The sequence below is a fragment of the Hibiscus syriacus genome, unplaced genomic scaffold (assembly GCF_006381635.1).
Source record: "Hibiscus syriacus cultivar Baekdansim isolate YM2019G1 unplaced genomic scaffold, ASM638163v2 tig00110429_pilon, whole genome shotgun sequence".
Taxonomy (NCBI): Eukaryota; Viridiplantae; Streptophyta; class Magnoliopsida; order Malvales; family Malvaceae; genus Hibiscus; species Hibiscus syriacus.
This window is the reverse complement of record NW_024062733.1, coordinates 11,215,249-11,287,337: the sequence shown is the minus strand read 5'-3', so window position 1 is coordinate 11,287,337 and position 72,089 is coordinate 11,215,249. Positions and strand designations below refer to the sequence as shown.

General features: G+C 35.9%; 5 protein-coding genes and 1 pseudogene across 6 annotated transcripts; 3 read left to right on the top strand and 3 right to left on the bottom strand.

The window, feature by feature from the left end:
• Nucleotides 1–4,707: 4,707 nt before the first annotated feature.
• LOC120125050 lies at nt 4,708–11,343 on the bottom strand (the record flags this gene model as incomplete). Its single annotated transcript, XM_039143556.1, has 3 exons — nt 4,708–8,064; nt 8,989–9,660; nt 10,762–11,343. Coding segments are annotated over 3 exons (4,611 nt in total), but the record flags the coding sequence as incomplete, so codon positions are not given.
• Nucleotides 11,344–18,657: 7,314 nt separating this feature from the next.
• On the top strand, nt 18,658–24,889 carry LOC120125173. Its single transcript, XM_039143668.1, has 3 exons — nt 18,658–18,860; nt 20,374–20,439; nt 23,631–24,889. Exons 1-3 carry the CDS (start codon nt 18,819–18,821, stop codon nt 23,898–23,900), a joined length of 378 nt encoding a protein of 125 aa, XP_038999599.1. The 5' UTR covers nt 18,658–18,818; the 3' UTR covers nt 23,901–24,889.
• Nucleotides 24,890–27,042: 2,153 nt separating this feature from the next.
• LOC120125049 (uncharacterized mitochondrial protein AtMg00810-like) lies at nt 27,043–27,513 on the top strand. The gene is made up of 2 exons (XM_039143555.1): nt 27,043–27,204; nt 27,316–27,513. Exons 1-2 carry the CDS (start codon nt 27,043–27,045, stop codon nt 27,511–27,513), a joined length of 360 nt encoding a protein of 119 aa, XP_038999486.1.
• An 8,691-nt stretch (nt 27,514–36,204) lies between these two features.
• LOC120125171 (pectinesterase-like) lies at nt 36,205–38,295 on the top strand. The gene is made up of 2 exons (XM_039143665.1): nt 36,205–37,118; nt 37,579–38,295. The coding sequence occupies exons 1-2, from the start codon at nt 36,239–36,241 to the stop codon at nt 38,265–38,267; spliced, it is 1,569 nt and encodes a 522-aa protein (XP_038999596.1). The 5' UTR covers nt 36,205–36,238; the 3' UTR covers nt 38,268–38,295.
• A 4,696-nt stretch (nt 38,296–42,991) lies between these two features.
• LOC120125048 lies at nt 42,992–61,980 on the bottom strand (annotated as a pseudogene).
• A 5,036-nt stretch (nt 61,981–67,016) lies between these two features.
• On the bottom strand, nt 67,017–70,934 carry LOC120124720 (myosin-binding protein 2-like). 2 transcript variants are annotated; one of them, XR_005516300.1, is made up of 6 exons: nt 69,455–70,934; nt 69,198–69,356; nt 67,703–69,108; nt 67,564–67,601; nt 67,250–67,258; nt 67,017–67,179 (listed from the first exon to the last, which is right to left on the bottom strand). XR_005516300.1 is itself a non-coding variant. In XM_039143316.1 (4 exons), the coding sequence occupies exons 1-3, from the start codon at nt 70,746–70,748 to the stop codon at nt 67,742–67,744; spliced, it is 2,820 nt and encodes a 939-aa protein (XP_038999247.1). In that variant the 5' UTR covers nt 70,749–70,934; the 3' UTR covers nt 67,322–67,601; nt 67,703–67,741. The 2 variants fall into 2 exon arrangements, 1 of the variants encoding a protein (XP_038999247.1); XM_039143316.1 differs by lacking the exons at nt 67,017–67,179; nt 67,250–67,258 and having other exon boundaries at nt 67,322–67,601.
• Nucleotides 70,935–72,089: the final 1,155 nt, after the last annotated feature.

Genomic DNA, 72,089 nt, shown 5'->3' with positions numbered 1-72,089 from the left:
AAAGGGAAATAAAAATTGGCAATCTGGATATGGACTAATTGAGTATTTTTATAAAATATGAAATGATAAGATGTATAAGTGTCGAAACGATTTTTTTAAACGGGGGCGAGGGTGATTTGGAAAACCGCATCATCTTTAGTTATTATCTTTTCAATTGGATTTTTAATTAAAAACAGTGCGATTTTAGAAAACCTCTCGTTTCGAGAAAATTGGAAATTCCTTTACGATAAAAATATAAGGTTCGAGGAGTCGCCACCAATCTTTGATTAGGGTGTGATTGGGCACCCAAAAACATTGTCATTTTAAATAAGAATTAATTTTAATTAAAACGACAAATTAAGGTCTGCGTTATCAAAATCTGAGTTCGGGAGTCGGTTACGCGTGGGGAAGGATTAGCACCCCCACAACGCCCTAAATCGGTACCTCGTCGATTAATTATTGTCTTTGCAACGAATTTCACAAGTTCGAATTTAATTTGATTTATGATCCCTTAAGACAACAAAATGCAAATTTGAAACATTGAAAAGGAACAAAACAGATTTAATTAAAATTACCAAGTCATTAGAAAGATAAAGGATATTCGATTATTTAAAAATATCGAGACCAGATCTTTAGTTCAGTTCTAACGACCTTTTCTCGAAAAATTTAAATAGTCGAATATTTTCTTTTCTTTCGCTCCCAAATTTTACAATGATATATCCAAATTTAATTAGGTGTTACTGACGGGATACCATTTTAATTTAAAATCGTCAAAACAACTTTCCTGTAAGTTAAGAAAAGCCATTCTGATAATTTTAGATTAAAAGGGCATTACCCTTAATTCCGATTATGTGATTAGATCGAGTTATTCACGTGAGGCTATCATGCAAATTATGTTGATTGAATGTCATGCAAAGAGTAATAAATATTATGATTAAAATATCATGTACAAAAGAAAAAATATATACATATATTTTAATTTAAAAAAAAAAAAAAAAAAAAAAACCACACATGTTAACGTATAATGTACAAACATGACTTAAATGTAATAATAAAAACATGACATGAAAAACTACAAAATTAAAATATATATAGATATATACATATTTTAAAAAGTGACTAAATATGAATAAAATCAAAACTAAACATACTAATCAAAAGTTAAACAAGGGTTAAAATATAAAGAAACTAAACAGTAGGCTCATTTCATAAAAAATTCATTTCCATGCACTGCAAGCATAATATTACAAAAGTGCCATACAGGATCACAATGCACATTTCCGAAATTACATAGCCAATGTCAAATTTGCACAAAAATGGCCAACATAGGTAACTGGACTAAAATAAGATGCGCTATAAATTAAGAGCCGAAATTAAAATTGCAACAAATCTCGGTTAGGGACTGTAACAGAACGGGTTGAAATTGGGAGGACCCAAACAGATACTACACCATCTAACCCTAAAACGCACCGTTTCCCCCTAAACATCAAAATGCCGCCGTTTTGAACCTACATGATGCGACGCCGTTTTGGCGTGGTAGCATATGAGACATTAGGGTATCTTCTAACCTAGCCTTCATTTTATTCTCAACCCTAAACAACTCTCAGCCGTTTTCTCTCAACCTTTGCCAGATACCCTGCCGTTTTCCTCAAATCCCTCTCCTCTCTTCGCCTAACCCTACGCGAAACAGAAGGCCACCGCGGCCTCCGTCGCTCAACGGCTCCGATGGGGAGCCACACAAGCCCCGACGATAACTCGAAGCAGACCTCTTCCTAAAATAAACGCGACCCTAACCCATGACTCAAACCAAACCCTCGAATCCCACTCTGTTTCACTCTCCAGTAGACCTACAAAAACCACGGCCATCGCGACCTTTTTCCTTCCCCAAAAGACTCCGATGAGAGCCACCATCCAACTACCCGGCCAACATATGACCAAATCTACACCGAACCCTCCAAATCCCTAAAGCTCGAGACCTAAAACCGACATGCACGACTCCAAATGAACGGGAAGCAAAAGGTTTTACCTTATCGCAGACGGGGTGTGGATTTCTAGTGACGAAAGTTACTGGATCGAAAGGGTAAGTGTCTTGCCTTGGGTTTGTGTTCTATGGTTGCTGGTTGCTGGGTATTTCGTTTTTTTGTGTTCTTTTTGGGTTGTATTCTCTGTTGTTTTCTTATGACTGAGGGATTGGTGTTTCCCTTTTTTTTTGTTCCTCTCCGTTGCCGATGACCGAGGGCTCTCCCTTACCCCCTTCCTTTCCTTTATATTTCTAGTTGATAGATTTCTTTCCAGTTTTCTTCTTTTCTGTTTCTGTTCTCGTTTGGTGTGTTTGCAGGGATCTGGAGCGAGCAAGTCACGGGCGCGAGCAGCCTGGGCACAGGCGATGGGGAACAGTCCCGAGAGACTTCACGTGGGTAGCACCCGGTTGGTTCGTGCTGTCTTGGAGTTCCGAGTGCGTTAGGAGCCGTTGGATCACCTCCGATCTAACGGTGGAGGCTTCTGGGAGGATTGAGAGTCGTTGGATCATGAAGCCAGATCCAACGGTGGAGGCTCAGCTGCGCATGGAGATGGTGACAGGAAACCCTAACGGGTCTAGGGTATCCTCAAATGGGCTGCTACTTTGGGCTTGAGCCTGTTGTATTTTAATTGTTTGGTTCGGCCTGTAACAAAAATGGCAATATTTAGGGCATATTTTATATATTTAATTATTCAATTATTTAACTATTTAATTACTTATCCGTATATATATATATATAACTACATAATACCAAATTTATGCTAATAACCGAAATTGCAATAAAAATAATAATAAAACCCGATTAAACACGAATAACACCCCGGACAAATTGAGCGTCTACAGCTGCCCCTCTTTGCTCATTGTCGTGTAACGAGAATAGAGCAAAGATCAATAGATGGACAAATTTGTCTGGTCATGAAATATTCAAAAGATTAATCCGTTTCCGCAACTTCGGGATAGTGGGACTTAAAAATATTCGGAAAACGAGCTCGCTCCCTCATTTTTAGGGAGTATAGAACTCGAACAATTTTCTGCGAACGAGTTCACTCCCTCTTTCTTCGGGGAGTATAGAACTCGAACAATCTTCTGTCAACGGGTTCGTTCCCTCTTTCTTAGGGAGTAGGAACTTGAAGAATCTTCATCAATCGTGTATGCTCCCTATTTCCTCAGAGAGTATAAGACCCAAACAATCTTCAACAAATCTTGTCTGCTCCCTATTTCTTCAGAGAGTATAAGACCCAAACAATCTTCATCAATCGTGTCTGCTCCCCATTCTTTCAGAGAGTATAAGACTTGAACAATCTTCATCAATCGTGTCTGCTCCCTATTTCCGCAGAGAGTATAAGACTCGAACAATCTTCATCAATCGTGTCTGCTCCCTATTTCTGCAGAGAGTATAAGACTCGAACAATCTTCAACAATCGCGTCTGCTCCCTATTTCTTCAGAGAGTACAAGACTCGAACAATCTTCATCCATCGTGTCTGCTCCATATTTCTGCAGAGAGTATAAGACTCGAACAATTTTCAACAATCGTGTCTGCTCCCTATTTTTTCAGAGAGTATAAGACTCGAACAATCTTCAACAATCGCGTCTGCTCCCTATTTCTTCAGAGAGTATAAGACTCGATCAATCTTCGATTATCGTTGGGAAATCTGCAAACATTTAAAATAATCATGCAATGTCATGATCCTATTCATGCCTACGATGTATGCAATTTAATCCACTTTCTTCTTCGAAAGAATACTATCCCCTTTGATTTCAGTGGAACTCGGTTTCGCTTTGGGCATAGAGCATTTCACCAGTTCACCCCAGTTGATACTCTCAATACTATAACTTTTGGCTTGACAAGACTTTGACTTCTTTCTTTCTTGAGGCCTGCCAGTACCCTGACCAATCTTCTTGATAAATGACAACATCCTTGGGTCATCTATTAATGGCTGTGATTTTCTATGAATTCCAAAGTTTTAGCTTTTCCCAACCATACAAGCTTATGGGTAAAACCATTGCTAGCTTCAGAATACATGCATTTCCAGAACCTTTTGCATAATAATACAAAATGATCTCATGTACAACCAGTTAAGCTATGCGTTTTAACTTTCTCAAGATTAGATGCTTGTAAAAGGGAAATTAAGAAGGGAAAATATCTCTTTATTTATATAAATGGCGAAGAATTTTTAGGCAACTACATGACAAACTTTTAATCGGAAAAGAACAAAAGGATAGGTGTCTTCAAATATCAATAACACAAATGCTTTTGAACTGGCACGCCGTCAGAATGACTCGAGTGTAGCTTCTGTCAAAAGGACCTCCAAAATGGTGATGACACCTAAGAGTGCGAAACTCTTTCTGAGCCCCAAAATCTCCCATTATTGGATGCCATAAACCAATATTGAATCTCACGTGCATTCAATTCCTCCTCTGGTTGTCCTCATCGAGACTCATTGATCTTTGGTCTCAACCCCAATGGCCATTGTCGTTACCCATGTCAGGAGCTCTTCCTACTTCCAAAAACAATTCAGATTATCCACCATGCACGAACTCTGAATTTAAAACTCAAGTCGCCCTTTGCAGGTTTTCGACTCGAGACCTCCTTTGGTTTCAAGACGCCCTTTTCGAGTTTTCATCTTGAACCCTTCTTTTTTTCCATTTTTTCATTTTTTTATTTTTTCTTTTTTCATTTTCACTCATTTTTCTTCTTCTTTTTTCTTCAAGCAAAATACTTCTTAACTGCGTCAGAATTCACTGGATGAGGTAATTCAGACCCATCCATCTCAGTTAAGACCAGAGCTCCCCCAGAAAAAACTTTCTTGACAACATAGGGTCCTTCCCACTTGGGCATCCATTTCCCTCGGAAATCTTTTTGAATGGGCAATATCCTCCTGAGAGCCAAATCTCCTTCGTGGATTTCTCGAGGGCGAACCTTCTTATCATGTGCTCGTATCATCCGCTTCTGGTATATCTGACCGTGACAAATAGCCTTCAATCTCTTTTCTTCAATCAGATTCAATTGGTCATATCTGGCCTGTACCCATTCTGCCTCATTTAGCTTCACCTCTGATAAAACCCGGAGCGAGGGAATTTCCACTTCAATAGGGAGGACAGCTTCCATCCCGTAAACTAGAGAAAACGGAGTTGCCCCAGTAGACGTTCGTACAGAAGTCCGATAGGCAAACAGAGCAAATGGCAACTTCTCATGCCAATCTTTATAAGTTTCAGTCATCTTCTCTATAAGCCTCTTAATGTTCTTATTAGCCGCCTCCACTGCCCCATTCATCTTTGGGCGATAAACCGTGGAATTATGATGCTTTATTTTGAATTGCTCACATACAGATTTCATCATCTTGTTGTTTAAGTTCAACGCATTGTCAGAGATAATTCTCTCTGGTAAGCCATATCGGCAGATGATTTCTTTCTTCAAGAACCTACATATCGTTGACTGGGTGACACTTGCATAGGAAGCTGCTTCTACCCACTTGGTGAAGTAATCTATTGCTACCAGAATGAAGCGATGACCATTTGACGCTTTTGGAAAAATTTGCCCAATAACATCCATGCCCCACATAGAAAACGGCCACGGAGCTGTCATCACATGCAACGGATGAGGAGGGGTGTGCATTCTATCCCCATAAATCTGACACTTGTGACACTTTCGGGCATAATTGATGCAATCAGTCTCCATAGTTGACCAATAATACCCAAATCTCATAATCTGTCTGGCCATTACATGCCCATTAGCATGGGTGCCACATATTCCTTCATGTACTTCTTCAAGAATCATTTTCGCTTCTTTATTGTCCACACACCTTAATAAGACCTGATCCATGCTTTTCTTATATAAGATCTCACCATTAAGCACATACCCTGCTGCCATTCTTCTAATGGTCCTTTTGTCATTCTCAGTTGCCTGTTCGGGGTAACTTTGATATCTTATATACTGGAGGATATCATAGTACCAAGGTCCTTCATCATCTTCTTCTTCAATGTCAAAGCAGTGGGCTGGATATTCATAAGCCTTCATCTCAATAGGCATCATATTTGAATGCTCGTTCATCTTAAAGGCCGCTGCCAAAGTAGCCAAGGCATCCGCCATTTGATTTTCTTCTCTGGGGAGGTAATTAAAAGTCACTTCTTCAAATTCTTCAATAAGTCCCAGAACTAATTTACGATATTCCACAAGTTTGGGATCTTTGGTTTCCCATTCACCTCTGAGTTGGTAAATTACCAAAGCTGAATCCCCATATACCTTCAGCATTTTTGCTTTGAGTTCAATAGCTGCTCTAAGACCCATAACACAAGCCTCATATTCAGCCATATTGTTTGTACAATCAAAATTGAGCCGACTGGTAAAAGGATAATGCTCTTCACTTGGTGAGACCAAGATTGCCCCAATCCCATGCCCCAAGGCGTTTGAAGCACCATCAAAGTTCATCTTCCAGTATTTACCGGCAAGAGCAATTGTTTCTTCCTCCGAGATAGCCATTAAATCCTCATCCGGGAAATCGAAATTCAACTGTTCATATTCTTCTGAAGCCCTACTCGCAATGAATTCTGCTATGGCGCTCCCTTTAACTGCCTTCTGGCTTACATACTGGATATCAAATTCGGACAACAGGATTTGCCAACGGGCTAACCTTCCAGACAATGCAGGTACCCCCATTAGATACTTTAAAGGGTCCAGCTTAGATATGAGCCAGGTAGTATGATACAACATATACTGTCTAAGTCTTCTGGTAGCCCACACTAAAGCGCAACACAATTTTTCAATTGGTGAGTATCTGGCCTCACACTCAGTGAACTTCTTACTGAGATAGTAGATAGCCCTCTCCCTCTTCTCAGTTTGATCATGTTGCCCCAACACACATCCCATTGAATTGTCATAAACGGACAAGTAAAGAATTAAAGGCTTTCCTGGGATAGGTGGCGCTAGGATCGGAGTATTCGAAAGATATCTCTTTACTGCCTCAAAAGCCTCTCGGCAATCTTCACTCCATTCTCCTGAATCATTCTTACGAAGAAGGCGGAATATGGGATCACATCTTTCGGTCAGCTGCGAGATAAACCGAGCGATGTAATTTAATCTCCCCAAAAATCCTCGAACCTCTTTCTGTGTTCTTGGGGCTGGCAAATCTTGAATGGCTTTTACTTTATCGGGATCTATTTCGATTCCCTTTCGGCTCACTACGAATCCCAACAGTTTTCCCGATGTCACCCCAAAAGTACACTTATTTGGGTTAAGTTTTAGTTGGCACTTCTTTAATCTTTGAAAGAGCTTCCTCAAATTCTCGACATGTTCCTCCTCCGTCTTGGCTTTGACAATCATATCATCGACATAGACTTCAATTTCTTTATGCATCATGTCATGAAACAACGTCACCATGGCCCTCTGATAGGTTGCCCCTGCATTCTTTAATCCAAACGGCATGACTTTATAGCAAAACGTCCCCCACATAGTGATAAACGTTGTTTTCTCCATATCTTCAGGGTACATTTTAATTTGATTATAGCCGGAGAAACCATCCATAAATGAGAATAAGGAATTTCCAGCAGTATTGTCCACTAACGTATCTATATGTGGCAAAGGAAAATTATCCTTTGGACTAGCTCTATTCAGATCTCTATAGTCGACACACATTCGTACTTTCCCATCCTTCTTTGGTACTGGGACAATATTTGCTACCCACTCAGGATATTTGGCCACTGTGAGAAACCCAGCATCAAATTGTTTCTTCACTTCTTCTTTAATCTTGAGCAGCATCTCGGGTCTCATTCTTCTCAGTTTCTGTTGTACGGGCTTGCAATCAGGCTTTATTGGTAATTTATGGACAACCAATTCTGTATCCAGCCCTGGCATGTCCTCGTATGACCAAGCAAATACATCCTTGAACTCTTGAAGTAATTCTATCAAGCTTTGCCTCCCTTCAGTAGACAGGGTGGTACCAATCTTTATTTCCTTTCTATCCTCATCTGTACCCAGGTTCAAGATCTCTGTAAGCTCTTCGTGAGGCAGGATCTGCTCATCTTCCTGTTCCACCATCTTTAGTAATTCTGAGGGTGGTTCACATCCCTCATCCTCATCACAACCTTCGATTTCCCCTTGACATATGGGCATCTCGAAATCAATCTCCGGGTCAGAGTCATTAGCATTCGTATTATTGATATCCGAGTTCCTGAAAGGATAACGAAAAAGAAGATATATACATATATACATATATACATATGGGAGAATCTTTTCCCATATAAACAAATAGAAAGAAATAATATATGTGTATATTCAAACAAAAATGCATGAGGAAGTGTTTGCCATTCGGGAATTAACAAAACACATCTTTTATTGAAAGCAAGTAAAAACACACAACTTAACCCTTTACATCAAATCACCTACTGTCCCAGGGTATGAACAATAGGGAAGAGTTCCAGTGTATTACTCTGCAAAAGATTTGTAAACTACGGGCAATTCCTCCGCAGTCCAGTTGTTCAACACAAAGCCCAGTGGCGCAGGGTAAATGCCCATAGCTCTCATTTCTTTGAACTCCTCATCAGTTATGACATTAATGCCCAAGTCCTCCAAGGCATTCTCAACTATCCCTTTACTGCTTTCCAAAGTCCCTTGAAACATATATCCTCCTGATACGAAAATGATGCTCAATGGCGGGAATGTCATGGGCTCCCAGCTTGGGTCCTCACCAGTCAATCTTGCCTTTCTCAATTCCTGAATCTTCTTGATGCTTCTCATTCTTTCTTTTAAAGTTGGCTGATACCCTAAACCGAACCTGTCTCTTTTAGTTACAGGGTAGATTGGGCCTACCAGTCCTTGCAACCGACGTCCAAACCCTTTGCCAATTTTTGCTCCTCTTCCAAGAGTCAGCTTAAGCCCCATTTTGGTGCAGCTTGACAATCTAGGCTTCGGGATCTTCTTTCCTTCTGCCGCAAACATGGCATTGACGTATTCCAACGATCTGAAAGAACATTCAACAGCTTGCTCTTCCACTTCAACGTATGGAGCAGTAGTAGAAACCGAAGCAATAATGTCTTCCTCAGCATGAATGCATATAAGCCTCCCATCCATTGCAAATTTTATCTTTTGGTGCAACGTTGACGGAACCGCACCGGCCTGATGAATCCAGGGCCTTCCCAATAAACAGTTGTATGTAGGCATGATGTCCATCACAAGAAACTCTACTTCGTATATCGCCGGGCCAATAGTCAAAGGGATATCAATCTTGCCTAGAACTTCTCTCTTCGTTCCATCAAAAGCTCGAACCACACTTTGACAGCTTCTCATCAGGGTGCTGTCTACTGGCAATTTTTTCAAGGTCACCAAGGGCATCACATTTAACGCCGAACCGTTATCTATCAGTACTCTGGATAGAACATGCCCTTTGCACCTAACTGTGATGTGTAGGGCCTTATGATTGCCAATCATCCCAGAGGGGATCTCGTCCTCAGAAAAAGATAAAAAATTATCGGCCTGGATGTTGGCAACTAGTCGGTCCAGCTTTTCTGTGGGTATCTCCTTCGGGACAAATGTTTGGTTTAAAACTTTTAACAGGGCGTTGCGATGAGCCTCTGAACTCAGAAGAAGTGATAGGACAGAAATACGGGCAGGCAGCTTGTGCAATTGCTCAACAATACTGTATTCACTATGTTTCAGAAATTTTAAAAATTCCATCGCTTCATTCTCCGTTACTGGCTCATTGACTATGGGTTCATCTTCTCTTATCTGCACATCGATACTTTTTCCTTTCTCGACAGCAATCTTTTTCTCAGGTTCTTTGTGATAACATCTACCACTCCTGGTCATGTGTCCCACTTCATCTACCTCTTCCTGTTGCTTTGTCACCTCTCCTATTTGACAAGTATATCTCCAGGGTACCTGTTTATTGTCTTTGTACAGGAACGGAGAGGGAGGCGTAATAATCACCTTTGGAGCTACCTTCTCAGCCACTCGATTCTTGGGAGTAATGACGAGGGGACAACTAGCACTATAGACCTCTTTGGATGATCCCTCAGAGGCGTAAACTTCCGCTTCTTCTTTCTCAGCCCCTTCTTTGAAGAACTCGATTTCCTTACTATCCATCATCTCTTGTACCAGCCCTAAGAAATCAGAACACTGTTGTATACTGTGTTTTGTGCAGTTATGGTAGTGGCACATCTCTTCGTTATTGAAATGTTCACGTGGCAGATTAGTCTTTAATAGTCCTACCTTGACCATTTGGCGCCACACCCAAGACATGGGTGACATCACCTCCCTAGCATTTTTTACAGTCGTTTTTCCTTTCTCTTCAGCGACTGCATTAATCCCGGCTCCTGCATGGTTTGGCAATGGATTCTGGGCTATGTTTGGCTGTTCACTGTCACCAAAGTTGATGACGTTTCTTCGTCTCAGAGCTTGGACGACCTTTTTGAAAGCGGGACAATTTTCAATAGAATGTCCGGAAACCCCTGCATGGTATTCGCACTTAGCACTAGCATCATACCACTTGGGATACGGGGGTTGTATAGGGTCCACATGATAAGGTGAGACTACATGTCGATCATATAATTCGTGGAATAACTCCTTATAAGTCATGGGAATCGGATCAAATTGAGGCCTCTCTCTCCTTGGATCTCTTGCCCCCTGCCTATTGTCAATTTGGGGTGATGCTACCGTTCCCTGTGGTCGGGACACTGTGATATTATGGGAATCATACTGCCTTATTTTGTTGACTTCGTTTTCCTTCTTCCTCATCGGTTGTTTCTTGCTGGAATCTCCTCCCTCAAGCTTCCCGCTTTTGATCGCCATTTCAATCATTTCTCCCGCCGTAACTATATCAGCAAAACTTCGAGAAGGATTACCAACAAAATGTGAGAAAAATGGAGCCTTCAAGGTATTAACAAAAAGTAGGTTCGTTTCTTCCTCTACCAACGGTGGGTGGACTTGTACTGCTATCTCTCTCCACCTCTGAGCATATTGTCTGAAACTTTCACTATGCTTCTTCTCCATCGCTTGCAGCACCATTCTGTTAGGCCTGACGTCCTTCACATGTTTATACTGGTCGAGAAAAGATTTGGCCAGGTCTTTCCATGTCCTGACATCAACTCTCCTTAGTTGATTATACCATCGCAATGCTGAGCCTACTAAGCTTTCCTGGAAACAGTGGATCAACAGCTGGTCGTCCCCTACGTAACCAGTCATTTTCCTGCAGAACATTGTGATATGGGCAGAAGGGCATTGGGTACCGTCGTATTTCTCGAAGTCAGGAGTTTTGAACTTGGGAGGTAGGACCAGATCAGGAACTAAACTCAGTTCCTTAGCGTCGAGACCATACAAGCTGGTATCTTCTTTCATAGCTTGTACTTCATTTGCTAGCTGCTTATATTGCTCCTGTAACAACTTGTTTTCGCTCTTCTTTGCTTCTTCATCAAGGTCCGGGACCTGGTGATATGGGCTTTCTTCGGGATGCGAACAAGATCCAGGTTGCGGATTCACTGCAATGCCGTCAGGATTTATGTGTACTTTGGTATGGACAGATGTTCCTTGGATATTCGGAGACTGTACCGGGGTAAACCCTGGGGGGTAAAGTGGTTCTTCACTTGTTTGCTCATGGGCCTTTCCGTGCTCTGGATTTCTCCCTCCCAGCATATTTGCCAACTTAGACAACATATCCTCTTGAGCCTTAAGCATCTCTTCTTGCATTTTCCTCAGATCATCTTGCAACTGCAATTGAGTTCTTTCTATTTGAGCAATCTTATCATCCATGGCCTTCCTTGTGTTATAGTGATGCTTGAAATTTCCCAGTATTCTGTAATGTATCCCTTATTGTTAATTTTAATGCTTTGAGGATGAATGCAAATTATGTAAAGTGCGATAAAAATGCAATACAAAACTTAAATTGCAAATAAAATGCAAATGCATGCAGAAAGACATTGATTCATAAGACGCGATCAGTCTTAGAATAACTTTCATTTAGGACAAAAGCATCATCTTTACAAGAAAAAGTCCACTACAGAAATGGCCTAGCCCTCATGTTCAGCTCTACTATCTGATTGACAAGCCAATCGACCCTCTTTCCTACGCCTGATGCTGGATTGGCATAGCTCTGGATGACTTTTGCTTGGAGGTCCATCTCTCCCAACTGCCTCGCAACGCCACTTAACTGATTCATGGTCTCTCGGATCACGTGATTCACGTTTGTCTTCCAGTCTCTAAAGTGATCGTTTGAGTTTTGCCATTGCAGTCTGGTGCCTTGGACGGTGCGCTCGAGACCAGCGATTTGTGTCTGGCAGCTTCGTAAGGCAGCCTCTAAATCATGAATCTTCTTTTGCAAAGCAGCGTTCTCCTCGAGGCTAACCCTTTGATCCACTTGGCAACGCTGACTGTTTTCTGCAGATAAGGAACTTTCAAGCTGCATAACGTAGGCACTGTACTCTTCATTCTTTGCCTTAGCTCGAGCTAACTCTTCCTCATGCCTTGATTCCATTTCGTGCATCTCTTGATTGAGTACCTCTATCCGTTCGTTCTTTGCTCCACACCTCTGTATCCAGAGGAATACTTCATCCTGTTTGCCTTGGAGCACATTCTCCCGATGTTGCCTTTCTAATTTTAGCTCTTCTTTGCTTTGCCTCTTCTCAGTTTCGAGCTCGTCGATTCTTTGCTTTCGAACCTCAAGTTCAAGTTGCATGTTATTTGCCTTCATTCTGAGTTCTTCAATATTAGCATGCAATTCTTCTTCTCGCTTCTTGCTCAAGGTGTACCTTTGTCTTAACTCTTTAGCCTCTGTCCTTTCGCTCTTCAATGCCCTAACCCAGGACCTTCTCTCGGACTCAAGTTCTTGATTTCTTTTCTTCTTCTCTGTCTCTACTTCTCTGACTCGGTGCTCTCTCTCGGCTCTGACGTCTCTAACTCGACGATCCCTCTCAGCCCGGAACTCTAACCGCCACTGCTCTGAAGTTCTCCCGAGGCCAGCAATTGCCCGTGCTCGACTCATTTTTTGGTAATCGCTCTGTAGACTAGTGAGATTGGCCTCCACTTCATCCCTTCTCTTGCGCATAAGCTCAAACTGTGTATTATAAAACCCCCTATCGATGTCCAACATGAAATTCTTTTGTCTAAGGGCCTCACACTCTGCTTCCTTCCTGGCGATTTCCGCTTCGAATTCACTCTTTAGTATCTCCAACTTAGACGGCACGTATTTAAACTGTGCTTCCAAAGGAATTGTTTGGTCACGATCCGCCAACGGAAGGATATCATTCTTTCGCGCCGCCCTCCATGCCACGTAGTCTGGGGTCAGCATGACCTCAGCTGCTATGAAATCAGTTCTAAAGGTTGACTTCCACGCCTCTGACATTGCACGAGCAGTCTTCTTGTAGTGATCTCCACAGTACACAAATTCAGATGCCTTCAGACCGGATGTAGCTGGGATGAATTGGCGTGCCCCAAATTGTCTCAGTACCATCAGTGGCGCATAACCTACTCCACCCCATAACCCTAATAGGGTTACCCAATCGGAATCCCCGCATTTGTACAACACATCCACAAAAGCTAACCAGGGGACACGCCACACTATATCATGCTCCTGTAAATTTCTGAAGAGTGAGACCCAATCCTTCCTAGTGAGATGCTCTGGCCACTCTTTAGTGAGGAAATCTTTTAAGGGTGAATAGGCCGTAGAAAACCGTCGGCTATACTCTCGGTCAATTTTCCAGAAGTGACTGCGTATCCAAACAGTAAGCAACTGGACACACCCGGTGAAGCGGCTACTCTCAGCTCTTCTGCAACTGCTAAGTGCTCTGAATGTTTCAGCCAAAACTGCAGGAACAGGGTTTACCTTCCTTTCCAAACGCTCGAATAAATCGACCACTGCGGCTTCCACGTGATAAAGAACTTTCGGGAAAATCATCAAACCATAAATTCCCAAGGCGAACATCTCCATGCTCTTCTCGATATCGCTATACTTGACAATGAGCTCCTTGAGGCATGACCAAGGGAAGCAATCGGACTCTCCCTTCTTTTGGATTCGATCAGCAACCCAATTCTCTCCCATCCCAGTAATCCTTGCGAGCTTGCTCTTAAAGGATTGTGTCCTTGAGGCTTTTGAGTAGATACGGTCCAAGTGTATCGTCTCGAAATGAAACAAGGAGGTGTATTCTTCTAACGTGGGAGTCATATCTTCCTTGTTGAAAGTGAAGCAGCTATATGCGGGATTCCAAAACTGGACGAGAGCTTTGATTAGGGGTTCGTTTACTTTCACGTACAACAGAAGGGCGATGTCACCATACTTTTGCCAGAAAGAGTATTTCACATCAGAATTCCAACTTTCCCAAATTTCGCGTAACTCTTGCAAATCGTTTTGCTTTAGACTGACCGGAGCAACCTCTGGTAGTACTGATATGTAATCTTCAGTCAAACTGTCACCTTTCTTCCTTTGACTTTCTTCGGACCACGACCTCACTTCTGCGTTATCCACTTCCTTGTTATGAAAGCTCTTGTCCATTTTATGACCGCCTTCTACTTTTATGACCACCTTGTGAATCAACACCTTTCTTCATGAATGATGATGCAATGCAGCAGTAATAAATAAAACACAAAACACAAACAAAAATAAAACTGTGTTAGTATATACAATGAATAGTCGAAGAATACATAAACAACATGGAGATAGAAAATATATACATCTTAAACCTTATTCACATGATATCTACCCAATATGATATCTACCCAATCATGCTTTAGTAGATCCTACCCGACATGATATTTACCCACATGTTTTGTTACTCATAAAAAATCCTAACCGCATGGTATCTAATTCACATGCATGTTTGAAAAATAAACCTAACCACATGATCTCTAGTTCGAATACTTTTTGCAAAAAAAAAAAAAAAAAAATTCGAGGGAAAAGTTAGAATGAGTTTCCCCTTTGTGTCTGTGGACAGAGATTCAACATAAGATGGGCAGAGTTTCAGTATTTCTAAAAGGGTCCTCGAATTGTCTTTTGCTGGTGCCCCCCTTGGGCTTGCCAGACCCTCGATCCTCGCCCATTATAGGCTTAAAACGGATCAAGTTCAATTTTGAGAGGATACATTTCCCTATGTCCATGCGAGGAAACTCAATGTTTCACTCGTAAACATAAGGCATGTACCCCAGAGGTTACTAGCTAAAGCCCATGCGGAGAAAAATAATTTTTCTCACGTAAGCGTAGCTTTCACCCCTACCTAACGGGACAGAGCACAGTAAGAAGGCTCTAAATATCGAAATGGTTGTAACGACAGTGAGGGGAAACCCATAATCCTTTGCCTCGATCCAAGAAAAACAATAGACTAAAGTGAAAGTCAGAAAACTGAAAACATGTAGATCACACATTAGTACAACTATTTATTTGTTAATTAAAACGCAAATTAAAATGCAAACAACAATTTAAAACAAATCAGGGATCAAAAATCAAATTAAAGTGAACTTACAACTTTCGTTTGCAAAGACAATTAATTAATCGACTATAGGCCTGACTCTCTAAAAAGTCCCCAGTGGAGTCGCCAAGCTGTCGAAACGATTTTTTTAAACGGGGGCGAGGGTGATTTGGAAAACCGCATCATCTTTAGTTATTATCTTTTCAATTGGATTTTTAATTAAAAACAGTGCGATTTTAGAAAACCTCTCGTTTCGAGAAAATTGGAAATTCCTTTACGATAAAAATATAAGGTTCGAGGAGTCGCCACCAATCTTTGATTAGGGTGTGATTGGGCACCCAAAAACATTGTCATTTTAAATAAGAATTAATTTTAATTAAAACGACAAATTAAGGTCTGCGTTATCAAAATCTGAGTTCGGGAGTCGGTTACGCGTGGGGAAGGATTAGCACCCCCACAACGCCCTAAATCGGTACCTCGTCGATTAATTATTGTCTTTGCAACGAATTTCACAAGTTCGAATTTAATTTGATTTATGATCCCTTAAGACAACAAAATGCAAATTTGAAACATTGAAAAGGAACAAAACAGATTTAATTAAAATTACCAAGTCATTAGAAAGATAAAGGATATTCGATTATTTAAAAATATCGAGACCAGATCTTTAGTTCAGTTCTAACGACCTTTTCTCGAAAAATTTAAATAGTCGAATATTTTCTTTTCTTTCGCTCCCAAATTTTACAATGATATATCCAAATTTAATTAGGTGTTACTGACGGGATACCATTTTAATTTAAAATCGTCAAAACAACTTTCCTGTAAGTTAAGAAAAGCCATTCTGATAATTTTAGATTAAAAGGGCATTACCCTTAATTCCGATTATGTGATTAGATCGAGTTATTCACGTGAGGCTATCATGCAAATTATGTTGATTGAATGTCATGCAAAGAGTAATAAATATTATGATTAAAATATCATGTACAAAAGAAAAAAATATATACATATATTTTAATTTAAAAAAAAAAAAAAAAAAAAACCACACATGTTAACGTATAATGTACAAACATGACTTAAATGTAATAAAAACATGACATGAAAAACTACAAAATTAAAATATATAGATATATACATATTTTAAAAAGTGACTAAATATGAATAAAATCAAAACTAAACATACTAATCAAAAGTTAAACAAGGGTTAAAATATAAAGAAACTAAACAGTAGGCTCATTTCATAAAAAATTCATTTCCATGCACTGCAAGCATAATATTACAAAAGTGCCATACAGGATCACAATGCACATTTCCGAAATTACATAGCCAATGTCAAATTTGCACAAAAATGGCCAACATAGGTAACTGGACTAAAATAAGATGCGCTATAAATTAAGAGCCGAAATTAAAATTGCAACAAATCTCGGTTAGGGACTGTAACAGAACGGGTTGAAATTGGGAGGACCCAAACAGATACTACACCATCTAACCCTAAAACGCACCGTTTCCCCCTAAACATCAAAATGCCGCCGTTTTGAACCTACATGATGCGACGCCGTTTTGGCGTGGTAGCATATGAGACATTAGGGTATCTTCTAACCTAGCCTTCATTTTATTCTCAACCCTAAACAACTCTCAGCCGTTTTCTCTCAACCTTTGCCAGATACCCTGCCGTTTTCCTCAAATCCCTCTCCTCTCTTCGCCTAACCCTACGCGAAACAGAAGGCCACCGCGGCCTCCGTCGCTCAACGGCTCCGATGGGGAGCCACACAAGCCCCGACGATAACTCGAAGCAGACCTCTTCCTAAAATAAACGCGACCCTAACCCATGACTCAAACCAAACCCTCGAATCCCACTCTGTTTCACTCTCCAGTAGACCTACAAAAACCACGGCCATCGCGACCTTTTTCCTTCCCCAAAAGACTCCGATGAGAGCCACCATCCAACTACCCGGCCAACATATGACCAAATCTACACCGAACCCTCCAAATCCCTAAAGCTCGAGACCTAAAACCGACATGCACGACTCCAAATGAACGGGAAGCAAAAGGTTTTACCTTATCGCAGACGGGGTGTGGATTTCTAGTGACGAAAGTTACTGGATCGAAAGGGTAAGTGTCTTGCCTTGGGTTTGTGTTCTATGGTTGCTGGTTGCTGGGTATTTCGTTTTTTTTGTGTTCTTTTTGGGTTGTATTCTCTGTTGTTTTCTTATGACTGAGGGATTGGTGTTTCCCTTTTTTTTTGTTCCTCTCCGTTGCCGATGACCGAGGGCTCTCCCTTACCCCCTTCCTTTCCTTTATATTTCTAGTTGATAGATTTCTTTCCAGTTTTCTTCTTTTCTGTTTCTGTTCTCGTTTGGTGTGTTTGCAGGGATCTGGAGCGAGCAAGTCACGGGCGCGAGCAGCCTGGGCACAGGCGATGGGGAACAGTCCCGAGAGACTTCACGTGGGTAGCACCCGGTTGGTTCGTGCTGTCTTGGAGTTCCGAGTGCGTTAGGAGCCGTTGGATCACCTCCGATCTAACGGTGGAGGCTTCTGGGAGGATTGAGAGTCGTTGGATCATGAAGCCAGATCCAACGGTGGAGGCTCAGCTGCGCATGGAGATGGTGACAGGAAACCCTAACGGGTCTAGGGTATCCTCAAATGGGCTGCTACTTTGGGCTTGAGCCTGTTGTATTTTAATTGTTTGGTTCGGCCTGTAACAAAAATGGCAATATTTAGGGCATATTTTATATATTTAATTATTCAATTATTTAACTATTTAATTACTTATCCGTATATATATATATATAACTACATAATACCAAATTTATGCTAATAACCGAAATTGCAATAAAAACAATAATAAAACCCGATTAAACACGAATAACACCCCGGACAAATTGAGCGTCTACAATAAGAATATGATAAAAGTTAAAGGGGGAAAATCAAATTACCTTTATATTTAGGCCATAAGAAAGCTACTTTGAAAACGACATTATTTAAGGTAATTATATATGAATTTTGATTAAATATAATAAGAAAATTATGATATTTTTATAAAGAATAACGTGAGTCATTGGATCAAATAGTGCAAGTTTAATGTTGGCCATTGAAAATCATTAAGGGTAAAACAAAAAGAAAAATATGGAGATTTTTGTACGGGATTTAACGTTAGTCATTGGATCAATTCTTCCATGACCAATCTTGATCATTGGATTAAATTAAAGGGAAAATTTCTTGATAAATGAAGAGTTTTCTTCATCTTTCCTTTCAAGTGCCAAAAATCAAAGGACAGAAGTCATCTTTTTCATTTCATTTTCTTAATGGAAAAGAGAATGAACCCAACATTCTCCAACATTTTATTTTTTCAATTCTCAACCGTTTTGATTAATTTGCCAATCAAAACTTCATCTGAACCTCTTTCGGCGACAAATTGAAGAAATAAGACAAGAGAAAAGAATGAAACGTGAAATGAATACGAGTATTAGAAACAAATCCAAGGTAAGTGAAATTTACTCATGAATATCTTCCTCTTATATGTAGAAAATCATCATTTATGTGTTGTTCATTCTTGAAGATAAAGAACATGAAATATGAATAGAAATCAAAGGGAAAGATAAGATATATGTTGAAGAAAATATTTGGAAACATATTTCAAAGCTACTATGAATAGAAATTGGTATGTACTTTGTGATGTTCATTTACCTTGAATTTTTCTTATAAATATGGTATATTTTAAAAGTAAATATTTATGGAAATAACATGTGGATAGTTATAATTTAGTAATTTATGTGGATGAAGTGATTTTTGAATAATATAATATGTTATGTATTTTTTTGAAGTGCAAGTGTTTTGAGAAATGTAATTGATTTGAAAAGTTTGATTAAATATTATACATAACTTAATTATGAAATGAATTTTGTTTGAATTAAGTGATAAATAAACCTTTATGGCTTTGAAAACATTGAGCAAATGAATGATTGATATAAAAAGTACTTTGGTTGTGTTTATGTGTTAATAAGTAGGGAAATCTTAAACCATAATACCGTAAACCCTAATTTTCAAAGTAAATTGAAAATATTGAGAATATCTCAATTGATTAAAAAATTATTTTGAACCGAAACGTGATAATTGTATATAGGAGTGGATGGGAAACTGATTGGTTTATTTTTTTATTTTTATTTTTTATAAATTTGAGGTGTTTGTCTAAATAATACTCTTAAACATTTGATAGTGAATGCTCATATTTCTAACATAAGCGATGCTCTAATCCAAAACCTCAAATAATAACTATAAATCTCTTAACTATTTAGTTTGCTTGGTTTGTAGGAACAGAAAATTTTATCTAAAATGAATCGATAGGCAACTTTTTGTTAGCTGGTGATTTTATGTTAAGCATTTAATACATCTTTTGAAAACTAGGATTAAATAAGTCGAATAAAAAAGTTTCTAATATTGAACAATAATGACCAGTTCATATTTTTTTTTTAAATATTTATGATATTTTAATTTAACATTTAATATTTCTTTATTAAAATTTCAAGTACAAACAACTTAATATGTTGCTTATTATTTACGTTATAATATTATTTATCATTATAAATTAAATGTATATGTCGAGTAAAAAATATGTGATATAAATGAATGTTACAAATTCAAAAAGATAAATTGAATCGATCTAGGTGACTAAAATGGAATAAAAACTTAAGTTTAGTGATTATTTTGAAAGAAAAAATAATTGCATAACGGAAGTAGAATCCTGAAAATAGTTGAGTGACTAAATATGTAATTTGCCATGCTATTTTTAACCGAGTAACGGTTTGGGAAAACGGGGTAAAGATTTATAGTTAAGAGGGCAAAACGTCTCAAAAAATACTTTATGGGGTAACATGATACAAATGGTATAGTTCAGGGGTAATGGGGCATTTAAGCCTAATTTTAAATCAGAACTTTGTTTTCTTAAATGTTTATATTAAAAATGTTTGGTGTGCTGGATTTCTTTTACCTCGCCTAGGTAGCAGATTGGATTCACGAAGTGGATTGCCGGATTGGAGTCACGCATACCTCCACATTGATTCAGGTGATATTTCCATATAGAATTTATTAATTTCTTCCGATAAATCTAAAGTGAATAAAATATAATATATATTCAAACACTCTCAATGATTTGATAATAAATGTTCATACATCTGCATACATAGATCTTGTGCCCTAACTCTAGACCTTAAGGGATAACATGTAACACCTTACACCAGTACAACGCACAGTCGACCGATAAGAATGCCACAATGAACCACTGAAGTGGCTAACTAAAATTTTCACATTATTATTAATTTAAAACAACCATTCAAAATAAAAAAAAAATCAATGATAAAAATAAAATAAAAACTTTAACATCATTTATACAAAACAAATTATATTATGGAGCTCCCATAAATAGTAAACAAAAATATACAGACCACCATTCAAAACAAATCATAACTCGAGTATATAAAATAGGGATTTCGAATATACATGACCACTAAAGGACTCGAGACGTACTCTACCCTAGAATCTGGTCTAGATCTACCTTGCACAAAAGTTTTTCAAGTGCTCCACCTAAGAATATGCGTAAGGAAACAAATTTCAAACGTTGAGCTAACTAGTCGAGTGCCACACTAACAACTAAAACACACTAACTGGGTTCATTAATATCATGCTTTAATAACTTATTTACGCTATGGTAGACATCATGATGCGGCTGAGGAATTTCTATATCTCGGAGCTCACGCACCCCTCTAGTCTACCGAGGATATGGCCTCTGGAATCTCTGCATCAAATATCACACCCCCGACTATCCCACCCCTTGCGAATATCAGACTTTACGCCCAAGCTAGTCAGTTTTAAGGGCCTTACATACTACCTAAGGATATCCGGACTGATTCTATACTTCGACACCCTGAATTAAAAGAACTCAGGTGTCTGAATTATTTACCAAACATCAACCAATGCTAGTTTTATGTCACCCTATTCTTATTTGTTTCTATGTTCGAGTTAAGCATTATTATTGTTCCACTTGTAGTCTTATTTGAGAGAAAATAAAGCTTATTGGGAACCTCACTAGATTTTATAATTCCTCTTAACTTATAGCCCAAAATAACTCCTTGGTATTGATACTGGTCACACAGTATCGATACCCTTCTCAAGATATCGATACTCTAGTACAAAACTCTCTTGTTTTAAAAGTAAAAGTATTGATACTCATATGGGCTGTAGACCTTGGGTATCAATACTCCTTTGAGTACCGAAACAAAAATAGCATTATGAAATTTGGGTTTCGATACCAAGCACACCAGTCTCAATACCGAACCCTGTATCGATACTCCTTCAAGGGGTATCGATACTGCCTTCATAAATTTCATAATTTTAAGCCTGAACATGAACAGTATCGGTACTGATTCCTCCACTACTGACACTATCACTTGAAAATGCCATATTTGGGCACTCAAACTCTTTTACATTGCTACCTAGAGGTTCCCAAATGTGTTTAGAGTCTTATGTCATCATGAAAGGGGCATAAATAAGGCTTCAAATCATGTTTATAACATAAAACCTAAATTCTACCATTAATATGCTCAACAAGCTTATTTCTCAACCTTCATGCTATTTAATATGTTTAATGACCCAATAACTAGTATGTAGGAGTTGTAAGTGTGGTTACCTCAAATTTTTTGCTAAATGCAAAATCCAACTCACTCAATGGGAGTTTTCTCTTTCCCCTTGGCCTTTGAGCTTTCACCCACTTCTTTAACAATTCAAGAGTAAGAAAAAATAATTCTAATTAAACTAAGTGATGAATTAAGGATGAGAACACTACTAGAACTTGAATCTATCAACAACAACTTAAAATCCAAAATTTCCCTTAAACCTCCCAAAAACCTATTTTTTATTTCCAAATTTAAAACTTACAATGTAGATCTTAAATTAAAGCTAGTAGGATGAGGACTAACAATCTTACCTTGTTGAATCAAACTAGACTTGGATTATTTGATAACTTACTTTTTGAAAGAGAGAGGAAGATAAAAAATGGAATGAATGAGAATAAGTTTGTTGAGATATTATAGGGGGAGTGGTTCACGCATACCAAATAAAAATAAGGGGGTTTTTAGCTTTCAAAATAAAATTAGATAAACTACACTTTAAGTCCCTACACTTTCAAGCTCATTAAAATATCATCACCTCTTATAATCCTTTTGGGCCCAACTCAGCCCAATTCCTAATAAACTTGATCCAAGCTATTTTAAATAAATCATTTGGGCTCTAAAACGGATCTCAGATTAACCCAAACTACTGACCCGAGTTTCGGGACGTTACATAACAACAATCCATTAACCATTGAAGTCGCTTGGTTCATGCAAAAATTATTAAATTTATATAGTGTAAATGTATCTTATCAAATATATATATATATCACACCACAATATTGGGGTTAAATTTAAATGCTTAAAAAATTTTAGAGCTTGATTGTAAAATTTTTAAAGTTTAAGGACTAGTAGCAGAGTTAACCCATGTTTTAGTGTAATTTATACCCATTCTCTTATTTTCTATTCTTTTCCCACTTACCTCCTAAAAACTACAACATTCATTCTCCCTATTTTCTTCTTTCTACTTGTGCTCGGTTTTTGTTCTCTTTGTCGTCAATTGTGTCGTCATGGTTGCCACTGCTAGTATTGTTCAACTTAGCTCAATTTTCTTATTCGTCTGATATCCTTGTTTCCTTTATTGACATCGTCAGTATCTATCAGGGAGGAGGTTTTGTTTTGGAGTTTTCAAGAAAATACAGTTCCCCTGTCCACCGCCATAAACTAACATCGGTAAAAGTCTCCTCGTACATTAAAACATAAATTTGGAATTTTTGATGTTGTTGGAAGGTTACGTGCATGGTGAGCTAAGGAACACGTAATTAATGGGCGCTCAGCTATATGCAAGCAAAGCCTTAGGCTGTTAGGTTGTTAGTCCATTATTTATGTTGTTAAGCATACGATTTTCATTTCTTGTAAGCTATAAAGTTGTTGTATTCAGTTGTATCTTTCAATAAGAAATATATTATTGATTTTGTGATTCTTCTTGAGTTTATAATATGGTATCTTTCGCCAAACGTTTTAGGCCTCTTCTTTGTTGTGCTCTCTGACGTGATTTTTCGAGCGTTGTTCTGGTTGGTTCGCCATGTTTACGAATAAGAAAGTAAACATTGTTTTGGATGAGACTAACTTTCTTTTCTGGAAGTAGCAGGTTCTTCTCACGGTTCATAGTCACCAGCTCGAACGGATTCTCAATGGCACAATGTTAGTACCGCCTGAGTTGGTTGTTGATGATAATGAAGTGTATATTGTCAATGAAGAATTTAAAGATTTCATGGCACAAGACAGTGCTCTTGCCTCATGGCTTTTGTCCACGATCAGTGCTCTGCTTCTACCTCAGTTATTAGGAGCTGAGTCCGCAATGGCTGTTTGGCACACTGTTGTGCAGTTCTTTGCCAACCGATCTACAACACGGTCATGAACTTGCACTACAAGATTCAGTCATTGAGGAAAAGAGATGACTCGATGCGTGTATATCTCACTCATATAAAGAGATTTGTGATGCTCTTGAGTCATGTGGCAGCCATGTGTCGTAGGTTGAGCACGTTGTGAGCGTTTTGAAAGGCTTGCCAACAGAATATCAGTCGTTTATGGTAGTGATCACTACAAGTCCAGATACGCTTTCTCTGGATCGGATTTATTCAATGCTCATTGATGAGGAAACACAATTGGCTGGATTTAATTCTCATACTGAGAATTTTTCGATGAGTGCCAATGTTGTGCAGGGTAAAGTTCATGTTAGCTCTACTGCATCTAATAATTCTCATGATTACAAACAACAACACATTGCCTCGATACGTGGTGAACGGTCTGGTGGTAAAGGTCGAGCCCGTCTATAGTGTCAACTATATGGTAAGAATGGACATACGGTTGATAGATGCTGGTATCAGTTTGATCATGATTTTTCAGGTGATTTAGAAAATAATACTCAGCCACGATCTAAGGGTGAATTGAGTAGTGTTAACTATGTGAGTCTTGACAATGTTAGTTGTGCATGTTGTGCCAGTAAGCATGGTGTTGTCTCGATGCAAGCTGGTGGTGTATCTCAGGCTAATATGGTTGTATCTCCTCGTGCTCAGTGGGTTATTGATTCGTGTGCCACACATTATGTGACTCCTGATACGTCCAATATTGCTCACACTACTGATCTTGATGGTCCAGGTAATCTATTGGTTGGGAATGGAGTTTCTCTTAATGTAAATATGGTTGGTAAATCTTTATTACGCTCATCATCATCCTCACAAGCTTTGTTACTTACAGAATTGTTACATGTACCTAAAATTACTAAACATCTTCTTTTGGCATCAAAGCTTGCTAGGGATAATCACATATTTTTCGAGTTTCATGCTAATGGATGTTGCATTTGTGATGAGGTGTCAGGCAAGATTATACTATAAGGAAATCAGCAAGGTGGTCTTTATACTTTTGCGTTGGATAATAATAATTTGAGCAATTGTAATAAACCAAAGGTTCTTTCAATTGATGCCTCTTGTAATGCACTTGATTTGTGACATATGAGATTAGGATATCTAGCATTTCCTATTTTAAAGTCAGTTTGTAAGACATTTGTTGTTACTATTTCAGATAATGCAAATCACACTTGTGTTGCTTGTTGTTTAGGTAAAAGTCACAAATTACCCTTTACTAAATCGACTATAATCTATGATGTACCGTTTCAACTTGTGCTTTCTGATATTTGGGGGCCTTCACCTGAACCTTCTGTTGGGTATCAATACTATATTTCTTTTGTGGATGCGTGTGCTAGATATATATAGGTGTATTTCTTGAAGGATAAATGACATGCAATTGTAACATTTCGTCTATTTCAAAGTATGGTTAAGACTCAATTTTCTTTACCTATTAAAGTTGTGCAAAGTGAATGAGGGGAGAGTACAGAAACTGGTCGAATGAGTTAACTCAGGAAGGAGTTTTGCATAGGGTCACTTGCTCTCATACTTTTGAGCAAAATGGGGTTGTAAAGCGTAAGCACCGAGACTTAATAGAGTTGGCACTTGTGCTGTTAACTCAAGACTCTCTTCCAATTCGATTTTGGTCATATGTAGTAGCTAATGCTACTCATCTAGTGAACAAAATGCTAACCAAGGTGTTAGGCAATATTTCCCTGTTTGAAAAGATGTTTGCTAAGAAGCCATACTATAAGGTTCTGCGTGTGTTTGGTTTCAGGTGCTTTCCACATCTTCGAGCATTTCAACCATACAAGTTGATGCCCCGGTCCAGAGTGTGCACGTTTTTGGGTTACAACACTCAACATCGAGGGTTTCAGTGTCTTGACTCTATTGGTTGAGTTTTTATTAGCATGCATGTTAAGTTTGATGAATTTGTTTTCCCTATTGCAGAGACAAAGCTTGCTGCATGTTATCGTGCTTAGTTCTCTTGTAGGTCAGTAGCACTTGAGATTACTGTTAAGCGCCACAAGACATGTCCTCAAGTAGTAACACCGCAACATGCATCTACTAGTGCCACTTCACATGCAGATGTTGTGTTAAGTGGATGTGGTGATGATTCTTTGCTGGCAAGCGCTGATTTGAGCAATAATGGAGATACTCCCTCTCTGTCTACTGATGGTTCCTTTTCTAATATTGATCCAAGTAATAGTGGTGTGACCAATGCAGATGCACAACATGTTGATGAAGCTTCAATTGAGTTTGTTGGTGAAGCTTCAGTTGACATTATACATGTCACTAATAATCATCTCATGCTTACACGAAGTAAGTGTGGTATATTCAAACTAAAAGTGTTTGTCAGTGAATTAGACATGGCAATTCCTACTGATATCCATCAGGCCATGAAGCCAGTAACTGGGCAGCTATTATTCAAAATGAATTAGCATCTCTACAATGAAATGGTATGTGGTCATTGGTGTCACTGCCAGCTGGACGAACAACAGTTGGTTGCAAATGGTTATTCAAGTTAAAGTAGAATCATGATAGCACAATTAATCGTTACAAGGCTCACCTTGTTGCAAAGGGGTTTTCACAAGTACCAGGGCAAGATTTTAAAGAAACCTTCAGTCCAATGGTCAAATTTCCAACGTTGAATATTTTTTGTCTCTTGTTGTCACAAACAAGTGGTCTCTGAAGCATGTGGATGTTAACAATACCTTCTTAAATGGTGATTTGAATGAAGATGACTTCATGCAGCAGCCACCTGGGTTCGAACAGTTTGTTGTAGATGGCACCAAGATTGTGTGCAAACTTCAGAAGGCTCTTTATGGGCTACGCCAAGCACCAAGGAATTGGCATACTAAGCTGAAGGATAGCTTTTTGCAAATGGGATTTCGATCGTTGAAAACTGATGTTTCATTGTTCATTTCTCATACTCAAGGAGTCTCTACATATGTACTTGTCTATGTAGATGACATTTTTGTTACATGAAAATCTGTTGTTAAGATTGAATGAGTGGTTCAGTTACTTCGCGATAATTTCTCTTTAAAAGACCTTGGTGACTTAAAGTATTTTCTAGGAATTGAGGTTTGGTGATATGGTGATCGATTGGTGCTTAGTCAAAAGAAGTTTATTTTAGAATTGATTGAGAGAACAAGCATGTTAAAGACTACACCAACTGTCACCCCTATGGTTCTCAATAATAAACTTTGTAGTGATGAAGGAGAACTGCTAGAAAGTGCTCGAGAATTTCGATGTATGGTTGGGGCGTTATTGAATATTTTTCATACAAGACCAGATATTGTTTACAGTGTGAGTAAGGTAGCTCAGTTCATGCATGAACCATGAGAGTGTCATTTGTTGGCTACTAAACGCATCTTACGTTACCTGGTTGGAATTGTGGAGTTTGGATTGGTGCTTTCACTGTCCAAGGAAGCAATACGTGTAGTGGCCTTTGATGATGTTGACTGGGGTGGTTGTGTGGATGATCGACGATCCATGTCAGGTCATTGTGTTTTAGTTGGTGGTAACATGGTGTCATGGTCTGCTAAGAAGCAGAATGTTGTCTATAGGTCAACCATGAAAGCAGAATATCGAAGCCTAGCTGATGCAGCTACAGAGGTTGCTTAGGTGGATGCTCTTCTAACTGATCTAGCAGTGAAACAATATGACAACATATCATCTGGTGTGACAACACCAGTGGAATTGCATTGAGTGCTACTCCAGTTTGTCATGCTCAGTCAAAGCATGTGGATTTAGATGTTCACTTTGTAAGGGAAAAAAATTTTGCCAACCAGTTATGTGTTAGCTATGTTACTACTGTTCATCAAATTACCGATGGACTAACAAAACCATTGACCAAAACATCATTTACCATATTTCGAGAAAGGGTAAAAGTGAGTCTGCTGAAAGGAGAATAAGAATAAGTAGGGAGAATTTTGGAAGATTACGTGCATGGTGAACTAAGGAGCACACAATTAATGTGCGCTCAGCTGTATGCAAGCAAAGCCTTAGGCTGATAGGTTTTTAGTCCAATAGTTATGATGTTAAGCAGACGATTTTCATTTCTTGTAAGCTATAAAGTTTATGTATTCAGTTGTGTCTTTTAATATGAAATGTATTGTTGATTTTGTGATTCTTCTTGAGTTTTTAATAGATCTAAATCCAACCACCGGAGGGCGTTTCATACGTCGCTCTTGCACGTATGGAAGAGGTTCTGACATATCGATCAAATCGGTTGAAGGGTGGACTTATCTGACCTAAACTGATCTTGAACCAATGACCAAATCAGACTCGACCCAAATTGACCTAACTCGATCTAATAACTCGTTGACCTATTGAATTTTACCATTGACTTTTTTTAGTTGATTTCTATCTTTATATTTTTCGATGTCTTCACTCTATTTTTGTAGTCTGTTTTACTAAATTCTAACTCGAAAACGTTGCTTTGTAATTTTTTTGTTTTAGGTTATATTTGTGTTAAATAAATTCTAGGATTTTTGGACTCATTCGCTGATGTTATGTCATGAAGGTGATCATGTATATTCACACCACTCTCTAGTATAACTAGATCACTCTCATTCATCTTACTTCAATTTAGTACGTTGGACTAGAGATACATATGGCTGTCGTTAAATAAATTATTAGATGTTTCTATTTAAGTAAATATTATTTTTAGTACTCAAAAAATCCTACGTTTCTCTTATTAGGTTCCTATTCCACATGATCTAGTATTATTGATCGTAAGAAGCGTAAGACTTAGTATAATTTAACTGGTATAAGTGTTCTCTCTGACCTGTATTGCATGTTTGTTTTTCCATGCCGTGAGTTGTTTTTATGTTATTTATACATATATATATTGCACTAGAATATCTTATTTATGATTAATAATGCATTATACATGATCTGCTAATTGGTATAAATTTTAGTATTAAAACTATTTACGGAGGTCTCGTGTTCCTCTTTGGGGAGTAAGATCCTCTCCTATTTTTTGGTTTCTGTTTTGTTTGGGTTCCTCGTCAAAGGGTAACATCTCATCCTAATTTCTATTTTCTATTCTGAGTTCCTCATTCATGGTAATGTCCCAATCTTGATTCCTGCTATGGATTCATTTTTTAGGGTAACATCCATATTTTGTTTATATGTAGAAAAGGTAAGGTTGTGAGAACTTTTGTAAGATACTTTGGTGTTGGACAAATGGCACTATTGTTGCCTGATTTTTGTGCTATTTATTACATCATGTTTGAATTATATGTATTTTGATATTAATATCTTATTGCACTTAGAGGGCGTAATGAGCTTTATAGCTTACTCTTTTTTTGTTTGTCGTTTTCATATAGTTAAAGTATTATGGAGTAACTATAAACTTGCGGAGGGTGGCTTAGGAGTCTATGAAGATGCAACTTCTTCATCTTTTTATGTCAAAACTTTAAAATCAAAATTTTCTGAAGGGGAAGTGTTGTCAAACCGTAATATTGGAGTTAAATTTAAATGCTTATAAAATTTTGGAGATTGATTGCACATTTTTTTAAAGTTAACTCGTGTTTTATAAAATTTTTGTTTTTCATTTTATATAGTTTTTGAAGACTAGTAGAGAGTAACTCATGTTTTAGGGTATTTTATACTCATTCTCTTCTTTTCTCTTTTTTCCCACTCGCCTCCTAAAAGATGTTGCATCCTTGCTTCCCATTTTCTTCTCTCTACTTGTGTTTAATTTTTACTATATTTGTCGTCGTTTGTGTTTACGTGATTGTCACCTCTGATACCGTTCATCTTAGCTCGATGTTCTTATTTGTATGGTACCCTTGTTTCCTCCACCAACGTCATCATTATTAATCGAGTAAGAGGTTTTGTTTTAGGATTTTCAAGAAAACCCAACTTCGCCATCATAAACTAACCTTGCTAAGAGACTCCTAGTACTTTAATTAAAACATAAATCTAGAAATTTTGGTGTCAAATCGACCGCCAAATGGTGTTCCTCGTCACTATTACATGTGTAGAAAAGCTTCTAGTAGACTGATCAAACCAGTTTGAGGGGTGAACTTGTCTAACCTGAACTGGTCTTGAACCAATCTAACTTAAACCAGTCTTGAATCGATAACTGAATCAGACTCGACGTGAACCGATTTGACCCAATCCGTTGACCATTGAAATATTGATCATTGAATTTGACTTTGACCATGAACTTTTTTCTATTGACCCTTGTCGTTAAGTTTTTCGATGTTTTGAGTCTATTTTCGTAGTCTGTTGTGTCAAATTCTAACCTTCTCTATTTGCATTTTATTTGTTTTCGGTTACATTTATGTTAAGTAAATTATGGGATTTTTGGACTCACTCTACTATTATGTTCTGAAGGTGATCACATATCTTTGCATCGTTCTCTAGTAGATCCATATTACCCTCGTTCAGCTCAACTCGATTTTGGATGTTTGATTCGAGATACATGTGGGTGTCGTTAAATAAATCACTAGTTGTTTCTATTTAAGTATGTATTTTTTAGTACTCAAATAATGCTACATTGTTAGTATTAAGTTCCCATTTCGTAGGATCTAATTTCGTAGGATCTAGTACTATCGATCATGGGAAGCTTAGGGCTTAGCTAATATCATTTAACTAGTATAGGTGTGTTCGTTGACCTGTGCTGAATATTTTTTTTACATGCCATGAAATATTTTTCTATTATTTATATATATATTGCACTAGCATATTTGATTTATGATTAATAATGTATTATGCATGATCTGCTGGTTGATAAAAATTCACATACTATGATTATTTGCGGAGATCTCGGGTTCCTCTTCGGGGGTATCGTTCCCATCTTGTTTCTTTATTTCTATATTTTGTTTGGGTTTATCTTTTGAAGACAACATCCTCAGCCTAATTTATGTTTTCTGTTTTGGGTTCCTCTTTGGATGGTAACATCCCCATCTCGTTTCCTAGTGTGGGTTCCTCTTCGGAGGCCAACGTCTATATCCTATTTATCTACAATGAAAGGTAAGTTTATGAGAACTTGTGCAAGATACTTTGATGGTGAACAATTGGAATAATTATTGCTAGATTTTTGTGCTATTTATTACATCATGTTTGAATTATATGTGTTATAATATTAATATTTGATTGCACTTACAGAATACATTGAGCTTTATAGCTTACTCTTTTTATGTCTGTCATTTTCAGATTATTCAGATGTAGGATCAGTTTGACTATCGGAAGTGTAGTCTCGGTTTTATCTGTGAGGTTAAATATTTATTTTTAACCTCCCTATAATTGTGATATGAGTTTATTTCTGATATTTTATTTGGTAACGATTTTCAACTTTCGTATGTTCATTGTGGCTACCATGATTCAGTCGTAACTCTTAAAAACCGAGTCTAAGGGATTACAATATTTATGTATTTTTTATTAATTTATTATATATATATATATATATATATATATATTATAAACGTCAAGATTCAAACCTCTAATCATATTTTAAAAATTTAATATCTCATTCGAACTAGTTGTTAAGAAAATATTATGGTATTTAATTACTATTAAAAAATACAATTTAGTGTATAAATGGAAAATTCATCAAAATTTGTGGAAGAAGCTCTCAGACTTCGAACGTTATATATATTTTTATTTAGGATCACCGATGTCGGGATAAGAGTTAATACATTCAAGAGTAAAAAATTAGCTGATTTAAGGTATTGAGAGGACATGAAGTTAGGTGTAATGTCAAATAAGTGCTACGTCAAACCATACTCGTATGAAAAAGAAATATTTGCAAGTAGACTTTGCTAGATATCGAATTGGGTAGCTAAGGCAGGCCTAATTAATTATTAAGTCAAATCCCTTGTACATATTAAAACCAACTGGTCTTTTTAGAAAAATACTTTTCTAACGTTCTTAATTATGTATGTGCAATTCCGAACGAAAGTGAGAAACAATTAATGACCCTAATAATCAACAAGGGTCTTTTTCTTTTTAATGTACCATCCATTTTGTTTAAAAAAACTCTCAATTTCTTACCTTTAAAGTACACCTTTGGAACAAAATTTGATGTTGATTTTGAGAATTATATATAAATATATATATATATATATGAAGGTGGGCACAACGTCAACTTCATCAATCAATTAATCATTAATATAAGAGTAGGAGCTTAATCAATGAGCTTCAAACATCATCCCATGGGTTGACGATTAGCTCTCTTCCTTCAACCTTGAAATTTTCAAGCCAATATTAATTGTTTTTTGAGTTATTATTAGTGAGATTTGAATCAATAAATTATTAGTAAGCAAACAAAGAAAGAGAATAATTTTTTTCTTCTAAAATTTAGTGGATAATATGTGGTCTTAATTGTTAGTAGGGGCCCTTTGAACAAAGGTTCAGATTTGTGGATTATAATGTCTTATCAGCACTCGCTAATCCCATCCATCTCATAATATAAACTCAACCGACAATGATAAAAGAAGATGTTAATTAATCATCTATTAACAATATATGAAATAGCCTCTAAAGTTCAATAATTAATTATATAATTTACCTAGGTTCAATAACTTTTAAAAAATAATAAAAATTTATAAATGAGTTTTTATATATAACTCAATGACCAAAATGAAATAACCTCTAAAATTCAATTACTAATGATAATTGTTTACCCTAAAATTATATGCAAAGAAGCTAAGAAATTTCCTTTCGGTGTCTTGCGCACCTTTATTGATAAATTTCTTTTTTTCTTTTTTATAAAATAGAAATTGAAGTTAAGAAATTAGAGGGTCTTAAAACAATCAAGGCAAGCAATTGTCAGGCAAAAAGAAAGTCAGTGGGGCTCGTCTTAAAACCGTTGTTCAACGGTAAAGATGTGGATCCTATCCTCTCTTTTTTATTTCTCTCTAATATTTTATTAAATACAAACAAATGCATTTTAAACTAATTAATCAATCTTCTTACCAACTAAACCACTTTTATGAGAGAGGGGGATTCATTCATGGAATGGGAAGAGGCAGCCTCAATCTTGGTGAGTTTTATTTGCCTTCTCGTAGGACAAGGAAGGAGGATCCATTTGAAAATTTAGCTAGGGGCTAGGGCTACTATTTCAATTAACGATATAGGCATACCATTAATATAATATAAATATAGATGTATATATTTTAAAATTTGATTAATATATTAAATTTATAAAACTGAGAAATTTTTAAAATATAATTATAATTGTACGAACCAGATTACTACAATGATTAAAGGAATGATTGTTATTTTTAGATGTTGACAACTGTCGTTTTCGATGTCAAAATAATTCCTTTTTCTCAACGAATCAATAAGGAAATGCGTAGTGTAGAGAAATAAGGGTTGAATCCTCATAGACTTAGAAAATCACAAATTTATGTTTGATTGTTTTAAATTAGGCGTGAAAGTAATAAAAGGAGGGTTTTGGTATAAATATATTTAAGTGATAAAAGCGATTAAATAAATAAAAGCAATTTAAATAAAAATAAGAGAGTAGAGATTGTGAATAAATACTGTAAAAATAGCCTCAAGCCTTGCTTTGACTCAATTTCCTTATGATCATCGAATAAGATTCTCTTCGGGATTCACGTCGGTTACTTTGTCTACAAGGGCTATCCCCGTGACTCTATCTTGTATACCGAATACCCAAGGCAATCTTTGATTCCGACTTCGGTAATTGATTCTAACAACATCAATTGTCGTAGATCAATTACCGTTTAAGTTCGTGGCTTCCGACTCGGATTGTTGCTTCGATAACCCTCAATTCCGATCTCAATTCCCTCTTGGCGAAGCTATCTCGCCAAGTGTGTTCCCAGGAAGTCAAATTGCTTTCTATAAGCCAAATCTTCCTCCCACACGTTTAATCGCAACAACCTTTTGACCAAAGTCAATCTTTGATTTTGAAAACTATTTTGATTTTGAAAAATAAGCTTAGAGATTGAGAGAGATATTCCGAAGATATTAAGGGCCTATTTCAATTCTCCCGATGGAATTGAGTCATCGCGACAACTCTCAGCTTATGAAAAGTTTAGCTAAGCATGACAAAAGTCATACTTAGCATTTTGAAAACAAAGCTTGAAAAATAAAAGAAAAATGAAAAGAACTTGAAAAGTAAAAAGAGAAAGCTTTTATAAAAACTAGAGAGAAAAGAAGATTGTAATCTGAATGATGAGTTTAGGCTTACCCCAAGTGGGTATTTATAGTATCTCAAAGCCTAAGGGATAAACAAAGAAAATAAATAAAATAATCCTAAGATAATTGTTTTTCAAATTTAAATTCAAACTTAAACTAGTCTCGTAATGCAACTCTGCTCATCCATCTTCCAGAAGGCGTGCGGAGGAAGTCTTCTAGAAACCGTCGCTGACTGGGCCTTCTAGAAACCGCCACGTCAGACCACGTCGTGCCCAGAGTCGTGCCCATGTCTCCAGCCGTGACCAAATAATAAAAAAATGCAGAATTCACCCGTTTTGTCACAAATTCTGAAAAGCAAGGACCTATATAGAAACAAGTATAACACGACCAATTCAACGGCAATAATTCCACAAAATCGAAGAAATAACGAGCAAAGATTAACGATTTTAAACACTCATCAGATGTCTCGAGTTTAAGCACTAGCAAATACAGCAGAGTGATTAAGCTTTCATCGCCAAACGATTGAGAGAATCTAGAACATATACTATTTTATAATTACCTTTAACTTATTAAAAAAATATAATTCTAATTCTAATAAGATAAACATGTATTTTGTATAAAAAAACTATGGAAATAATTAGTGGCTATAATAACAGATAGACGACTTCTTGTAGGCTTGGGGCCAATGGGTGTGGTCATGCATGCAGGCATGAGTCGAACCGTGTTAGAGACGTACCATTTTTGAATCACTCAAAGAAAGGGAAAGAACTGGGGAAGGGCAGCAGTCAGTCCAGATTGACTCTCCACGTTTATTCATAAATTATCTTATTTAGCCCTTAGTTTTATTTTCTTCGGATTTTAATTTTAATTCTGGACACTAACAATCTAGAAATGAAATTAAAACATGAGGGGTGATATACTGTATTTACGCAGTTAAATGTTTTTCACGTATAACCCCATAGAACCATCCATTTGTAAGATGATTCAAAAAAAAAATAAAGAGTGGATAATGAAAGTCAGAACCATTCATCCATGGCTGATGACTGGACATGTGTGCTGTATAATTGTGATTATTTTATTATAAAACAGTCTATAGTATCCCAATTGAACCAAGTGGCACAGGGAGAAGTCGTCGCAATAAAATAAAGAAATAAATCGCCAATAGCTACTCGCTAAATCACCAACAAAATCTGGTATATCCCAATCAACAACCCAAGTTTTCACATGTTATTTCGTGTTAGTTTGGAAATCTAATATATGGTAATTTCTAAATATCCGAAACTTCTATGTCCAATCACAGCTAATGAAGTTAGTCATGGATAGATTAAAAGGACATTCGTGCTCTTAAAAAAATAAATTATTATATATTTTAAATATTTTTATTAATAATTTATTTTTACCTTTACAGTGATATAAATCCGTTTCTTCTAAAAAAATTAAATAAAATTCTGAGTACGTAAAAATTCATCTTTTATTTGCATCCTAGATGTTGAAATTGTTATTATTATTATTACATTTCAAACCCATATTAAATTTACCTATATATAATAATTAAGATAATGAAGTTGAAAGAAGAAATTAAAAAATCTACTGTTAAAGTCCCTCACGGGGCCAAGGGAGTTGATAAAAAACTGAATAATCAATTCCTTTATACATATTAAATCAGTTATTGGTTTTGACATTTATGTTAAACACAGTTCCAATATCTAGAATTTTCGTAAGGAAGATTTCTCCCTATCAACAAAATGAAAGGGCACATTTGTTTATTACATTAAGAATTTGGATGTTATCCATGTGAATAAATATTAAATTACGACCTAAGATGGTAAGAAAACACAATGAAATCAATGTCTTCACCGTTCTATATTTCTTGTTTCTTTCTATGTAATACAACTAATTATGTCTACTGAATTATGAGTTGATCTATTGAGATTAAAATTTTGAAATATAAATAATTTAATAACAAGTAAATTATGATAATAAACCATGGGCAAAAAATGTCAAAACCAAATGGTTTAGTTTAGCCGCAACCAGTGGCATTCAAAAACAACAATACATCACTTTGAAAGATCCGGTTTTGCCATGCACATCATTGCATGGCCAAATTAAACCCTAATTAACACTAGATGCTTTTGTCCCACCAAATTCCATTCCCACCTCTATATAAGCCCTTCTCCCCTCCCTCTCCTTTCATCATCTTCAAACTTGAAAAACCTTTCAAACTTTCTCCATGGATAAGCTTGTCCTCCTCGCAATTTCCCTCGCCCATTTCTTCATTTTCCCACCAGCCTACTTTGTCAATGGTGCTCCCATAACATCATGTACCCAAACCCCATACCCTGATGTGTGCGACCATTACATCGGAAATAGTGTTAGCGTTGCCGCACAACTCGATCAAACACAATTCTCGTTCCGTGACGTTGCCCTTCAGGTGACTTTGAACCAAGCAGTTCAGGTTCACCGGTTGATTTCGTCGATCGACCCGAGCTCATTCCACGAACGAGCCAAGTTAGCCTGGGATGATTGCTTGGAACTCTATGAGGACACCGTCCAACATCTTAACCAATCAACCAGCACCAACGATCCCATAGATTCTCAAACCTGGTTAAGTGCTGCAATCGCTAACCAACAAACCTGTCAAAATGGCTTCATTGACTTCAAATTAGCCTCTCATTTACAAATCCTACCACCCACGTTAGGCAACTTTACCAAGTTGATTAGCAATTCTCTAGCCATAAATAAGGCCACCACTTCTTCCCATAGTAGCTTCCCTAAACAAGATGGCAATCGACGCCTACTCTCCGATGGATTCCCGGCTTGGCTTTCGGCTGCCAATCGGAAGCTCTTGCAATCAAGCGGTGCACCAAAAGCCGATATCGTGGTGGCTCAAGACGGGTCCGGTAACTTTAAGACCATAACGGAGGCGGTGGCAGCAGCTGGTGGGGGCAAAAGAAGTGTTATATACGTGAAAAGTGGAGTATATAAGGAAAGTGTGGATATTAAGAAATCAGCTAAAAATATAATGTTGATCGGAGATGGAATTGATGCCACCATTGTTACCGGTAGCAAGAATGCTCAAACCACAACTACTTTTCGTTCGGCAACCGTTGGTATGCTCTTTCATGAAACATGCATAAATATTTCAATACGTTATTAGTTTCTACGTAAAAGAAATCATAGTTAAAAGGAAAAAAAATTACGTGTTAAGGTAATAATTATCATTATCTATCATAATCCTAAACGAAAGAGACTTAAGAGCCATGAATAACAAATTAAAACATAAGGGTCAAATCATTTTGTTTCTTAGTTTGCACCAAGTAAAAAAGAAAAGTCAAATTTAAGTTTTTTTTAATGTCCCCTATTTCACCACAATCAATCAACATAATATTAAAAATAATAATAATAAATTTAGATAATATAAAACAAACCGATTGAATTATAAAAATTTATTATATAATAATAGAGTTAGGTTGTACTTATAAAATTTAATTTATTTTTAATTTTATATAAATTTAAAATCGTTTGATTAGTAAAATAAATATACTCAGTAAATTTTCACTCTTCTTTTAGGTGTTTCGGGTGATGGCTTCGTAGCTCGCGACATAACCTTTGAGAACACCGCCGGACCACAAAAACACCAGGCGGTGGCCTTCCGGTCCGGTTCCGATTTCTCAGTCTTCTACCGTTGCAGCTTTAAAGGTTACCAAGATACCTTATATGTTTACTCTCAACGTCAATTCTATCGTGAGTGCGACATTTACGGAACCGTCGACTTCATATTCGGAGACGCAGTTGCCCTCTTACAGAGCTGCAACATCTACATCCGTCGGCCGATGAGCGGCCAAAAGAACACTGTTACCGCACAAGGGAGAACCGACCCGAACGAGAATACGGGCATAATCATCCACAATTCACGAGTGACGGCGGCGTCGGATTTGAAGGTGGTTCAAGGTTCGTTCAAGAGTTATCTGGGGCGGCCATGGCAGAAGTATTCAAGAACCGTGTTCATGAAGAGCACCTTGGATGGATTGATTGATAAAGAAGGGTGGTTACCTTGGAGCGGAAGCTTCGCTCTGAGCACTCTTTACTATGCCGAGTATATGAACACCGGTGCCGGAGCAAGCACCGGCGGAAGGGTGAAATGGGGTGGATATCACGTTATAGGAGCAGCAGAAGCAGGAAAATTTACGGTGGGGAATTTTTTGGCCGGAAGTTCTTGGATTCCGAGCACCGGAGTGCCGTTTGATGCTGGACTGTGATAGTTTTGGGGGTTGATTTTCCAGTTTGGAAAATGTAAATAGGAAAGTTCCCCTGATGTTGAAATCACTTTGCTTTTCGCTTGCACAGGTAATAAATATAGGTGGAGACAAATGACTGTTGTATTAATGCTTAATTCATCAAATTGTAATTGTGCATCTACTATTTATAAAAACTTATTGCTGTACCAATTAGAAATATTATACTCCCTCTGTCGCGTTAGTCCCGCGAAATGGGTCTCTTTTATTTTTAAAATTTATCTAATTTAAAGTATTTTATTAGAAAATAACTACACTTTATTTATTTTTCTTTTACATTTATAAGTTTCACTCTTTATACTTATCAAAATCAATTAATCAAATATATGAATCACCTTTTAAGGAAAAATTTATCATTTTTCTTGATCAAATATATATCCTGTGAGTTATCAATATAAGAAATAAATTAAAAAGAATAATATATAGCACATGGTTGTCGATTATACGAAAATAATATACGTTATCGATTGGTTAATGCATACTAATAAATTTCAAATTGCGACTTGCGACTTGCCTTTATTCACATGCATTGACTTATTTTGGAATATCCAATTTTGACCCAAAAATATATATATATAAGTTTCCTACAAAATTGAGCCCAAAAGGACCCAATTTATCACAAATATAAGAAATCCTGATTATCAAATTATATATATATATGATTGGTAGCTAAGAATGCCAAAAAGGACGAGAGATTAGGTATCTCGAATTAATGCCAAAAAGGGCCCAATTAAGCTGGAAATGAGACTAGAGAGAATGCAAGTTATTAGATATCGATTCGGTCAAAATTTAATAAATATTCGATTCGGTCAAAATTCGATTCGAGTTCTTAACGAGTTGAAACGAGTTACTTGATACTCGACTCAAAAAGCCCATGAGTAGCTCGAAAATATAATATATTAAGATTTTATTTTTAAAAATAAAATATTAATAATATTAAAATTAATGTGTTGATTTTTTAAAAATGATGTATAAGGTTTTTATGTATTTAAGGTTCAGGTTCGAGTTTGAGCTTGAGAGTTCAATCGAGTTAAGTTTAAGATTTTTTTTTCATTTCGAGCATTTTTGAGCTTTTAAGAGCTTCAGTTCATAATTTTGAGTTCGAGTCGAGCTTGAAAATTTTAGGTTCACGAATTTTCGAGTCGAGTCGAACTTAATAATACTCAAACTCCACTCACCTCGTTTACTTCCTAGACCTAATTTATCGCATTAATGAATTGTTGAGCTATACACGACACAATCAAGAGATCCCATGATATGTCACTGTATATATACTATATATTCATTAATTTTCTATATTTTTTAAAAAATATGTTTAAAATACATATTTATCTATTTAAAAATACCTTTCTGACAATAACTATATACACTAGAGACTGAATCAAATAATTTTAAAATATATATTTTTTAAAATAGTTCTCTTATTTTTTTTAAAATTTATGTCATGGCTTTTAACCTTAAGGGTGCATTTGGTTCACGGAATGTAAGATTATCAGTGAGAATATAAGATTACCAGGGAATATAATTATTGGAAATGTTGTATTTTTTGTTTGGTTGATTTAGCAGGAATGTAAGATTACCGTGTTTGATTAAAGGAATAAAAGATTATTGGGATGTATATTTGACCAAATTATCCTTATTATATATTTGTTTTTTTTAAGAAGTTGGAAAATATTTATATATTTTCTTTAAAAAATTTAAATTCATAAAATTTATATAATTTTTTTTACAAAATTGAAAATATAAAAAGGTTTAATGAAAGAGTAAAATTTTATTTTAACCCCTTAACTTTATATAAAATTTTAATTATAGACTTTTTTTTTTGTAAATCTAAAATAGTTTAAGGATAAATTTATAATTTAACATTCATATAATTTTTATTATTCAATGACAAAAGAATTATATTTTTGAGAAAAAAAATATTTTAAGAGCATTTCATAATTCGAGTCTCACGGAGGACATTTCATAATTCGGAGGTCTCTTACGGAAGCTGCTCTCAACCTGGTGTTGGGGGTAGCCTACTATCTTACCTCCCCCTTACCCCATACATATGGGAAAAAGGGACAGCCATTTTAGTTCAAAACGCCGGTAATCCAATAATACTTAAGGAAAGGGAGGTAATGACATTTCCGGTAATATACCCTAAAAAATCTACTATTGGTAATCTTACATTACCGGAAATGAGATTCTCTGCTAACCAAACAGGGGAATGTAGATTTCATTCCCAGAGAAATGTGGATTATATTCAAATGAGAATCTCACATTCCTCAATCCTAACGCATCCTAAAGATTTCTAAGTAGAAATCTAATATTTTAAAAGATTTAAAAAGGATATAATATTTTTAAATAAAAAATTGACCTTTGATCCGGTCAAATGAGCCTAAAATTTTCGTATCTCTTTTGCTACTTTCATAGGGGATACCAGTAAGGTGTGATCTGTCATTTAGTACTCAATTGGACATACATGAGTTTTATGCTGAGAAAGAAAATAATTACACTTGTTGTTGACGGTGAAAAAAAGTACAAATATGAAATTGTATCTACAGCACATCATTATTTGTATATGAATATTAAATTATGCAAAAAAATTGATTTGTGTTAAAATTATATTTTAATTTATTAATTAAAGGATCACCATGATTTATTTATTTTATGATAATTAAAATGATGTCACTTATGTGATCATGGGAAAAAACATTTTATACTTTTTTTCCATAAAGAATTTAGATTTTATATTTATTTAACTAATACTTATAAATAATCTTTATTAAATAAAAACCCTAGTTTCCTCCTCTCTCTTCCTTTTTTTTTCTTTACAACTCCTACTAATTTTATTGATTAACTAACTTTTTCTTCTTTATTTTTATTTAATTGGCAGTGACACTTGTTTTGATGCTAGTTGCTGCCTTTCGATTATTATTTTTAGTTTTTGAATAAGAATAATTATGTCTTCGTGACATGTTCTCTGTTTTTATGGAACGTTTATATCTACCTTTGTGGCACGTTTTTCTCTGCCATTTGGTAGCTTACCGTTTTTGTCGTTGTTTTCGTTTATCTTTTTTGTCAGGATTAGATTTAACATCGTCGCGACGGATCAAGATGACACTTATTTATTATCATGATTATCTTTCATGCTTCGGACCCTCAGATTGATTTGGAAACGCGTTTTGAATTGGTGGATAGTTTTCTTACGTCGCTCGACTCTGATTTGTGATTTGTAGGTGATATTTCAGTAGCTCAATCCTCCTTTTGTGGTTCATTTATCGATGTAGTTAGATTTTTTCGTATATTTATTTTGTTCAAATTTTGTAACATTTTCCTTCTTTGGTCATTATATGATCTAGGTGGCTAGTTTTTAGCTCAATGATAATAAGAAAATGTCATAATTATATTTTAGGTTTATGATTATGCTTGTAAATCTTCATTGTAATTTTTAAGAAAATATCATAATTTTGGATATTTCATTGTAAACCTTCAAAAGTTAATAAAATTATTGTTTCCAGAACAAAAAAATTATTAAAATTTCCATTATACTAGCGTAACAATTCATGTGGTAGTCCACACATACTTTATTGATGGTTTATATAATTTCAAAAAAAATACGAGTTTTCCTTCTAAAATATTCTTAATAATTGTAATTTTTTTTAAAAAATACATATAAACTATTAAACAGACTCTTATTTAGAGAAATTTAAAAATATTAAATCTTTATTTGACTGCTATCCTTGTTATCCTTATTTGAGCACATTTATAAACGTTAGGCCCTTACCTTATTCAAATAAAGGTTCAATCAAATGATGAGTTTTTATTTAAAAATTTAATCTTAAAATAATATTCATTATCTTTTAAAATAAAAATATATTAATAATTTTTCAATTGAATTAATAATAAATTAATTTATAATATCTACTAGTCAATTATTTTTGTACATGATAGATAATACTCCATAATATAAAACATCTTTTTTTTTGGGAAATATACAAAGCATGGTTTTTAATTCCCATAAAAAAAATGGATGCTTTATAATCCCGAACCTCGAGAGCAAGGCAAGTAGGGATATATTAATTTACATGCCATCAAGGCATTTGGTTGGTCTCATCCTCAACAGTTTAACATAAGAATGTATCGAAGAAAGTGGGTGGACTAATCTTTTCTCTAAATTTTTTTTTTTTTTATATTTTAAATCCTAGCTACTAGATTATGGCCCCAAATGTATAGTTTCAATCATTCCTTCAACAATTTTTTTTAAATGGTAGTAATCCAGTTGTGAAATTTCTATGGATTCTTCCAAGAGTCTTATAGTCAAATACAGTGAATTGTTTACATTATGTTAAATTATAAAAGAAATGCAGCTCAAATTGTCCTACAAAAACAACTCAAGTTTTTTGGATTCTCCTCCTTTAAGATTTGACATTTTAAAATGCTTGTGTTGGTAATTCTATTTAAGTCCAAAAAGTATTTACAATGTTATAAATTTGTGTAACGTGCCGAGTTGAATCGGACTTTTGTTAATCCAACCCGAAAAATGTCCATTTATTTTACTCTCGTGTAATCATCGTGCCCACGCAGAATGACTAGTAAACTTTAGGTTACCCAAACACGACTTGAACAGTGTATTTATGTTTGCCGATTCAGACAACCCATAACTTGTAGTGTATATGGATCTATGTGATAACAGTAGGTGCAGATCAGCCGATGAACTCCTGCATCTTTGAAAGTTTTAGGGAAACCTCCACCTGATATCGAACCAATAAAGTTAGCCTAAAAACGTAAAATCAAAGATGGGGCTGTGACAATTAAGACAGAAGTTTAAGAAAATTGTCTCACCAGGGGAGCAAGTCCTTGGGAGTCTCTTCCGGTTTTTGAAGAATCATTTTCATACTGCTCAATGTAGAGACGGATGGTTGCGCCTTCTGAGCCAGTTCCAGAGAGACGGAACACGTAGCGAGTGAAAACATGTAAATAAATTTCAATTACAGAATCCCCGGATAACCTTCTGTTGGTACGTGACCCATCTTCGAACAAAAACCGAATGCCCTGGTTCTTTGAAATGGAACCATCAACAGGATCCTTGTATTCAAATTCATCAGCATTCACAACATTTGACACATCCGAACGAGCCCCCTTCACTATACTGCATGATCGAAAGCATAAGACTATCAAAAGAAAGCAAAAAACAGTGGAAAACCTTTAGGAATAATGACTGCAATCATCACAACTTTTTACCAAATGCAATGTATGATGACTTCTACGTAAAACCTTTACTAATGTCGTTCAATTAATTTCACTTAAAGTTGTTCAGTATATTCATGCAATAAAAAGAAATACAATGCAGGAAGGGCATGACCGTTCCCCATAAGAAAATGCAAAACGGCACGAACTTTAGGGAGTTGTTGAGTAGTTCTAAAAATATAACATGTACATACGTGTTAATCTCATCGAGAGATGACTGCAATTTGACCAAATATGCCATTAAATCGTTTGCTGCACCAGCATCCACATTCTTCATGAAAGAAACCAAACCATTTAGATACCTCCCAATACCATTATGGACAAAATGAGGAACAAAATATCAAAATGTTATATACCTCTTAATCATATCGAGTATAATAATGTCGACCATAGGTAGCCCAATGCTGGCGGACTACAACCTCAACAGTTACAAGTTTGGTTCCATTGAGGTTATCTTTATTTTTATATGCAAGTATTGAAAGCCAAGCCAAAACAGCCCAAATTCCATCCTTCTCGCGTATATGGTCAGAACCTGTACACAAATGCAACGTTTTGTAAGTTTTAAAAGTTCAAAATAATACAGATTAGAATAACAGCTACCAGTTCCAAAACTTTCTTCTCCACAAATGGAACACAATCCAGCATCCATTAAATTGCCAAAAAAATTCCAGCCAGTGGGTACCTAGCATATAATAGATAAGTAGCTCTCCTATAATGACAAAAGCAGTCATAATCCTTCTTCTCTGGAGTACCTCAAAGAATTTCAGATTCAAGTTCTTGGCCACAACATCAAGAGCTGTTGAAGTGGGCATGCTCCTACAAGCAGCAAGTCCAGAACATAATACTTAAATTTCAATGGAGATCGCATACAAATATGAATCAAAGCAATAAACAGGGAAAAACATTTTAGAGTTTGAATGTGGAATGCATGTGTATGCATTGATGATGTTTTATTCTTAATTAAATACAAAATAAAAATAAAAATTAAAATAAAATTTGAGCTAAAGTGGGTTCTAGTGCTAGACGAAGCATGTCATGCGGGCATGAAGACAGGTACCATAAAGGCATACCGGGACAAAAACCACCCTTTTTCTAACAACTTTAGAAACAATTATTTACCATTTTTATGATAGGACGTAAGGTCTCATGAATGGAGAGAATCTGACATGACAAGTATACTTTATTTTTGTCCACAGAAGTATATGGATCCACTTGAACTTGTCGATCAGAGAGGTTACAAACAATATTCACCTTGTAAAAGAATTCAAATGTAGAATGACCATTATAGCTTTAGAGAGGATGAGCATGTTAGAGGTTCTTTATACAGTCAATTGTAATCAGCGACGGAACCAAATAGATACAGAGAGGGGCCCTGCAACCCAACCCCCCACAAAACAAAATTGTATAATGGCACTCTAGGTCCCTCCCAATTTAAATATTTGTCAAATTAGGCCTTGGCTGCACCCAAAATTTGAGTTTAATTTCTTAATAGGCCCCTATTTTCTAAAGCTTATCAATTTGGCCCCTCCCAATATTTGCTCCTAGTTCCGCCCCTAAATGTAATTGATGTGCTAGACAGTGCACCAACTAAAATTTAAAAAGGTACAAGGTAAAAGCATCTTATGCAGAAAACCTGGAAACTCCCTTCAAACCAGAAGAAAAGTAAGGAATTGCATCAACGGCATTGGCAGCAATGATAGCAACTGAATCTGATGGAGTGACAAAGAACCTACAAAATCAAGTGAGTATGAGAGAAAATTCAAGTAAGTGAAGTCATTATTATAAATGTTAACTAGATTTCACAACAAAACGCTACCTTTTTAAAATAGGCATCCAAAAAACCTCATCAATTTCACATAGTCAATTGCCGAATCAAAAACCTCAACATCAAATTTTCCCTCAGGCCCCTCAAACCTAGAAACACCAGTTGCACTAATGGTCCACCTGGATGTTGCAATAGATTAACATTAAATTACATGAAACAAACGAAGAAAATATTGTTTTAAGATGCAAGACAAACATTTGGTAGATTATCAGCAATCAAGTATTCAGTTATTGTTTTTTGTGTCCTCGAAAATCTTATCAGTGATAGCCTCGGGAGCAGGTCCACCATTTTCCATATTGTATTTAATTCCAAAATCCTGCAATAAAGATGCAAAAGCAAAAGAAATCATACAGAATTGAAATGTTGCATATGAAACATTTTTTAGAAAATAGACAAAATCATGTAGGTGTACCTCATGGGGACCACCTGGATTGTGACTAGCTGTCAAAATAAAGGCACCGGTTGCTTTGGATCCCTGGAATAGAAATTTATAGGTGAACCTTAAAATTGTAAAATTCAATCATATGGGCCAGCATTTCATGAAACAAGATACTGTTAAGAAAACATAATAAAGCTAGATGTACCGAATCGGAGCAATATTACTTACATCCGCACCGACCCTTTCTCGTAACACAGCTGATACAGCTGGAGTTGAAAGCAATCCATTCTGACCAACCCAAACACGCCTTACTCCATTTGCGGCTGACATTGTCAATTGACAAAGACATTATCATGCTGAGCATACTGATGTGATGGTTAAGGAATGATTACTAAATAATAATACAATTTTCAGAACAGGGTGGCATCATAGTACAAGAAAGCACTCTAGAAGCTCCCAATTGCATCCATGTAGACAAATTATTTAGTTTTGGATACTAATTACATCTTAACAATTGGATAACCAGAACCAACTACTATATACATGCATTGAACACATGCAAATTTATATGGTTATCGAATAAAAATTATTTTTCACTAGAACCTCATTCTAGGTTTACACAATTTAAAATAGCCAAGTCCAAAGCCACTTCAACAACGCCATGGCAATTACATAAGTAAGCTTTAAGCCTAAATCTCTCAACACTGACAAAAGTTCAGTAGGAAAGTTCAGGAGAAAAAAAAACATTACTTGTCATTACAGAAGAAAAAAAGAGCTCTCATTAAATGAAATGACAAGAAAGATTTTTTTTTTCTTGTTCTCAAGATGAAATATTTATGTGTGGGTGGACGCATGAATATGTGTGCCCGAAATTAGATTCTCTTAAGCATATAATTGGAAAACTTATTCATGATAGATATTTACTGAACAAAAAGAATATGATATTTCAAAATCTAAGGAGATACAACAAGAGAGAATTTTCACAAGATATCATGAATTGTTTATTCAACAAAAACTATAAGGGGCTTCAAAGATGAATCATGTGAATTAACTAGAGATAACTATCACGTTTGTTTAACCTTTTAAAAAAACTATCACATCTGCTTTTATGATGGTTAGAAGGTCCTCCAAAATAAAAGTATCAGGTTTGAAAATTAACATCTACTTCACCCAGAAACCATTATCAATTAATATCCACACATCATGCAAGTACATAATGCAACAAAGTAATATACTAATATAGAAATATTACTTTGTTGCATTATGTACTTACCGTTTAAGAGAGCTATTTAAAATATATAATTGCTATTTCAGTTTTAAATCTGCAATACCTGAATAGCATCCTTTGAGTAATAACGGCCGTCGCCAGAGACAACAAGTGTGGCACCTACAATCATGAACAGAAGTTAGAGAATGCCATTTTAATCTACTAAATAAACATGATCAAGCAAAAGAATAAACCTTTGTAACGGTGAAATAGAGCAAAAAAAAATACTGATTGCAATATAACTTCTTCCTTTCAGATAATTCAAAATCACTCTGTTAGAAAATAGATTCCTAAATTAGAAATATTACGAGTAATTAAGATAGGATTATGTGAATATCTTTTAGTTGTTATAATCTCTAACTTTAAGGGATTGTATATTCCCTAGAATTAGTTATTTTCCTAGCTTAAGAGTTTACTAAGTTAAGGTTGCTGCTTGTATATAAATATGTAACTCTACTTACAGAAAATAAACGAGTTTTACAGAGAATTTTTTTTACTTTTAACATGGTATCAGAGTTATTTTAGCTCATTTATGGGTGTTGATAATCTCGGTTTAGCAACCTTTTCTCATTATTTGATCCTTCCCTTGAGTGTGTACTATTAACCCAACAAAAAACATGGTTGAGGTGGTCGATACAAACAGTTCTGAGACAGTCCAGGGAGTCAATGTGAGTGAAGAAAGTTATTCTAATTCCGTAGGTGACTTGCAAAATTTACAAGTTGCTTATATGTTGAATGGAAAAAACTACTTTAAACGGTATCCCAAATTGTTCGCACGTTCCTAAAGAATAAAGTCAAGTTAAGTCATCTTCTTGGAACTAGACCTAAAGAGGGAGATCCTAGGTTTGATTCTTGGGATGAACAGGATTCATTAGTAATGTCTTGGTTATGGAATTCCATGGTGCCAGAGATTAGTGATACATGCATGTTCCTTAATACAACCCAAGAGATATGGGAGGTTGTAAAAAAATTTACTCAAAGGTTAGAGATGTTTCCCAGATTTATGAAATCAAGACCAAGATTTCATCCATCAAGCAGGGTAGCAAGTCAATCACATAATACTCTAACCAACTGCAGAACCATTGGCAGGAAACAGATCACTACTAGTGTATCCAGATGAGGTGTAGTGAAGATACAACAGCTTGTAGAAAACAGAGTAAGTCTCTGTTATTTTATTCATATCTTCATTCAGTAGAACATATTACATATTTATATACAAATTATGCCTCTAAACTAGGAAACTCTAAGTTAGGAAAGATATTAATCCTAGGAGATGTAATCCCTTGAAATAAGTGATTGAAAAACAGAGAATAATTACAAAATCTCTTAACTTAAGGGATTGACAACTCGTTTCTAACAACCTTACACTTACATAACCTACACTCCCCCTCAAACTGGTGTATATATGTTGTATATACCCAGTTTGAATGACAGCTCATCAAAAGTCACTCCTGGAAGGGCTTTGGTGAAGATATCTGGCAGCTGTTTCTTTGTCGGAATGTATTGCAGTTTTGCAACTCCATTGTTGACCTTCTCGTAAATAAAATGTATGTTTATCTCAATGTGTTTCGTTCTATCATGTTGCACTGAGTTTTTTTTCTATACTCATAGCTGATTGACTGTCACTAAAAATCTCAAAATTCTTCTTGTCATCTAAGTCCAGTTCTGTGAGCAGTCTTTTAATCCATATTCCTTCATATATTTCGAGAGCCATTGCTCTAAACTCTTACTCATCACTACTTCGAGAGACAACGACTTGTTTCTTACTTCTCCAAGTCACCAAATTACTCCAAACGTAGGTACAATAGCCAGTAACTGACCTTCTATCAATTAATTGCTTGCATCCGTATAAACCTACACTGTTCTGTCTTGATTTTTTCTAAATATAAGTCCAGCTCCTGGGGTAAACTTCAAGAACCTTAGAATTTTGTTAACAACTTCCAAATGTTCTTCTCGAGGATCACTCATATGTTGGCTGACAATGCTCACTGAGTATGCAATATCAGGCCTGGTCAGTGAAAGGTAGATCAACTTCCCAACTAAACTTTGGTAGGTTTCCTTGTTTACTGGATTTCTAGTCATTTCCTTGCAAAATTTCAAGTCTGGCTCCATTGGAGTTTTAACTGGTTTGCAGTCGAGCATCCCAGTTTCTGCAAGAAGATCCAAAACATACTTACGCTGGTTTATGATCAGCTCTTCCTCGAACCTTGCAATTTCCATACCCAGGAAATACCTCATACTCCCTAAATCCTTGGTTTCAAACTCCTTTGCAAGATTTATCTTTAGCTTTTCTATTTCTTTTATATCACTGCCAGTTATAATCATATCATCTACATAGATAATTAGGAGGGTTATCTTACCACTCAGTGTAATTTTTATGAATAATGTGTGATCCGCTTGGCTTTGTTTGAAACCGTTCTGTGTCATAGCCTTAGCAAATCGATCAAACCAAGCCCTGGGAGACTGTTTTAAGCCATATAAGGATTTATTGATCTTGCACACAGTTTTCTTAGTGATATTTCCTTCTAATTCGGGGGACCTCTATGTATACATCTTCTTCAAGGTTCCCATTCAAAAAGGCATTCTTTATGTCCAGGTGATGCAATTTCCAGTCCATGTTAACAGCTACTGATAACAATATTTTGATGGTATTCAATTTTGCAACCGGTGCAAAAGTCTCCTAGTAGTCGATGCCATAAGACTTAGAAAAACCTTTAGCAACCAGCCTTGCCTTGTATCTTTCCACACTCCCATCCGAATGATATTTGACTGTGAATATCCACTTGCATCCAACAGCTCTCTTCCCTTCTGGCAAATCTGTCAAACTCCATGTCTTATTCTTTTGCAACGCTTTTATCTCCTCTTCCACAACCTTTTTCCACTCAGGAGATTGAAATGCTTCTGTCACATTTCTTGGGATTTTCACACTGTTAATGCTGCCAGTGAAGGCCTTAAAATTAGATTGTAATTTCCCATATGCAACATACTTATTTATGGGATGAGCAGTGCATTTTCTTACCCCTTCCTAATAGCAATAGGAAAGTCATCAAGATCAACAGTAGTAGCCTCTTGGTAACCATCATTACCTTTTGTTTCAACTGCAACAGGATCCGAATCTGGTTCTTGGCAAATTCTAGGCTAACTGATTTCTTCAGCAAAATCTTTCCTTCTTATTGAGTAAACACTGAGTTGTTTCAGTTGGGGAGTTAAGGTTTTGGGGTCATTGTTAGGTGCATTTTTTGTAGTGGTGGAAGGTGTTTTGCACGGACTAGAGTGATGAGATAAGGAGGAAGGTAATTCATCAGAGTTATTTAGGTTATTCCCATCACCCTCACTAGGAATTGGACAGTGCTAGCCGGCTTTGTAGTGGTTGGTTTTCAAAAAATGTAACATCAAATAAGACATAGGTCTTTTTTGTGGAAGGTGAGTAACACTTGTAACCCTTATGACTCGAAGAATAGCCCAAGAACACATACTTTAAGGACCTAGGATCTAATTTCCCTCTATTGTGGATATGAACAAAGGTTGTACACCTAAACACCCGAGGAGAAAGGCTTAAGTTTAAATGTTTAAAATGGGGAAAAAGCTGAAACAGAACCTTAGTAGGAATTTTGAAATCTAAAGTCTTACTTGGCATTCTATTGATGAGGTAAGTGGTTGTAATAAGAGCTTCCCTCCAAAGATACTTAGGAGCATTAGCAGCAAACATAAGAGACCTAGTAACCTCTAGAAGATGTCTATTTTTCCTTTCTGCTACCCCATTTTATTGAGGTGTGTTGACATAAGAAGTAAGGTGAACAATGCCTTTTTCCTTAAAGAAATATCCAAGGGTTTTTTTCAAATACTCACTCTCATTTTCACTCCTTAGAATTTTGATTTTTGTGTCAAATTGGGTTTCAACATTTTGATAAAAACTTTTAAAAAGAGACTCAACCTTAGACTTTTCTTTCATTAAGAATACCCATGTTGTCCTAGAGTAATCATCTATAAAAGACACAAACCACTTATACCCATAAATACCTTTGACAGGAGAAGGGCCCCAAATGTCACTATGGATGATGGAAAAAGGTGTTGTTGGTTCATATTTGGCTGCAATATATGTTTTTCTAGTGTGTTTGGCTATTTAAAAAATTTCACAGGAAAACAAAGATGGATCTTTATTTATAAATAAGTTCGATAACATTTTGGAAAGATAGAAAAAATTAGGATGACCTAATCTAGAGTGACATAACATAATTTTATTGGTATTAAGATCATAAGATAAAATTGGTTTTCTAAGAGCATTGGATAAGGCATGATTATGAGATGTTTTACCTTCAATGGTGTACAATCCTTTGCCCAGCCTAGCACTGCCAATCACCCACTTCGAGCCCTGTGCCTGAAAAATGCAACCACCAGTACCAAACACAACATTACAACCAGAATCTTTAATTAATTTGCTGACTGACAACAGGTTGCATGCAAGTCTAGGAACATAGAGGACATTATGAAGTAGTAGATTTTTGTTTAATGTAACAGAGCCACTCCCTTTGACTGTAGTGAGAGAGCCATCTGCTATTTTGATAGAAGTTGGTAAGCTGCTTTCACTATATTCCTCCAAGAGATCAATATTTTCTGTTATATGATCTTATGCACCCGAGTCTATTATCCACTGTACCGAGGAAGCATATGGATTATTTGTATCAGTAGTAGTATAAGTCACATTGGTAGGCTTGGTTGTCATACTGCTCAAAATTTGCTACAGTTCCTCTATCTCTTTCTTGCTAAAACTGCTTGAGGAATCATCTTGAGAGGCAATATGGGCCTCCTTTTGAAACATGGATCATCTGGGCTACCAATCGGCTGGTTTTTCGTGCAGTTTCCAACATTGATCTATCATATGGCCTGATTTCTTACAATGTTCACACCCGAGGCGATTTTTCCTCTGTTGTTCTGAAAATCTGAAATCTGAAAATCAGATTGAGAGGGGCTGGTCTGGGAAGTGATTTCGGATGCTGAGGGATCCAGATTAGCCATGAAAAAAATAGAGTTTGAATAGGAATTGATTTAAAGAGAAGCAGATATCGGATTGATTGCTCTAACCTGATACCATGTAGAAAACATAGTAAGTCTCTGTTATTTTATTCATATCTTCATTCAGTAGAACATATTACATATTTATATACAAATTATGCCTCTAAACTAGGAAACTCTAAGTTAGAAAAGATATTAATCCTAGGAGATGTAATCCCTTGAAATAAGGGATTGAAAAACAGAGAATAATTACAGAATCTCTTAACTTAAGGGATTGACAACTCATTTCTAACAACCTTACACTTACATAACCTACACTGCTCTAAAGAGGTTTGTTGAAAAATACAGAATTTATGATTTTATTGTTGGACTAAATATTGAATTCGATATAGTAAGGGTCCAAATTATTGGAAAGAAAGATCTGCCTTCACTGAACGAAGATATTGCAATCATTCATGCTGAGGAAGGAAGAAGAGGAGTTATGATCAGTGTTACCTAATTCGCTCTCCACCCCACGAATCTCATTTTAGTTCGTCCGTTCCAATTCTCGGTTCGTTCGCGTATCATAACGGTGAAATTAGTGTACCAAAACCCCATAGAAAAATTAAATGGAAGCATAAATCCCATGAAAGCAAACCAAAGAAAACAGAAACCCACCATAACAAAACCAAAGAAAACAAAAACCTCACAATAGAAGCAAAGGAAACAAAAGCCCACCACAACGAAAACAAAGAAACAAATATAAGGGTAAGAATTTGGTAGGAGAAGGGGCGATAACAAAACGGTGGAATGGCTGATCTTGCCAGTCGTCGGCGGTAGAGTCGACAAATTTTTTTTATAGGTAATTTGGTAAAAAAAGAAAGAAAGGATGATGGATCGACATTTTAGAAAAGGAAAAGAAAGGAAAATGAAGAGGCGTGGAAGTGTGAGAAGAAAAAAGTAAAATTAATATTTCAGAAACCCAAGTAAAGAACAACCCTTTTTACTATTGTATTTTTACGATTTAAGATATTGGTTTAATTATAAATTTAGTCCTTCAACTTTATAAAAACTAAAGAATTATTAAAAGATTATTATATTTTCACTATTTAACCTATAGATGTATTATTAAAAATATTATCAGTGAACCCAAAAAATACCATCATGAATTATGATCGTTTTAAAGAAGTCTACCCCAACGAACTGCAAACGGTAAAATTAACGAATTGCGATCCCGTACCCGTTCTGCAAACTAAGGTGAATCACGAATTAGGTAACACCGGTTATGATTGAAAACAATCAAGAGGAGAGTTCAGCCTTAATCACTAAAGTTGTAACTCAGTGAAAAATGGGTATGGAACATCAAAGTACAAAAGAGATAACAAAAACAGTGAACATATACTCTCTATGGTGCACCTACTGCAAGAAATCTCGCCACACAAAATAGAAGTATTGGAAACTTCATGGAAAACCATAAATAGTAAGTAAAAATTTCAAAAGAGGGATCATCAAGGGGTCAAGGAATAGCATACACAACCAAACAGTTGGTTGAGGACTCTCAAGTACAACCTGTTGAATTCAACAGAGAAGAAATAGAGAAACTGAAAAATTTATTGGGGTCTTTAGACAAAACCTACACTGCAAGTACATGTAGTTTGGTCTTCTCAGGTATATCCTCTTCTCATGACTTTAAGGCCTCGGATTTACCCACTCAAAGCTCCTAGGTAATTGACTCAGGGGCTACAGACCACATGACCAATTCTTCGCTCAGATTTATCACCTATACACCCTGTCCTAACAAAAAAAAAATTATGGCATATGGTACTATTATAACAGTGGTTGGTCAAGGGGATATTGTTAAAAGTAAAACCATTAAATTAAAAAATATCCTTCATGTACCAAAGCTATTTACTAACCTTTTTTCCATTCATAAAATCATCAAAAACACTAATTACAATGTTCTTTTTCATCCTACTCAATGTATTTTTCAGGAACAAGGAACGAAGTGGACATTGGACGTGCTAAAGAAGAAAATGGCATGTATTATCTTGAAGACCCTGGTGGACAATTTAGTGCCCTGAATTCCCCACCTTTTTCACTTTTATTAGAATCTAAAACCAATAAATATCAAATATGGCTTCATCATCTCCGTCTTGGTCACCCATCCTTTAAAGTTATAAAGCTTATGTTTCCTTCTTTGTTCAAGTCCTTAAATACTGCGGAATTTCATTGTGATATATGTGAACTTGCAAAGCATAAACGCACTTCTTTCTTAGTGAATAATAAAAAAGCTTCCAACCCTTTTACCCTTATACACAATGATGTTTGGGGGCCATCCACAATTCCTAATATAACTAGGGCCTAGTGGTTTGTCTCACTCATAGATGATTGTACCCGAGTGACATGGTTATTTCTTCTAAAACAGAAATCGGATGTGAATTCTACTTTTAAAACCTTTTATACTATGATTAAGACTCAGTTTGGGGCAGACATAAAAAGGTCAGACAATGCTAAAGATTATTTCAACCAAGTCTTATCTCCTTATTTTCAAGAGAAAGGCATTATACATGAGTCCTCTTGTGTGAACACTCCTCAACAAAACGGAGTAGCAGAGAAAAAGAATGGTCATTTTCTTGCAATAACAAGAGCCCTTTTGTTTCAAAAAAATGTCCCTAAGCAGTATTAGGGGGAAGTTGTGTTAATTGCCACTTATTTGATAAATAGATTACCCACTAAAGTCTTTGAATCTCAAAGTCCTATTCAAATCCTAACCAATTTCTTCCCAAATTTTAGTCCCTCACTCAACCTTAAACCTAAAATATTTTGTTGTTTTGCCTTTGTTCATATACACTCTCAAAATAGAGGTAAGCTTCATCCAAGGATATTAAAGTGTATATATGTTGGCTACTCTTCCACTCAAAAGGGGTGTAAGTGCTATCATCCATCTACAAGGAAACACTTTATTACAGCTGATGTCACTTTTGCAGAAAAGGAAAATTATTTTACTCAACCCTATCTTCAGAAAAGATTTCATTCACGGAAGATAAAGACATAAATTGTTTTCTTCTTCTGCCTCTCATTGACTTTCCTTCATCTGCACCAGCCCTAACTCAGCAACCTGTTTTTACTCAGCAACATGTTTCTGCCCAACAACCAGTCCAACAACCTCTTGTTTTTTACCAACCTACCACCTTACAGCCTGATCCTAATACTCTTTAGCAAAAAAATCAGGACACTACTCGTCCTCTGTTGGTCTACTCAAGGAAAAATGCACCAGTACAGGTTCAATCATCCTCTTCCTCTCTTATACAAACTGAGGTAACTATTGAACATATATTTGATCCAAATACCACTGAAAAATCTCGTTCTACTTCTTATAGCAGGGATTCTGATTTTCCTATTGTAATTAGAAAAGGAAAAAGGACTTGCACCATAAAACCCCTTTTTACCTATTTATATCTTATAGAAACTTGTCTCACAATCACAAAGCCTTCCTTACTAGCCTGAACACCATCACCTTCCCTAAAATCGTGTATGAGGCATTGGAAAATGAGAATTGGAAGAATGCCATGCAGGTTGAGATGGAAGCACTCGAGAAGAACAAGACATGGGACTTGGTGAAACTGCCAAAAGGAAAAAAAAAAGTGGGATGCAGGTGGGTGTTTACAGTAGAGTACAAGTCAAATGGATCGTTAAAGCTGTACAAGGCAAGGTTAGTGGTTAAGGGGTATTCTCAAACCTATGGAATAGATTATCTTGAAACATTTTCCACTGTTGCAAAGATGAATACTGTGAGAATTTTAATGTCAATCAAGGATGGAAACTACAACAGTATGACATTAAAAATTCCTTCTTACATGAAGATCTTGAGGAGGAAGTTTATATGGACATCCCACCTGGATTTAGTTCAAGTGTTGGACAGAAAGTGTGCAAATTAAAGAAGACTTTATATGGATTAAAGCGGTCCCTAACAGCCTGGTTTGAAAGGTTTACCTAAGTGATTTTGAAGCTGAGCTACAAAGTCAAGGTGATCACACTTGTTCATGAAACATTCTGCTAAAGGGGAGTTACTGTCTTATTGGTCTATGTAGATGATATTATAGTTACATGGGATGATTTGAAAGGAATTGATGATCTAAAGAAGTGTTTGGTAAAGGAGTTTGAAATCAAAGATCTTGGAAAACTAAAATACTTTCTAGGTACTGAAGTGGCTCATTCACAGCAAGGGATCCTCATATCTCAACAGAAATACACCCTAGACTTGTTAAAAGAAACTGGGAAAGTAGGGCGTAGACTAGTAGAAACGCCAATAGAAGTGAACCATAAACTTGGAGATACAATGGAGGATGCAGCAGTTGATAGAAGCTCATACCAGAGACTTGTAGGGAGACTAATTTACCTATCACACACCAGATTAGACATTGCCTATGCAGTGGGAGTTGTGAGTCAATTTATGCACAACCTTAAAGAATCACACCTAAGGGTTGTGACTCAAATTCTACATTATTTGAAGGGTACACCTAGCATGAGAATTTTATTTAACAAAAGGAGAAAATTTGACATTGGAAGCCTATATTAATGCTGAATACGCAAGATCCATGGTTGATAGAAGATCAACCTCAAGGTATTGTACTTTTTTTGGAGGAAATCTAGTGACATAGAGAAGCAAGAAACATAATGTTATGACCAGGTGTAATGCAGAAGCTGAGTTTAGAGCAATGGCTCTTGGAATATTTGAATTGTTGTGGTTAAAGATTATTTTGGAGGATTTAAAGATTGAGTGGGAAGGCCCAATGAAGTTGTTATGTGATAATAAATCAGTAATTAATATTGCTCATAATCTAATTCAACATGATAGAACAAAGCATGATGAAGTGGATAGACATTTTATAAAGGAGAAACTTGACATAGTGTGTTTACTAGAGATCAAGTTGCAAATATACTTACCAAGGGACTACCTGGGAAGCTTTTTCAGAAGTTAGAAGGAAAGCTGAAGATGGATGACATCTATTCTCCAGCTTGATGGGGAGTGTCAGAAAATAGATTCCTAAATTAAGAATATTATGAGTAATTAAGATAGGATTCTGTGAATATCTTTTAGTTGTTATAATCCCTAACTTTAAGGGATTGTATATTCCCTAGACTTAGTTACTTTCCTAGCTTAAGAGTTTTATAAGTTAAGGTTGTTGCTCGTATATAAATGTGTAACTCTACCTACAGAAAATATGTGAGTTTTACAGAGAATTTCTTTACTTTTAACACACTCTTTCAAGGTGGAATTATTCCAAACTACTGTATAAAACATGCTGGCGAAAAATTAAAGAAGTTGATTTCAAAATTCTCTACAATCATCATCCAACAAATTATAACTGCATGTTTTCATAACATTGGAGGCCAATGATGCAAGAAACAGAACTAGCAGGTAATGGATCATAAACGTGTGTACTCATTTTGGGGAAAATGGAAATGCACTATATGTTCTAAGTTAGGGTATACATGTCGCTTCTTTTTTTGTTCAAAGGTACACATCTCACATCTGAGCCATGGTGCAGTTATCTAGTACATACTCAAAAATTAAACAAGAATTATGGAATCCGTTAGCTTCAAGGTTGGTATGACTCTACTACGAGTATGATACAGCAACAATAAAATGTAATAAAGGGGCATGCTTATGCACAGAGATGTAGGGGAAATCTATCAAACAGGACTTGCAATGAACCAGGTGAGGCAACTTTTCTAGGTGCTTGCTTAAAAGGCAAGTTCCCTTTTTTCTTCACCATAAAAGGCAGGTTATAAATTATATGGATACAATTGTTAAAGACAAAATAACAAACGTGGTAAAGCGTGATAAATGTACATTAATTAATAAAGCTCCTTCTGCTGGTTAAATGCATAAGCTAAATATTTTTCAAGATAAAAGTAGAGCATTTTGATGAACTATCCAAAGAATTGTCCGTGTCCAAAGCATATATAGTGCACATGCATCCTTGTCATAAAGTAGACCTGATACAGAAATGCACAATTGTTTACAAGTCTGATATAAGAGGATATCCGTCAACTGTTAGCTTCTAAGTTCATTTTTAAAGTGTCATGTTATGACTCTAAAGATAATAAATGAATAAAACTAACTGACAGAAAACCGCAGCATATATGAAAATTGAAAATCCCAACCTTCTGTGATGTAAGGGCATTGAATGTTGACTGAACAAAATTTTGCAAATAATGAGGTTGAATGAAAACTTTCACCCGGAAAGACCAAAGCACCACATTATTCAATCAAACAAACATAATCGTACCCCCTGCTCGAATCGAACAAATATCAGACAAAACTATCTTTTTCGATATATATTAAATTAGTTGAGAGTTTTTTATCCCTAAATAGTTAGAATTGTTAATTAACTCGAAATTCTAGAGCATGATATACATGAACGGAGTATGAAATAAACTGGTTGGATTAAATAAATATAAAATGTAAACACAAAAAGACAGTATAAGTGGATTCTCCTTACAAAACATACCAAAGGTTACATTTCTCATGGTTAAAAAAAAGGATATTATGATGTGAATTGAAATAAACCAAGCATTAAAGTTTTATGCATTAGACTTCTAAATATAAAATAAGAAGAAATGTGACTCAAGCCGACCATGAAAAAGGAAGAAAACTTTGTCAATCAGTGAGAAAAAAAAACTTAATTCAGATCTCAAACAGACAAAGAAAGGGAAAATAAACCATGAAACTTAAAACTTCAAACGTAACAAATAAATCAGCACCGAAAATGATACAATTCTAGTCTTTCTCCTTTATACACTAATTACAGCTAAACTTTATTTCGATCTGATTCAATGAGAACTGTGTCATCTAACACTTCCATGCATCAATCAAACGAACCAAATTGATCAAAAAATTTAGATCTGTGTCGTCTAACGCGATAGATCAAGGTATCGGAAGTTGATAAAGTTAAACGAAAAGAAAACCTTCTTGCGTAGGCCAGAAGTTCCGGGTTTCTGACCGCCGAACGGCATAGTAGGCACTTTCGACACCTTAAACGCCATTTTTGTTTCAAAATCTGCAAACACACAACTCGGATCAATCAATCTATCAATCCAGTTAAGAATGTCATAAATGTTAAAAAAAAATAGAGTGGCAGTCGAGAGAGGATATGGAACTCACTCTTTGGAGATGTCGAGGCAAAATGTTTAACAAAATGGGATAGGAAAAGGTGGCAAAACGAGGAAGAGACGGGTGTTCGGTTTCCCTTATATAACGATATCTAAACCAATTAACTCAAACTCAGGTCAAATGGCCCACTAATTCTTTTAACTGTTTTTTTAAAATAATTCTTTTAACCGTTGATCAACCTACACTAGTGAATATTCCTCATTCAAATCTTTAGGTAAAATCATTTTTTAATATTATGAGGTAATAAAAGTAGAATATATTAAAAAAATTTAATATATTGATAATTTAGAAATACCATGCAAACGATGTTCAAATCTAAGATATCTAGAGAGAACAATATTTTTTTACCATTAAGGTCACTTATTGGACTAAGGTAAAAACAAACTTTTTAATTTGCAAGTCCATTATCTTCCCTTGAAGTGTTCATTAACTTATATAAATAACCCTTTCAATATACTCTTTCAGGTCACTAGTAAAAGCGCTATCATTACTCGTCATTTACTAGTTAAGGCAAGTAACGTTGTTGCAACAATAACAAACTGCTTAGACCGACACATAATTCAATATCAAATCAATCTAGTACTGAACCTATAGTTTTAGTAAACTCTTCTTTATAACGGAGGCTTAGTTGGTAGAGCGCAAGGCTCTTAACCTTGTGGTCGTGGGATCGAGTCCCTCTGAGGGCAATTCATAACGAAGGTCTTTCACGGAAGCTGCTCTCAACCTGACGTTGAGGGCAACCTACTACTCTACCTCCCCTAACCCATTACATATGGGAATAGGGTCAGCTAATTTTTTTTCTTTATTAAGTTGTAATTGTTTAAGGTGATATTTAGAGATATTTTTAGTTTATATTTAGTTCTTATATTTGAGATGCAAGGATAAACCTAATAGTAGTTGATACATTCGTATCAAGATTGTTTAATGTTTATATTTTGATGTTGTGTCATTGCAATTGGATTATTATCTAACTTTATAATCAAATGAAGATAGGGAACTAAACCAAAGTGAGTTTTGCATCTTTATGGTGAGGCTTAGCCCTACAATGATAACACTGTTTTTTATTTAAATAGTATGCGGTGATTATAATGTAATATTTATTTAGAATTTCTTTAATTAATTAACAACTCACACACCATGTAGACGCAGCTACTCGAACTCATGATCTAAGATTTATAGGGGGATGTTATGACCCAAGAGAATCAAAGAAGAACGAGAATCGAAGAAAAAAGAAATAGAGATTGAGAGAAGAGGAGATTTAGAGAAAGAATAGAGGGTTCAGAAAAAAAATAGCTTTATTCCATAATTTTCATAATTCCTTTCTTGGTTTGGTACCCTTTTATTTAATTACATTGTACCACCCTAACTAATTCACAGTTGGCAATATAGTTGTCTAACAGAATTCTCCACTTCCAGGTGCCGCTGGCGTGATTCCTTCCCCTTGGGTTAGACTTCCAAATTGCTCACTTGGTCCATCAGGTAAGTGATTAAGTCCTTCTAGTTTTGTATTCCCAATTACCCTAATTTTCTCAATTGAAATCCCTAACCCTACTTCTAATTTCCCCAATTCTCTCATGCCTTCTTCGACTATTTCTATATCTCTGCTGCTCATGATAATACCCCTCCATGAAAGGATCTTTTTCCCCAAGGATCAAAACCTAGGAATTGTGCTTTCAGCACAATATAATTTACCCCAGTGACGTTTTCCAGCCTTAACCCCATGCATTGTAAAACAGTGTAGGAACCATAGAACCTTGCTGCCACCTTTAATCCCTTTCGAAGAGCAAGTGAGGTTTGATGGTAAGACTAGAATTTCGAGTAAACTCGGCCCTGACTTTCAAATTTCTATATGTCAATTTTTTATCCGTAGAAATTTCCATTTTGCTTTGCGCCTTCTTGACTTGTGCCTTTAACATTTGATTCATGTTTTTCTTGGGTTTGAGCATTGATTGAACTATAGACTGCCCACCATTTTTCCTTCTTATGATTGAAGCTATCAACTCCAAGGTGGCGTTTGATTCGCTGGAATGTTTATGAGGGAATTGGAATCTGTGAAAGAATTGGAATCTGAATCTGAAACATATTTGGTTGGCAGGAAATTGAATTGGAATCCAATTCTATATTCTGTTTGATTCGCAAACATGTCGGATGAATTTGATTTCAGTAATGTAAAATGACATAATTGCCCTTCTTATTTTTTTGCTTAATTTTAGTTTGTTTTATAACTTACATCTAGCAATATATTATAAAAAATTTAAAAAATATTAAAATTTCATTTTATTGATTGATTATTCATTTCAATAAATTATAAAAATCATACTAATAAACATCATAAGTTAAAATAATCCTAATTAGGGATGGCCATGGGTCGAGTTGAGTCGGGTTTTTGGTCCACCAGTCCCGACCCGAGAACAAGGGAACCTCCACCCGAGACCCGACTCGACCAAAATAAAGTTTCACCCGACCCGACCCGAATATATGAATTAGAAACCCGACCCGAAATAATAAAAAAATATTTTTATTCAATAAAAAAAGTGACTTAATTGAAAAAATTATATATATAGGGGTATTATTGTAATTATTTCTAAATATATAAGGTAAAATTATATATTTTTTCGAGTCGGGTCGGGTATTTTTCACCCTAAACCCGAACCCGGCCAGAATATCACACTTAAAAAAACCCAACCTGACCCGACCCGTCCCGAACCCTAATTTTTTTTTTAATCCAACCCGATCCCGAATTTTTTTTAAAAAAAAATCCGACTCGATCCCGAATTTTTTTTTTTTAAAAATACGACCTGAATACCAAAAGATTGATGAGGGTAGTATGGTCAAATTTAACATTCCCTCCTCTAAAAGATTTCAATTTCATCATGTTATAGATGGAATTTACTTTCTCTCCCTTTATGGAATTGGATTCCAATTCCCCATTTGAAAACTTGAATCAAACATGAGAAAGTGATGGAATTGGATTTCAATTCCCCCTAATTCCAAGGGATTCCAGCGAACCAAACGACACCCAAGAGTTTATGCCCCTGAAACTTTTCATGCTATAAGAAGCCACTCCCGAGTTACAACCTTCATATGAGCAATTAGTTGACATTGTTCCAAAGAATTTGATTTTCACATGCTCTTTGACTCTTACTTCATCTTGTCTTTAGTGTTGGTTTCCCCTCCTATTATGACATTTGCCCTTCAGATGATCCTTATCCTCAAGGATCAAATTCTTCATTCTTTACAAATATTTGCATCTCATTTTGTTTCATAATAGAGCTCAACATTAAGTAAATAACCATTTCGGCCCAAGATGCAATATTCCCAGTAACACCACTAGGAATTCTGATCACTTTTATCCCATGGTTAATAGCATCAGAAATATAAACACCTTTTAAGCCCCACCAAACTGCATTAAAAGCTTCATCTGTTTCTCCAAGGTTTCTCTAATAAAATTTTGTAAGGTTGAAAACTGTGGTCCACAAAAGAGAGCCTGAGTGATGAAATTGTTGTTGTCCAACTCATTCGATTTTACTGATGATGGCGTACTCTCTCTTAAATTTCTGGAGTATACTTGAGTGGAACTCATTGTTCTTGTTCCCATTATCAAGGCAAAAGCTAGCACCAAAATTGAAAGAGTAGATTACTTAAGTGATAGTTACAATTAAAACATAACTTAGGCCAGCAACAATCTGAGCTATGGAACCAATTATCTTAAGCATTTCAATCATTTTGTGGTTCGGTCTGTATATGTATAAAGCAACCCCTTTTTTTGCAGTGAACCGAATAAATATTGGCCTAGAGAATGAATTAATCTCCCTTTTAGTCATACTCAAACTCCTAGCAGTTTGAATCGTACTCTATCCAATCAGCAAAAGTCGAAACACATAAGGATCAAATGTTTCAACATGTTTATTGACATTCTTATACATCATGGAATGAATTTCTCTAAACATAGATAGAAATTGAAAATTCAATTCATTGGAGTTACCCGTTGTTTGACATAGACGAAAATGAACCATATTTGCCTTTAAAGAAGAATCAACTAAGTGTTTCTCTAAAGTTCAAGCTTTTTGAATTGTGTTATCAAAGAGTCCAGGTGAATCAAAATTGGGCAGTGCAAGAGTAGCAACCTGAGCGTGAGTTTCCAAAGCGACCACCTGCGAAGATCCAACCACTTTAACATTTTGATGAAGCTGGGAAATGGCGCTATTGATCGATTGAGATTCAACATCTTCTACTCTTACAGTCATTTGATCAAACACGTGAGAATCATGTTCTCCTTTTAGTTCCACAGGTGGAACCATTGCGAGGCGGATAAACATTAGTTGAGAAATACTTGATGAAGGTTGATTCATTCTTTTCTCCCCATAAATTTGTTGCTCCTGTACTTGAGTAAACTACCCATGAATTTGATTTGCTCACTTTTGTTATCATTCAGAATATGTAAAATGTGCTCCACATTTCTATGATGCAATGCCATTTTGGATTCCAACATAATTGATTGTCCTGCTTCTACCACCATTTAGGAGGGGTGGTCTCATCGGCTGTTTGTTTGATCATCTTTGTCAAGTACTCAATCTGTTTTTGTATTGCAGACAAATCAGTGAATTCACCCATCAGTTGGTTCTTCTTTGACATACACAAGCTTTAGAGTGTTAGGAATAATGACTCTTGATACCAATTTGTTATGACCCAAGAGAATCGGAGAAAAACGAGAATCGAAGAAAAAAAATAGAGATTTAGAGAATAAGCGATTTAGAGAAAGAAGAAAATGTTTAGAAAAAGATAACTTCATTCTATAATTTTCATAATTCCTTCCTTGGTTCGAGACCCCTTTTATTTGATTACATTGTACCACCCTAACTAATTCATAGTTAGCTGTATAGTTGTCTAACAGAATTCTCCCCTTGCAGACGCTGATGGCGTGATTCCTTCCCCTTGAGCTAGACTTACAAGCTGCTCAATTAGTCCATCAGGTAAATGATTAAGCCTTCTAGTTTTGTATTCCCAATTACCCTAATTTTCTCAATTGAAATCCCTAACCCTACTTCTAATTTCCCCAATTCTCTCTCGCCTTCTCCGACTATTTATATATCTCTTCTTCTTATGAACTATATTGAGATGACCATCCAGCTCAGTTGGTAGAGCACAAGGTTCTTAACCTTGAGGTCGTGGGATCGAGTCTCATAGAAGGCATTTTATAATTTGGGGTCTCCTACGAAAACTGCTCTTATGACAATTTGTTATAAACTATATTGAGAGAAGAGAATAGACAAGAGAATAGAGGTTTTAAAAGGAGAAAACATTCATCATCTCATTCATAAGAAAATCATTCAGCAATACAAGGTATTATTTAATCACAATGCACTGGATTCTCTAGCCAGCTAGTTGTCCTTTCTAATTTCCTTAACAATTTGTACAGATGGCTTCAACTAGAATAGGCTTCTTCTCAGCAGGCCCGACCTACTCTCAAGTCTATTTACTTCTTCCCTTCCTTAATATCCCCATGTATGTCACGTGCCCCTTTTTCTATGATTTCTTCTCCCAAATTCCCAAAATTAATTTATGAAATCCCCAACCCTTCTTCCTTTTCCCCAATTCGTATTTCCTAGCGCACTTCTTCTCCTCCAACCATGACATGACCCACCCCAAGAAACGATCCTTGTCCCCAAGGATCAAAGGTTGAAAACTGCAGTTGGAGAACAAAATATTATTTCCAGGTATCGTGGAGTTCGGTGAGATTCATCCATCGAACCAAGAGTTGAGTGACATGGTGGTTTCATCTCTTGACTATCCTTTTTCCCAAAGTTTCTTGAGGAAATATCTTCAATTGACCATCTGTTTTTTATATAGGTGGAGTAAGAGAATGAACTACAGAATCTCCAAGGCATTTCTTCAACCAGCTTACATGGAAATTGGGTTGTATTCGCGAATTTAAAGGAACTTTTAAGTTGGACTCCACTGAGCTCACGCATTGTATTATTGTGTAGGGACTGTAGACCCTAGCAGCTAGCTTTAAATTCTCTTTAAGAGCAAACGAAGTCTGAAGGTAAGGTTGTAGCTTCCAGTATAATCTATTCCCGACATGTAGTTCTTTATCTGCATAAAACTTCATCCTACTATGTGCCTTCTGAAGTCGATTCGTGATGCCTCTAACTTCTAGCATTTTCTGTATTGATTGAGTATTAGATTTCTCACCATTTTTTTACTTATGGCTACAGCTATCAACACCATTACTTTAGACTCCACGAACCTTATCATGCTATAATCAACTACTCCCAAGTTATAGTTTATCTTGCTGCTCTCAATGTTGACTTCCCATATAGTTATGACATTCCCCTCTCCTACAAAGGATCCTTGTTCACAAGGATCAAACAATGAAGGTAACAGTAGAAGTACCTTTAAGGAGAGTATGCTGCTCGAAAGCTTATAAAACACCCATTACCCATATAGAGCAAGTAATATTGCAAAATTAGATCTAAGCATTGTGCTGGCCATGACCTTATCTCTCATAGATACACCAATAATCATTTCACTTCTGTTACTTCCTTGAAGTACTATATCGAGTATGTCTATTAGTAGCTTATTCCGAAGTGTGTCGTCCTTGGTGAGGTTAGGTGCCTCTGTGTGTTTCTCTACTTGTCCATTGTTCCCAAATTCAAACATCCTTTTCCAGTGGACTACCACCACCGTGGGGTATAAACTTGTGCTAACTTGCAAAACAAGGTGGCCTCTTAAGCAATCAGTGGATTATAATGTAGTATTTATTTAGAATTTTCTTAACTAATTAACAACTCATGCTCCATGCAGACTTAACTGCTCGAACTCGAGATCTATGATTTATAGGGAGAATAATATTCTCTTTACCCACCGAGGACACTTAATAGGTTCAAAATGATCAACAATATTAAATTATGGCTATGATAGCTATTGATTAAGAGTTAAGAAAATATAAACCTAAAACTTATCAATAGAGTCATTCTATTAGTTACTTAAACTGCAACATAAGATAAAGAATCAAACAAACATCATTTTATCTAAACCAACATCTATTAATATGAATAATAGATTCTCATGTACATACCACAACTAGCAACACAGGAATCTCAACCAAGATTGAATCGAGTAAAACTATTAATTGCGGTTTGATCTAAAGCTAAATTGTCCTACATAACATGTGATGAGAAAGAAAAAAAAAGAATGTTAGTTCATTCCTCTACAAAAAAGGACACATTAAGACACGTACAAAATCACGTCCATTTATGTAACTCTAAACAATATGAAAATAAGATAACACATTTACCTCGAACTACCTTCGATAATCAGATAATCTCCGTCGTTTTATTATTTCTTTTTTGAAAGTACAGATTTCATCCTAAGTTACACAATACCAATAAAATTCCCTCCGTTCGAGTATTTGATTAAACCCCATGGTGGATTCCTATTTACTCGTGCATTTGATTAAATCCTTGAAAAGAGTAATTCAAACCTAATATGGAATAATTTCAATTATATTAACCAATAAGAAGTACAATAGATGTCTAGTGAATAATTGGTGTACGAGTTATTTATGCGTCAACATGAATCTGATATGCTTATAATTTAGTCCTTATCTTGGTTTGCATGCTTATAACTTATAAGCTTGAAACCATCATCATAATTAATTTATTAAAGAACTGTAGCTAGCCTGCCTGTTAGGTGTTGTTTTATGCTTAAAGCGTAACCGAGTTGTGAAAAGGCATCTTTGCTTCTTGTTCTAAATATAATATGCACTTCACAATTGTTTTTATACTTTACAGAAAAGAATGTTATATACAAGAAGAAAAAAACACAGCTTCAAGTCAACATAAACAATACAAACACTCACTTTATATACTTACAGATGGATGCATGTGTATACAGGTCACTCAACTTTACCCCTCGAAAATAAAAACAGACCCAAACCAGATTATGAAATGATGCAACAGATGAGATGGAAAATGGGGTTATTTACCCTTTCTTTCCCTTGAGAATATTATGAAGAAAAAAAAGAAATTAAAAAAAGGGCTTCCTAGTTCTAATTGTATGAATAAACTAATGTTAATGCATCTGGCAAAGGAATCATTGTTGGGATCACTCCAGCTCTTGAAGCCATCCCCTTTTTCTCCACAACATACAAAATGCCAGCTTGGGTTTCACCTTACTAAGCTTTGCACTCACACAAACATATACACTCACCATCTTCCTTTTGCTCGAAAAGGTGATGAAGAGCTGAAACCATCAAACAGACCACAGCAGAAGCTTCCCTCTCCATTAAGGGACTCACAAATGAAAATTCTTGAAAATGTGGAATTCTAACGCCGATGTGTCATTGACCCTCCCCCGACTTGGTATCTCTTTTTCCTAATCCTAAATGCGCAGTGGTTATGCAACTCCATTTGAGCATTCTACAATAATCACAGCACATAATATTGATAATGTACCATTAAGTAACAGGAAAAAGTTAACTCTATGACATGCATAAAGGGAGCAGCAGATTAAGATTTACCAATTAGCCTTCCAAGTGTATGTATTCTGATGCATGAAACTATATAACAGCATCTCTCCTTACTCGGAGTTCAACACTCCTTAAATCGCGAAGATGTTGTAAAATTTCTTGAAGAAGATAGATTCCTTTATCTCCTTTCCTCAAGGAGCTAATGCAGTGCTTTAGAAACTCCCTATCTGCCTCAAGTGCCTGCAATCTCTCATAAACATGGTTCACTTCTTCCTCAATAGCCAGCCTTTTGCTCTCTAGCTCAGAGTTGGCAGGTGACGGAAGTTGCAAGGCAACAGGGTCGAAGCCATTTTCGTGTCCGTTCAATATCCCATCCTCCATTTCTGCATCGGTGGCATCAAAAAGTGGGAGGAGTCTCTTTGCATTCGCAGCCATGAGATTTTTCTCCCGGTGATGTTTCCCATTCACTCCCTCAAAATGACCATTGGCAACCCCATTTGTTTCGTAGATGCTATTATAACTCTCATAGAAGCCATTGCCATTCTCTTTAAACAAATATTCAACTGATTTTACATCCTCTAAATGTTCCTCTTCATCATTCAATGAAACCAGTTTCTCTTCCAAGACTTTCAGCTGCTCTAGGATCGATAGCCTCTCTTCCTCGAAGCTAGCCAATGACTCCTCTAGATACAAAACTGCATCAGCAGGGGTATTCTGGTTGCTGTCCTCTTGATGGTTGCCAAAGCTATCTTCTTCCTTTGGTTCATGGTTCAAATCGACTGATGGTCCATCACCGTCTTCAGCATTGCTGCAAGATGCAGAGGTTGCACTCCTAGTGCTGTCATCAGTCCTTCTCCGCATTATAATTTTATCTTTCATCTCGTGTTCCTGCACCCTCTTACGATATATCTCCAACTCCTTCTCAAGCTCCGCCTTCTCTTTCTCCCTCTTGACCATAAGCTCATTCAGGAGCTGCAAAGCTTCCTGGTCATACTCGGACTGTTCGTCCATCATCCTCTGATACTGCAAGGCTTCCATCTGCATTGCCGCCTTCTCTTCTTGAAGACGATTTATCATTGCCATCGTCTGGCTCGCTGCTACAGCAGAAGCACTCCTCTCTTCCTCGAGTTCGGTATACAACACATTTAAAGCCTTCCTTTCTGCTTTTAGTGCTGATTTCAACTTCTCAACAATCAGCACCCCATCAGCACACTCACTGTCACTAAGAACACTTGCATCCAACGAATCTTCCGCTCCCAATTCTCCTTTTTCGAGCAATGGCAACTTCTTGTGCAACATGTGGATACTATCTATCGAAGTGTGTGTATCAAGAACTTTATCATCGTCCATCTCAATCAGCTGTGAAGATGCTGATAAATGGTTTCTTACTGCTTGGTCACATGTTGCAACTGTCTTAGTTTTAAACTGTATCGTTTCTTCCTCGGCATTCTCGGAGCCTAAAGTAAAGGAACCAAAGAAAAACACATCAAACAAAAGATTAAAGTAAAAATCAAAAGACAATTCTAAATTTGAAATTAAGGCTTACCATGATCATCGTCTACATGCAATTGAGAAGAACTGGAGGAAGGATCTTCTGTGAATTCAAACAAAAGTTGCATTTGAATATGTTCAATTGGTTCATGATCAGAAATATTTGTCCCTATTGAGACTTCTGCTTCAATTTCATCATTTTGATCATCACATGCTGCCAAAAAATTGACAAATTTACTCACTTTTAATCTTAAAACAACTAAACAATGGGAATTTGATAAATATTCAAATTAAATTGGATTAAAAAAGTACCTTGATTAACATCTACTCCCATTTTCCCTTCCCCTATTGCAGCATTTCGTTGAACTTCATCAGCTTCATCAAAAGGGGCCAAATTAGCTTGAACTTGCTCATCTTCCTCTCTTGCATGTGTTGAAAAGCTCTCCTCCATCTCGTTGGACCGCATCTGTTCAACCATTGCAACAATGCCTTCATTCTCACTTTCATGGGGTGAAATTAATGTCACTTTCTCTCCTGAATTGCGACTATTCTCCACCATCGGTTCCAATGGTGTTCCGGAATGCAAATCGAAGTCCAATACAACATCTCCATTACCACCTATACCTAGTTCTTCCTCTCTAAATTTGTATTTTCTTTGGCTTTCCATAGCAACAGAATCCATCAATTCAACTGGAATCAAATGGCAATCATCCCCTTCGATGTAGAACTCAAGATGCACAGGCTGAATTCCAGGAGACTCCTCTTTGCTAGCACTGACTTGAGTCAACTCGTTGGCATCCGCTGAAACTAGATCTTTCTCTACAACCCCAGCATCTTTAGCATCTTCATCAGCAGCCATTTGATTGCAATCAAAACTGGAAATAAAACATGAAAGCTCCTCTATTTCCAATTGATCTTTAACACCCTCATCGTCACCACCACCACCAGATAAGATCTCAACTCTATTGTTTTCTTGAACCCTTTGTTCATCTTCCTTAAAATCAGCCAAAATATCTGACCTGGTACCATCTGAAGCATCATCAAATCCTCCATCTTCAGCAATTAAATTCCCTTTCTGGGGATAATCCAAAACCCCCCAAGAAGGCTTAATCAGGAGATAAGGAAAGTTCCACTTCTTCTCCAACACCACACCGCAACAAGAACACTTGGAATTCTCATCAATATTTTCCATAACTTTATCACCATCATGCTTCATCAATGGGAAAAAGGCTAGCTTCTTTGACAAGTCACAACAATCCGACCACGAGGAGGACAAGCAATCCCCACACATATCTTGAGATTCCGCTAGTTTTCGATGATTCGAACAATAACCCAGTCTAGAAATCTCGTTGGCATGATCATCACACACAAGATCTCTGTGAGAATTGTTGTACTTTGATGGCTCAAATACACGATCAAGCCTTGAACACCAAAGGCAAGGCCTTTGAAGACCGAAGTAATCAGCGAATTTGATGATCAGATAAGAGAAGAGAGCATTCAGGAGGAGGAGAACGATCAGAATCCATTCCAGCAATGCATAGGCAAGAACAAGAGTGATCCTGTTTGTATTTTTATGCAACATGGTTGCAAATTTATTGGCCGCCATTAATGAAGCTCCTTGGTGTCTTCTATGTACAGAGAGATTTAGAAGTTGTTCGAAGGAGCAAAAACAAAACCAAAAGAAAAGAAAAAGAAGAGCTCTGAGAGAATTTGGGAATGAAAAGAAGGGAAATTGAAAAAGCTTTGAATAAGAAAGAGAAGGTCGGATCCTGGGGAGTAGTATTGGTAAGAAGCGATGGACGCGTCTAAGAATACTTTAAAACTCCATACCTGTGATTTAAAACTCCAACTAGAGATTTAAATGGTTAAAATCCTAAAAGATCCTTCAATTCTGTTATTTTATTGAAATAAGTCCTTATCCTTTTATTGCATCCTAATAAACCTTAAAAATTAAACTGGTAACAAATAAGCTTTTAATTTTTCTATTTATATCGAATTAAATCAGTGTTATATAAAATAAAATGTTATCTATTATATTATATTTTTTAAAATTTTGATATATTAAATAATTAAACTGAGTTTAATTAGATTAATATTATTATCAGTATTATATAAAAGGATATAGAATGTAAAGATAAATACTCAATATTTTTGTCAACAATCCCTATAGCATATGCTTAAAAACTCAAAGTTAATATCTTCTCTCTCATGGATTATGATTTATGAGTTCGGAGCAAAATTTTTTTTTTCTGTCATCTAGGTAGAAATTATTAAAAGAATATTAAATATTCTTCCATTTGTAGGTGAGTATTAATGCACAAACTAAACGACTGGTTGAAGGATGGTTATTATTTCAAATCCTAAATTTGAGCACTGAAAGTTAATATGAATTGATCTATAATTAGATTTATATTTCATTAAAATTTTTTTTTTATTAATTGGTAAAATATAAGAAATTAAATATTCTTCCATTTGTAGGTGAGTATTAATGCACAAACTAAACGACTGGTTGAAGGATGGTTATTATTTCAAATCCTAAATTTGAGCACTAGTGACTTTAGAGTATTTGAGCAAAATAGATGAATAATGATCTAAATAATTTAAGTATTATACAAAAAAAATATTAAATCATTAATCAATTATAAATGTTTATATATATATTAATTGTGTAACCAAAAATTATATATTAATTGTCAAATAAAATAAAATGTGCACTACAAAATATATAATTAATTAATGATAAAATATATTTTTAATAGTTTAAGATGATTATAATAATAGAGTATATGCTCACAATCTTTCTTAATCGTTGACAATGAACACATCATGCAAATACAACTACTCAAACTTAGGATCTTCAAAGGAAACAACACTTTCTTTAACCATTAAAGTCACTCAATAAATTTTAATTTTAATTATTATTGAATGTTTAATAATTTAAAATATA

Coding starts and splice junctions, on each gene's coding strand:
- LOC120125049 (XM_039143555.1), top strand. CDS start 27,043: ATGTTAAAGACTACACCAACTGTCACCCCTATGGTTCTCAATAATAAA. Junction 27,205..27,315: donor TTGTTTACAGTGTGAGTAAG/GTAGCTCAGTTC, acceptor TCACTGTCCAAG/GAAGCAATACGTGTAGTGGC.
- LOC120124720 (XM_039143316.1), bottom strand. CDS start 70,748: ATGGCGGCCAATAAATTTGCAACCATGTTGCATAAAAATACAAACAGG. Junction 69,357..69,454: donor GGGAGTAGATGTTAATCAAG/GTACTTTTTTAA, acceptor ATTTTTTGGCAG/CATGTGATGATCAAAATGAT. Junction 69,109..69,197: donor GCATGTAGACGATGATCATG/GTAAGCCTTAAT, acceptor CCTTTACTTTAG/GCTCCGAGAATGCCGAGGAA.
- LOC120125173 (XM_039143668.1), top strand. CDS start 18,819: ATGAAACGTGAAATGAATACGAGTATTAGAAACAAATCCAAG. Junction 18,861..20,373: donor GTATTAGAAACAAATCCAAG/GTAAGTGAAATT, acceptor TACCTCGCCTAG/GTAGCAGATTGGATTCACGA. Junction 20,440..23,630: donor ATACCTCCACATTGATTCAG/GTGATATTTCCA, acceptor TGGAAGTAGCAG/GTTCTTCTCACGGTTCATAG.
- LOC120125171 (XM_039143665.1), top strand. CDS start 36,239: ATGGATAAGCTTGTCCTCCTCGCAATTTCCCTCGCCCATTTCTTCATT. Junction 37,119..37,578: donor TTTTCGTTCGGCAACCGTTG/GTATGCTCTTTC, acceptor CTCTTCTTTTAG/GTGTTTCGGGTGATGGCTTC.